The 72,089-nt window shown below is 40.0% G+C and overlaps 7 protein-coding genes across 7 annotated transcripts; 3 read left to right on the forward strand and 4 right to left on the reverse strand.

Annotated features, from left to right (window-relative positions):
* Positions 1–221: 221 nt before the first annotated feature.
* LOC136999523 (uncharacterized) lies at positions 222–899 on the reverse strand. The gene has a single exon (XM_067353863.1). The coding sequence runs from the start codon at positions 897–899 to the stop codon at positions 222–224; it is 678 nt and encodes a 225-aa protein (XP_067209964.1).
* A 1,542-nt stretch (positions 900–2,441) lies between these two features.
* LOC136999524 (uncharacterized) lies at positions 2,442–3,865 on the reverse strand. Its single transcript, XM_067353864.1, has 2 exons — positions 3,026–3,865; positions 2,442–2,975 (listed from the first exon to the last, which is right to left on the reverse strand). Exons 1-2 carry the CDS (start codon positions 3,863–3,865, stop codon positions 2,442–2,444), a joined length of 1,374 nt encoding a protein of 457 aa, XP_067209965.1.
* A 1,550-nt stretch (positions 3,866–5,415) lies between these two features.
* On the forward strand, positions 5,416–6,285 carry LOC136999525 (uncharacterized). Its single transcript, XM_067353865.1, has one exon. It carries the CDS (start codon positions 5,416–5,418, stop codon positions 6,283–6,285), a length of 870 nt encoding a protein of 289 aa, XP_067209966.1.
* Positions 6,286–9,424: 3,139 nt separating this feature from the next.
* LOC136999421 (uncharacterized) lies at positions 9,425–16,448 on the forward strand. The gene has a single exon (XM_067353471.1). The coding sequence runs from the start codon at positions 14,853–14,855 to the stop codon at positions 15,960–15,962; it is 1,110 nt and encodes a 369-aa protein (XP_067209572.1). The 5' UTR covers positions 9,425–14,852; the 3' UTR covers positions 15,963–16,448.
* LOC136999420 (uncharacterized) lies at positions 16,430–19,144 on the reverse strand. Its single transcript, XM_067353470.1, has one exon. It carries the CDS (start codon positions 19,076–19,078, stop codon positions 17,717–17,719), a length of 1,362 nt encoding a protein of 453 aa, XP_067209571.1. The 5' UTR covers positions 19,079–19,144; the 3' UTR covers positions 16,430–17,716.
* On the forward strand, positions 16,589–17,466 carry LOC136999526 (uncharacterized). The gene is made up of 3 exons (XM_067353866.1): positions 16,589–16,784; positions 17,088–17,286; positions 17,367–17,466. Exons 1-3 carry the CDS (start codon positions 16,589–16,591, stop codon positions 17,464–17,466), a joined length of 495 nt encoding a protein of 164 aa, XP_067209967.1.
* A 5,273-nt stretch (positions 19,145–24,417) lies between the features above and the next one.
* On the reverse strand, positions 24,418–27,073 carry LOC105678011 (uncharacterized). The gene is made up of 3 exons (XM_067353867.1): positions 27,050–27,073; positions 26,010–26,479; positions 24,418–25,939 (listed from the first exon to the last, which is right to left on the reverse strand). Exons 1-3 carry the CDS (start codon positions 27,071–27,073, stop codon positions 25,675–25,677), a joined length of 759 nt encoding a protein of 252 aa, XP_067209968.1. The 3' UTR covers positions 24,418–25,674.
* Positions 27,074–72,089: the final 45,016 nt, after the last annotated feature.

Genomic DNA, 72,089 nt, shown 5'->3' on the forward strand with positions numbered 1-72,089 from the left:
GATCCACTCTTGGAGGAGTAAGGTTAGTTCCGACCAAATCAGTGAAATATTTGGGAGTTATCCTGGATAGGAAGCTGCTTTGGGAAGAGCACCTTCGTAACCGGTGCAAATAATAATAATAATAATAATAATATAACATAACGGGGGGGGGGCGTTCCTTTTTCGAAGCACCGCCCACGGCACCCAGACATTGTCCATTGTGCCTCCCCTCATAAACTTACTCATGAGAGACCCGCTTTTCTCCAAAAAAGAATCAGATCCCTCACCGGCAGCTCGCTGATCTGTTCAGGCCCAAGTAGTGCTGAGCCCAGCATCCTGTGTCTCAACCCTGCATGTGCAGGACAGTTGCTGAGTACATGAAGGCTTGTTTCCTCGTCGTCTCCACATGCCCTGCACCTGGATGTATCGCTACGCCCAAGCTTGTACATGTGGTAGTTTAAGGTGCCATGACCCGTCAGTACGTGTACCGCTGTCCTGGCATCTCTCCTACTCAGAGCCCTTATGCTCCAAGCCAGTTCCCTATTAGGAGTATCTCCCATCAGAACTCTAGCCTGTCTGCATTTGGACTCAGATTCCACTCTCCAATGTCTTAGATGTTCTCTGCGGAGCCATTCTTTGATCCTCCCCCTTCCTAGACAAAAGGGGATTCCCAGAGCCGGCCCCGGTCCTACCATCGTTATTTCTGAACCCGCTTTTGCCAGCTGGTCCGCACATTCATTACCCTGGATGCCCGAGTGACCCGGCACCCAGGTAACGGTGACTTCTCTCTTTCTCGCCAGATCGTTCAGAACGCCTCTGCACTCCTGAACCAACCGCGACGTTGTTGTTGGAGCCCTCAGCGCCTTGATGGCTGCCTGGCTGTCCGTACAAATTCTGATGTGCTCTCCCGCTTCTACCATACTCCGCAAGGTCTGAGCACAGCTTAGGATAGCCACAATCTCTGCTTGGAATCCCGTGGCATAACTTTCGAGAGAAATGCTCTCCTTCCCTCTGGAGTGTCAAAGAAGCCGGCCCCGGAGCACGTGTCCGTCTTGGAGCCGTCCGTATACCAGACATCCCCTCCACGCACTCGAGCCCCTAAGTTTCCACCTTTCTTTTCCTACTTTTCCGGCCTCGGTATATGCACTTTAAAGCGCCTATCAGAGGCCCGAATAATAGGTATTCTGTCCTGTCGCATCTCGAATATCGGATCCAACAGAACGTCTTCCGGCAGCCTCATATGCCGGACTCCCTTCTTCCATTTTAGTTCGCATCTTAGACGGTATGTCGCCACTGCTGCCGCAGCCACCACCACCTGATAAAATGGTTTGATGCCGAACATTACGCCCATCGCCGCCACTGGTGTCGTAACCATAGCACCCAGGACCCCTCTCAAAATCAGAGCCCTGACATGCTCCAGCGCAAATTTGGCTGTTTTTTTTTTTGCACCCTAGTCCACCATACTACGGCTGCGTATGTGAGTCTGGGGCGAAGTATGGCTGTGTAGATCCAATGTATCATACTCGGTTTCAAACCCCAAGTCTGTCCAAAGGTCCTTCTGCACATCCAAAAATACTGGCACAAGCTTTTGCACCGGTTACGAAGGTGCTCCTTCCAAAGCAGCTTCTTATCCAGGATAACTCCCAAATATTTCACTGATTTGGTCGGAACTAACCTTACTCCTCCAAGAGTGGATCCCACAATGATGCCCACCTTGTATTTGGGAGTGAAGACAGTGAGACCGGTTTTCAGTGGATTCACCGCTAAACCCGTTCTCTGACACAACTCCTCTACAACTTCCAGTGCTCCCTGCATGAGCTCTAGAAGCGTCTCTAGAAAAGGGCCTCGCACAAGTATTGCCACGTCGTCCGCGTAGCCTTGTACAGTGAAGCCTCTATCGTCCAGTGCCTTTAATAATCCGTCTGCTACCAGGCACCATAAGAGTGGGGAAAGTACTCCGCCCTGCGGGCAGCCTCTTTCCACCCACCCACAGACTTTCGCAGTTCCCAGCAAAGTCATCACACGCCTTCCTAGCATGCCCCGGATCCACTCGACGAGCTTCATCGGGACACCTCTTCTGGCGGCTTCCTCACACACTACCTCCTGCGGTGTGTTGTTAAAGGCACCCTCTATGTCCAAGAAAGCACCCACTGCGTAGCCCTTCCTTTCCAGCTGCTCCTTAATAAACGCTACCGTCTGATGTAGAGCAGTCTCGGTGGAATAGCCCGAACGATATGCGTGCTGATTTTTGTGGAGAGGGTGCCTCCACAGGGTTGTCTCCCTCAGATACGCGTCCACCAGCTTCTCCAATGTCTTAAGGAGAAACGATGTTAGGCTAATTGGCCTGAAATCCTTTGCCTTGGTGTAGCTCGTTCTTCCCGCCTTTGGGATGAAAACTACCCTGGCCAGTTTCCATGCGCTGGGTGTGTAGCCCATCGCGATACAAGCCCTTAAGGTTCGAGTCAGTGGGCCCACGATCTGTTCCAGTCCCTCTTGTAGAAGAGCCGGAAAGATGCCATCCGGTCCTGCTGACTTGTAGGGCTTAAATGTGTTAATTGCCCACTTAACCTTCTCGGGCATGACAATCTTGGCCGCCAGTCCGCTTGTCGGGCTCTTCTGAGTGAGCCCGGCTCCTTATATGCAAATAGCTCTCCCGGCTCCCTATGGAAGCCCGGAAAGCTCACTTCCAGTAGATGCTCCAGACATTGCTCTCCAGTCACCACCGTCCCATCAGGAAGTGCGATGGCTTCCAGAGTCGCTTCCGGGTTCCTAGCGAGAATCCTGCAGATTCTTGCCGTTTCGAGCATTCCCTCTACTTCCTCGCAAAACTTCCTCAAGCTTTCCAGTTTCGCCCTAACCACAGAGTCTTTATATTCCTTCTGTGCTCTCCTAGAGAGCTCCCAGTCGAATTGGTGGCCCGTGTCCTTAGCTCTGTTCCAGGCCCTGTGAGCCGCCACTCTGAGACCCTGCAGCCAGGTGTCCACCAGGAAGTTCCTCTACTATTTATAACCGCCCGTTCGGGGCAATTATTTTTGTAGCAGTTTACCAAAGACCTCTGCAAAAAGTCCACACAGGTCTCCAGTTCGTCCTTTGTCCCGTGCCTCTTAGGAAAGCCTTTAAGACTGCTGGCCAGGTTTTCCTTATAGGAGTCCCACTTGGTTCTCCTCGGGTTCCTGAATTTGACCTCCTTCCCCCAAGCCTTAGCTATCCTGAAGGTGATCTGCCTATGGTCTGAGAGCGAGGGCTCCGTCGAGACCCTCCACTCTACTACCTCCTGTATCAACTGCCTGGAACAGACAGTGATGTCGAGTACTTCTCTTCTCGCTATAGTGCAGAAGGTAGGCTCGTCTCCTGTGTTGAGAATCTCCAGATCCGTAGATGCTAGGAACTCCAACACCTTCCTTCTTCTTTTGTTGGTGTCATAGCTTCCCCACACAGTGTGATGCGCGTTAGCGTCACATCCCATGATCAGGGGAAGCCGTTTCTCCTGGCAGTATTCTGCTAGTTTTATCACCGGTGCAGGCGACACCGCCTCCCCCTCGTCATGAGAGAAGTAGGCCGAGCAAATAACCACTTTCTTCCTGTCACCGGATTCATCAGTGAGATCCACTTTTACAGCCGCAACGTCCCTGGAACACAGGTGAGGTATTAGCTGGGCTTTGATACCCTTGACGGCCACGCAAGCCTTGGGCCGATCCACTGATGGGACCCTAAAGAGCCTACTGCAGGCCGCCAAGCCCTTGATGCAACCCCGGATTACCCAGGGTTCTTGCATCAGTGGTATGCATGTTTGCCTCCCAGCTTGTTGCCTGGCCAAAACAGCCAAGGCTCCTTTGCTGTGATGCAGATTAATCTGGGTGAAGGCCACCCCTCTCGATCCCGCCATTTAACTGCGAGACCGTTTTAGGGAGCTCCTCCTTATCCCCCCTTACCCCTTTTCCCTGGGCTCCACTTACCCGAAAGGCAATCCTGTCGAGCCCAAAGAATGGTTTGAAGTCCAGTGTTCTCAATTTGAGGACACTGGACTCCGGGACACCGAGGACCAGATTCCCACCTTCCCTGGTGGCCCCTACCCTCCGCGAACACTAACCAGCTTCCGGTGACAAAACCCGGGTTCTGCCTCCCCAGCCGCTTCAGGACTGTGGCCGCGCCCTCGGGAGGTCCCGGGACCCAAACCACCGCCCTGTGCTGCTTTTGAAGCGCGTCCATGCCCATCACCCTGAGCTTGGCGCCCTCCCACGGAATGATGCCGCCGATCTGCCCCGCGAGCCAACCTAGCGACGCCTCATCCGCGCATTTTACCACCGCCGCACCACTCCTTAGAGATGTGCTGTGGAGTCTGGGCACCGAACCCTCTTGGATCCCGTCGATCTCCTTCGAGACCGCATCCCTCAACAGAGTCAACTGCTCTACAGTGATTTTTGCCTCGGGGTAGCCCTCCGTTACAATCACCCTTGCCAGAGGGTCAGCAGCGTCCGCATAGGCTTGGTGCCCTGTATCGTGAGCCCTTTGCCTCTTCAGCGGACGGCCGCCCGATGGAGGGGTTTCGTTGAAGCCCTTCCGACGTTTACCATCAGTGTGCCCCTTCACCACCTCCACCGGCGTACAAGGGGGAGCCACGGGGAGAGAGCGAGTCCCTTCCGGAGCCCCTGCTCTCCTCCGCTTCGCCCTCCTTTTTTCGGCCCCGCATCTGTTCTTTTTACAAGAAGGTGAAGCCTCCTGCCGCGTAGCTGGGCCGGCTACTTTTCCGGAGCCGTTAAGAGTTCCGTCCGTTACCGCCGTCCCAGCCCCTTCCCTTGGAAACCCGTCACGCAAGCCCTTCGATCTCCCACTTTGTCCTCTGAATTTATTATGTCAATATCCATTGTGGTCCCACGAGTAGCAAGGGAATTACACGGTCCGCCCACGAAGAGCCCCGCATGCGTGGGTAAAGCTAGATACTCTGGGGTTTCGCCCGGTTCCCCAGAGGCATCGTTCGCGACACTGCTCCCCCAGTGACATGCAGCCATCGCCACGATGGCTTACAACTTGGCTTGGGGAGCTGGTCCGCGGCAACGGTCTTCCCTTACCCTCCATGGGGTCTTACTTCCGTGGGGCCAGGTTATAACCGCCACTACCCAGCAGCACTGAGTCCCTTCAGGGGACCGACACCTACTGGGCGTCCTCCTATTTGCCACCTTGGAGACGCGCCCGGTGGGTAGCTTAACCTCTGGGAACCGGTGCAAAAGCTTGTGCCAATATTTTTGGATGTGCAGAAGGACCTTTGGCCAGACTTGGGGTTTGAAACCGAGTATGATACACTTGATCTACACAGCAATACTTCGCCCCAGACTCACATACGCAGCCGTAGTATGGGGGACTAGGGTGCGAAAGAAAACAGCCAAAGTTGCGCTGGAGCATGTCATGGCTCTGATTTTGAGAAGGGCCCTGGGTGCTATGGTTACGACACCAGTGGCGGCGATAAGCGTAATGTTCGGCATCGAACTGTTTTATCAGGTGGTGGTGGCTGCGGCAGCAGTGGCAACATACCGTCTAAGATGCAAACTGAAATGGAAGAAGGGAGCCCGGCATACGAGGCTGCCGAAAGACGTTCTGTTGGATCCGATATTCGAGAAGCGACAGGACAGAATACCTATTATTCGGGCCTCTGATAGGTGCTTCAAAGTGCATATACCGAGGCCGGAGGATTGGGAAAAAGAAGGTGGAAACTCTGGGGCTCGAGTGCGTGGAAGGGATGTCTGGTATACGGACTGCTCCAAGACGGACACGGGTTCCGGGGCCGGCTTCTTTGGCAGTCCAGAGGGATGGAAGGAGAGCATTTCTCTCGACAGTTATGCCACGGTATTCCAAGCGGAGATTGTGGCTATCCTAAGCTGTGCTCAGACCGTGCGGAGTAGGATAGAAGCGGCAGAGCACATCAGAATTTGTGCGGACAGCCAGGCAGCCATCAAGGCGCTGAGGGCTCCGACAATAACGTCGCGGTTGGTTCAGGAGTGCAGAGACGTTCTGAACAAATTGGCGAGAGAGAGAGAAGTCACCGTTACCTGGGTGCCTGGTCACTCAGGCATCCAGGGTAATGAATGTGCGGACCAGCTGGCAAAAGCGAGTTCAGAAATATCGATGGTAGGACCGGGGCCGGCTCTGGGAATCCCCTTTTGTTTAGGAAGGAGGAGGATCAAAGAATGGTTCCGCAGAGAACATCTAAGACACTGGAAAGTGGAATCTGAGTCCAAATGCAGACAGGCTAGAGCTCTGATGGGAGATACTCCTAATAGTGAACTGGCTTGGAGCATAAGGGTTGAGTAGGAGAGATGCCAGGACAGCGGTACACATACTGACGGGTCATGGCACCTTAAACTACCACATGTACAAGCTTGGGCGTAGCGATACATCCAGGTGCAGGGCATGTGGAGACGACGAAGAAACAAGCCTTCATGTACTCAGCGACTGTCCTGCACATGCAGGGTTGAGACACAGGATGCTGGGCTCAGCACTACTTGGGCCCGAGCAGATCAGGGAGCTGCCGGTGAGGGATCTGATTCTCTTTTGGGGAAAAACAGGTCTCTCATGAGTAAGTTTATGAGGGGAGGCACAATGGACAATGTCTGGGTGCCGCTGGCGGCGCTTCAAAAGAGGAACGCTCCACCGTTACGTTATATTATTATATTATTACCCGTTGATAAAAACCGGCTACAAGTATCTCGACATCGGAATCAACGTCTCAACGCCGAGCCGTGTGGAAATCGCTCTCGGTGACAAGCATGGCAAGAAGTTACGTCTATCATACGGCGTATGGAATGAACTCATGAATCAACGGGGCATCATCGCCAGCTTCTTTAAGAATGATGTGGACGAAGCACCGTCTCAGACCGTTGGACACTGCACGTTAAGTTTTGGAAAAATTAACAACCTAAAAGTAATGCGCCTAGCAACATCAGCATTATGTTTAATCATGTCATGCCAAACCGCGTGTAACATGTTTGGACTCGAATATTGTGTAGACTGCATCAATCATTCGTTGAACAACGTTACCGGTATGGTTGATGTCAAGTTCGTGCACTTTTCAGAAATCGCGAGGAATGGGAAGAACCCCGATCACGTAGCGAATTGCAAAAGCAATTTATTCGATAAGAATAATATAATTGATTGTGAACTGGTGACTCAGATCTTTGCGGAGTTGTAACAATTGTATATTACATATTAATAAATATTATTTCAATTATAATTAAAATTTCTTTTTTATTTTCCAGTCTCATCTTATCCACTATACTGATTTATTTTACAACGCGCGCATCAAGTAACACCGCCGTAATATCGAAAAAATTATAATACATTTATAGTTTTAATAATAGAATGTTTAATTTAAATAAAATACAAAGACATACTTTTAAGTTCTAACGTAATCTTGAAATGTAACATAATATTAATATTTCTTTGAGGAGGAGGAATATAACGCATCCTATAGATGTGTTGTAAATCTATGTGGCTACTCTATGGGGAGTTATCTTTTCAAACTCAGCATAAATGACAAAGGCACGCACTCTTAATTTCTTACACAATCTCGAAATGTAATTCCTTTCTCAAAGAACATTCTAAAAGAATATTCCATCATATGTAATTTGATAGTACGATAAACGTACGAGAGACGTTCGATAGACGTTCAATAGACGTTCAATAAATGTTCGATAGACGTACGAGAGATGTTCAATAGACGTACGAAAGACGTACGAGAGACGTACGAAAGACGTACGATAGACGTACGATAGACGTACGATAGACGTACGATAGACGTACGATAGACGTACGATAGACGTACGATAGACGTACGATAGACGTACGATAGACGTACGATAGACGTACGAAAGACGTTCGATAGACGTTCGATAGACGTTCGATAGACGTTCGATAGACGTTCGATAGACGTACGAGAGACGTTCGATAGACGTTCGATTGACGTTCGATAGACGTTCGATAGACGTTCAATATACGTTCAAAGATGTTCGATAGACGTTCAATATACGTTCAAAGATGTTCAATAGACGTACGAGAGACGTACGACAGACGTGCGAGAGACGTGCGAGAGACGTTCGATAGACGTGCGATAGACGTGCGATAGACGTGCGATAGACGTGCGATAGACGTGCGATAGACGTGCGATAGACGTGCGATAGACGTGCGATAGACGTGCGATAGACGTGCGATAGACGTGCGATAGACGTGCGATAGACGTGCGATAGACGTGCGATAGACGTGCGATAGACGTACGATAAACGTTCGATAGACGTTCGATAGATGTTCGATAGACGTTCAAGAGACATTCGATAGATGTACGATAGATGTACAAGAGACGTTCGATAGACGTACGAGAGACATTCGATAGACGTTCGATAGACGTTCGATAGACGTACAAGAAACGTTCAAAGACGTTCGATAGGTGTTCGATAGACGTTCGATAGATGTACGAGAGACGTTCTTACAAATAATAATTTATTATATCTCATGAGATAAGCGACAGATCATATTACATGTCGCATAAATGTTTTTACGTGATTGTGACAAAACGTACGTTGGACAGACCAAGAGACAACTTAATACCAGAATCAAGGAACATAGGAACGACATAAATAAAAAGAGTGGTTCTCCTTCCGTCATTTCTAAACATAAGATTGAGTCCTTTCACGAGTTTGACTTGGAGAATGTAAAAATATTAGACAGTGAACCTTTTTATGCTTAAAGAATGATTTCAGAAATGGTTTTTATTAAGAGACAACGTGCAGGCTTGAATAATCAGAATGACACTGAAAGGTTACCCGATGCTTATCTCCCTATTATTAATCTGTTTCCTTCGTTATAATTTTATTATTTCTCTCTCTTACACTAACATTTTTACCCCCTCCATTCTACATATGCCTCCCTTCTTCTACTCCTTGCCTTTCCGTGCTCCCCTCCCTTCCTTTCATTCTCTTTACTTTCACCTTAATTTGGTTCACTCTTTTATAATCATTAAGATTTTGACCATCAGTTAAGATGGACCTAAGTGCTTCTCTTCTATCTTACTATTGAGGGGTTGTTCTTTTCACCTACACTATGATTTTACCACAAGTATGTAACATTATTTTAACTCTGTTTTCGACTAGCGGCTTTAATATAATAGGAATTCTTATTTGTTTTTTTTTTATCTGATTACAGTCTTAATGTCGTTTGATTTCGAACGTTACGGCTGTTCTTCTATCGATAAACTGTAACATGTTCTCACTTCTTTATAATTAATGCGTTGCAACTTTTTGTTATTTTTATTATTTATATTGATAAGGGCTTGATGACAAGCCGAAACATTTATGATTATGTAAATTAAATAATAAATTATTGCACGATCATCTTGCTTTTTGGCTCTTTACGCTCTTTTTTAATAATTTTGATTTTGAATATACATTATACATATACATAGAATATATGACGTAATAAAAGTATCTTACAATAAAGAATAAGACAAGCCAGAGGCGGTTTTCTCGTGGACTGGCATTAGAAAATTCTTATTCTTGTCTTTAAGCCAGAGGCGGTTTTCTCGTGGACTGGCAATATAGAATAAGACAAGCCAGAGGCGGTTTTCTCGTGGACTGGCATTAGAGAATTCTTATTCTTGTCTTCAAGCCAGAGGCGGTTTTCTCGTGGACTGGCAATATAGAATAAGACAAGCCAGAGGCGGTTTTCTCGTGGACTGGCATTAGAGAATTCTTATTCTTGTCTTCAAGCCAGAGGCGGTTTTCTCGTGGACTGGCAATATAGAATAAGACAAGCCAGAGGCGGTTTTCTCGTGGACTGGCATTAGAGAATTCTTATTCTTGTCTTCAAGCCAGAGGCGGTTTTCTCGTGGACTGGCATTAGAAAATTCTTATTCTTGTCTTCAAGCCAAAGGCGGTTTTCTCGTGAACTGGCAATATAGAATAAAACAAGCCAGAGGCGATTTTCTCGTGGACTGGCATTAGAGAAAAGACAAGCCGGAGGCGATTTTCCCGTGGATTGGCAATATAGAATAAGACAAGTCAGAGGTGATCTAACGTCAACTGACAGTTTAGAAAAAAGAGAGCTAAAGACGATTTATTCGTGAGCTGGCAAATTGTAAGAAATATTGTCAGAGGCGATCTAATGTCAGCTAACAATTTTTAATAAATATAGTCAGAGGCGATCTAACGTCAGCTGACCGTTTAGAAAAAAGAGAGCCAAAGACGATTTATTCGTGAACTGGCAGATTTTAAGAAATATTGTCATAGGCGATCTAACGTCAGCTGGCAGATTTGAAGAAATACGTATTTATTTTAGTTAGCAATTTACTACACGTGTGGTCTGTTTATATTTTATCAGATAATTTATAAGGTCATTTAACCTTTTTTCTCGCAATTGAAATTCTATCGTATGGCTAAATGATGTACATACGAGACAAAATAGACTTATACAAGGTGTCTAATAGATATAAGTTAGATATAATAAAATATTTTATTTGAAAAATGTATGTATAATATTATATGGGGTGGGTGATTTTAATCCATCCACGCAAATAACTCCGAATGTATATAGGTGATAGCGAAAAATAACTCGTACAAAAGTTGTAGAGTTTAAAGGGAGCCAACCGTTGATGACCTTGAACTTGACCTCGAAGTCAATTTTTAAAGTCATTTTAAGATTAACAAGTGTTTTTTCAATGGAAACCCGTATTTTTGATCCCGGATTTGGAAAAAGCACAAAATTTTGCGTAAAAAATATGTATCCATGTTAGGGCCTAAAAGTGGACCACAGGGGACTTTTAGACGAAAACAAGTGATTTTATTTTAGCACTACTTTTAGCATTACCCAGGAACAACGACGTGGACGTAGTAGTTTTCTGTTCCCTTTGGGGTGCTTGATTAACGTGAGTCTCCTTGCCTCTCACGGACGGGGTGTTTGTTCAATGAAAACCTGCTTTTGGACCAAATCTATAAATATTGTTCAAAAACGTTACCATTAACCTCAATACATAATTGAATCTTTTTTCGAACATTTTACAGTTGTTGCGCGATGAACTACCTGACCTGCTCGATGATGTTGACCTTCGGACAAGGTTAGACATGTGGGTACAGCTGAATGGGGCAGGTGCTCATCGCGCACGAATTGTAACTTCGTTTCTGAACAACAAATTTAATGCAAGATGGATTGGATGGAATGGACCAGTTCATTGGCCCCCACGATCGCCTGATTTGACTTCACCTGATTTTTTTCTTTGGGGTTATTTGAAAAATGTTGTTTATAAACAAGAACCAACAACAAGAGCAGATATGATTAAACAAATTCGGATTGCATGTAGTAACATACCACGGGCTATGTTATTGAAAACTGTTCGCAATTTTCGAAAAAGGATTCAATCATGTATTGAGGTTAATGGTAACGTTTTTGAACAAAATTTATAGATTTGGTCCAAAAGCAGGTTTTCATTGAATAAACACCCCGTCCGTGAGAGGCAAGGGGACTCACGTTAATCAAGCACCCCAAAGGGAACAGAAAACTACTACGTCCACGTCGTTGTTCCTGGGTAATGCTAAAAGTAGTGCTAAAATGAAATCACTTGTTTTCGTCTAAAAGTCCCCTATGGTCCACTTTTAGGCCCTAACATGGGTACATATTTTTTACGCAAAATTTTGTGCTCTTTCCAAATCCGGGATCAAAAATACGGGTTTCCATTGAAAAAACACTTGTTAATCTTAAAATGACTTTGAAAATCGACTTTAAGGTCAATTTCAAGATCATCAACGGTTGGCTCCCTTTGAACCCTACAACTTTTGTACGAGTTATTTTTCGCTATCACCTATATACATTCGGAGTTATTTGCGTGGATGGATTAAAATGGCCCAGCCTGTATATCTAATTGGAAAAATATGTTATTGCTTTTCCTATTTTTATTCTTATGTAATTAATACAAAATAAATAAATAAGTTAATTAATTATTGAATACATACATATACATATTGAATATAGTTATCTTTATTTTGTATTTTATATAATTGAAATGATATATACTTTCATTATTTCAGTCATTATCATATAAAATACAAAATAAAGATAACTATTTATTGAATATATGTGTATATCTATATATTAATTAATTGATTAATTAGTTATTTTGTATTTACTACATAAAGATAAAAATAAGAAAAGTATATGACATTTTTCTTCAGTGATATATATAGTATTATATGTATATTTTTCATTTATTATTTTGTCATATTTAGTTTGTATTTATTTGACACCTTGTATACGCCTACGTTTTCTCGGACATTATATTGCAGCCTTGCGACGAAATTTCAGTCGAGGAAACAAGCGCAAGCATTGTTTGTTTACAAACTTCCGATGACACATGTACACAGACCACACGTCAGTGTAGTGAGTTACCACTACAAACAAATGCGTACACACGGACCTACGCGGCGTAGGCTACGCCGATAATGTCATTTCATTTTTAGTACCATTGAAATAATGGCGCTTTCGCGTCGGAATTCGGCTTTCACTGCAGCATTCCCTTAACGTTGGGACGAAGTGACAATGGATAATCATCATCATCATCACTTTTTTCTTGTTTTTGTAAAATTGCACGTTTCAGATATGCATTGATGGCATCCATTTCGTACGATCCTTCGGGAATTGTAATTTCCTCATTATTATCGTCAAAGTAAAATTTGTTGTTTGTCAACGTCACGTTGGGTATCGTGTTGTAGGTCTCCAATGTGATTAAGCCAAGTTCGTATTCTCCATCGCTCAAGGCTATCGGTGGAAAATAGTCCACCGTGAGGAGGCTGCTCTTGCCGCTAAGTGTGAGTGTCAGCGACATGATTCTAGCGACGACTGACGTCGATCGACGATGGGTCGATTCTTAAATCCATTTGTCGGAGGAACAATAGGCACAATTGTCCGCAGATTATTTGATTGTACGTCTGATAGGCCGTGTGATTGTATGTTATCGTTGTATCAGTGCCGAGATAGCGTACAATTTCCTTCGGTGGTTGCAAATTACCAAAACTGTCAAAGTACATGGCGCGATCGCCTCTCTTGGTGTACGCCACCCAATGCGTGCCCGGTCCGGTATCGTCCAAATTTACGATACCACTCTCGTTTCGATGTATCTTGTGCGGTAAAGCATTACGCATGTAGACGCCTCGGAAATACGATATTCGCAAACGTATCGCCATTTGCATTAACTGTAAATTGGTGGTGGCACCCACGAGCATTTTTATCTTCTTTTCGGCGTTTTTTTTTTCTTCTGCGAAATTTCTTTGCCATGTTTGTACGGAGCGAGATAAAGTCCGCGTCGTTCCATAGCGCGATTGTGACGTTGCGTTTCTTCGAGTTGACGCTGCGCAGCTTTGGCGTCATTCACCGCCTTTGCAACACCTGCCACTCCACTGGCCAGTGAACCGATAACTTCAAGAAGCGGTAACAATGGCAAGATACCGCCACGTTTCGCTACCGGGAGCAGTCGTTTTTTCACTTTTTTCTTCATCTTTCCCATGCCCAATTTCGTCTTTGCTTTCATCGCCGCCCAAACAGCGGTAGCAGCGGTTCTCTCTCCGAGAGTCAAGTCCTTAGCGATGATACGTTTCCGCGCTCTATCGGCGAGACCGTGATCGGCGATGTGTCGGTCCGCTAGTTTGTCGCTACGTGAGTACACAATGTCGTGATCGCGGCACGCCGCGTCCAGCGGATTGATTCCTCGATTCCCTCACTCGAGCCGTTTCCGCAGATGAGTTCCCGGACCGCAAAATTGATACCCGGGTATGTGCAGTTCGAACGGAAGCGCGTTTATCACGCGATTCATGAATTGCATAAAGCGCAATCTTTAACATACGGCGCGGGTCCGTCGATGTGATCGCCTTATTAATTGTAATGCTTGAGACACCGACGATAACCTTGCACTTCCGGATCCTCCGTTAAATGTTCAGGAAATTTCTGCCACAGTTGCTCCACGTACCGACCAAATTCTAGCAAAAGAATCACTTTTGGTATAAATCGCAACTCCTCGACCGTCAAAAGTAAAATATCGTCCGCCAGTACGAAAAACATTTTTCCAACTGAAGAATTTTTGAGCCGCGCGCACTTATAAATAGCTGGTACCCGTCGAACGTCAACCAGTAAAAATGAAGTTTGTCCAACAACCGTACACGATTCGTGTAAAAAACATGGACGATAAGATGCGGGTGGGAGGGGCTTGTGCATCCAGACACGGTCAAATGCTACCAAACACAATACGCGGTATTATTTGCGGCCCCTCGAATTGCGGTAAAACAAACGTAATGTTGAGTCTGTTGGAAAGTCCGCACGGTGTGTGCTTTGAAAACGTGTACGTGTACTCAAAATCATTACATTAGCCGAAATATCAGTATCTCGAAAGATTGTTTGGACTGATTGATGATATCGGTTACTTTACATTCTCGGATAATTGTACTGTGATACCTCCGAGCGAGGCGCTATCAAATTCTATATTTATCTTTGATGACATAGCCTGCGATAAGCAGGATGCGATACGGGAATACTTTGTAATGGGTCGTCATTCCAAAATCGATTGTTTCTATCTGTGTCAAACGTACACAAAGATACCTAAACATCTTGTACGCGACAACGCAAACCTGTTGATCTTATTCAAGCAGGATGGTACCAACCTTAAACATATCTACAACAAACATGTAAATACGGACATGACGTATGAAGATTTCAGTACATTGTGTCGCGCATGTTAGCAACACAAGTACAGCTTCCTTGTGATAGACAAGGATAGTGCGCTTGACGATGGACGATACAGACGTGGTTTTAACGAGTTTGCGGTACCACAGTGGTTAGTTCTCGAAGCGTCGATGATGACGCTCGACACGAAAGATATCGAAGAGCGGGAAAGGTTAGCGAAAGAGATTGCTCGTACGAGCGAATCGATCCGCAAGAAGCATCGGGCGTTGAAGACTGGAAGGATGGTGGAGGAGGCGGATTTGGAGAAGCATTTTAAACCAATCGTCAAACCGTTGAAACAAATCACTGAGAACATTGGCGGTGACGATGATTCGGTTATCACGAATGCAACGGTTACACCTAGTTTCGATATTGAGGTTATGGATGAATCGAACTACAACAACAAACGGAAGCAGTTGAGCAGCGAGAAAAAGAGCAAGCGGATACGATCGAGTATTTCATCACCAATACGGACCTCGACTCCGCTCCAACCGCAAAAATTGATATTTAAATCACCAACAAATTTATCGACTGAAAGCGTGTTCGAAACAACGAACCCATCTTTCGTAACATCTGTGAGACGGACGATGCAAACGTCCGATGGCCGAGAAGCGTTGTATGGCCAACTAGGCCCGCTGGGGCAAGAGTACATCGGAGCGCTCTTGAGCGGTGATAAGAAGACAGATCAAGTTTACGGAATGTACTTTAACAATGAGGGTACACTGCTTGGGGACAAGCGCTTTGACATCGATAAAAATGATAACATAATTGTGGACAGTGTGATATACGCGGGTACGCCCGGTCTGTTTGAATTGATATTCAAAAGAATTCCCGACGATGCAATATGTACGAAGGATGACAAACAAAAATACAAGAGCATACTTTTGGCGACCAATGCTCACAGACGCGGTCATAACATGCTTTTACCGGTTTTGGGGAATAAAGGATACAAGTATAAAAATATCATTGCACCTCTAATGTGTCTCAACAAGAGAGGTGGAGGTGTGATGACTCGTCACAATATCGCGTTACCCAAGTGTAGCACGATACGAAACGTTACACCGCAGACCATGACCGTGACCAACAAAGCGGTCGATTATGTGCACTGGGATGATCCGAATGAATTGGTCGATCGTCTTCGATTATTAGACGCCTCCCGTCAGGCGGGAAACAACGCTCACGACAACGAGTTTCTATCAATAATCGAGGAACTGCGTGAAGCAGGTCTGATTATAAATTGAGCACCACCTTTCAACTAATGTCAGTATCGCTTGTGCAATGCTGCAGGAATGTCTATCAACAAGTTTGGAATACAGCTTGTAAAAAACGACGCAAAGAGAGGAGAAGCTCAGTGGAACGGTGGAGTTTTTAGAAATTACATACGAGAAAATTGTCTCTGCGTGGATGGCGAAGTTTTCAACGCCAAGTCACGTAAAATTAGACGTCTCGCCAGCCCCGAAGTCGATAGCGATGCTGTGAACAAGCAACACTTGGATTATCGCTTCAAGACTATTAGTAATGATATGGACAATTATATAAATAGAAATCGTTTACTTTGCGAAAATTCCAAACGGGAAGTGCTTTTAAAACTTCAAAATTTGGAGATCACTGTACAAAACTGGAGGAAGGATAGTAACGTTTACATTCACACAAAATTTGAAACGTTGCAAAAGCAAATTACAGATCTGCGGGCTTACATCAATAAGGATATATCCAAAACCAATAGAAAAATTGCTGCGGATAATGCGGAATTGATGAATCAGATGAAGCAAATGATTAATCAAGAGATTAAAGATCTTCATAGTATTTAAAAAAATAATATTATGCATCTTCATGAAATAATAAAGAACAAACTGAAAGAATCGAAATGAAAAACGATATTAGTTTGGAGAAAAGGTTGCTCGTGAATGAACTCCACGCACCAGCGAGAAGAAACTTTAAACGCAGATTTGTTGTTGTAAAAGAATACGATGACTTGTGGCAAGCTGACGTAGTCGAGATGAGATCGTACTCGCGATTTAACAGCGGCTACAAGTACATTCTATCCGTCATCAATGTGTTAGGTAAACATGCATAGGCCATTCCGCTAAAGACCAAAGGTGGAATCGAAGCGGCGGAGGCGTTTTCCACGATATTTCGAGATTACAAAAGAACTCCGAAAAATTTGCAAACCAACCGAGGAAAAGAATTTTACAACGGAGATTTTCGGAAACTTATCGAGAAACATGACATCAATCATTACTCGACATACTCAATTATAAAGGCCTCGGTCGTGGAACGATTCAACCGCACGCTAAAGAACGAGATGTGGAAAGTTTTTACGCTCAGTGAATCATATAGATGGATTAATGATTTACCGCGATTAGTCTTGGAATACAATAATCGTAAACATCGAACTATTGGCATGCGACCGATCGATGTCACTCCCGCGATCGCAAAGAGACTCTTGTCCACGGTGTACAGTAGAATAAAGATTGCCGCGCCAGCGAAATTTAAGGTGGCCGATCCGGTGCGCGTCAGCAAATTCAAGACTATATTCGAGAAAAGCCAAATTAGTCTACGGAGGTATTTAAGATTGTCGCGGTGCAACGAACCAATCCCGTGACATATTTGATTAAAGATTCACGCGGAAATCCGATCTCCAGAGGATTGTACAAACACGAATTGCTCAGGACCGCTCAACCCGATGTTTATCTCGTGGAGAAGGTGTTGCGTCGAAAGGATGATGAGGTGTTTGTAAAATAGTTAGGATTTGATTCCTCGCACAACTCTTGGATAAATAAAAACAATGTATTGTAATAAAATATATTTATTGTACAATAAACAATTATATACATGTACTACAATGGTGTTATTTATTAAATAATATATAAATTATACATAAATATTAACACTAGTGTATAAACAATATAAATAATATAATGTATAAACTATATACAACATAATAATAAACTATACATAAATACTAATACTACAATTGTATTTTATAATGTCCTCACGGTAGAGTGTCGGTGGAACCGGATACGATGTAGCGCTTATCATCGTACGGACTGAGCGCGAGCTTCGACTCTGACACGGTGTACACTTTGTGCATCTTTGATCGGATACATGATTGACGCCGCGTCAGCTCGATATCATCATTGAGACATCGAGTGTAATCGTCAAACGTTATAGTTCTGGCGACTACACTCTTTTTTATACCTTTGACCTTTTTGGTGTCTTTTTGGCCGGTGACTCTCAACGCGTACATTTTCGCCCTCAGTCCGACAAATTCCGTCATGATCGCGCCGTTGTTCTCATCCTTCATCAGACCCGGTATCTTCTTGTTTACGCGCGGTATACCGTAAACGTTGTCCTCGGAGTAATCGCTCGTATCAAATTTTGAAAGATCGCGTTTCATATCGTGATATACGTTCTCGCATTGTAGAAAGTATATCAGACTGTCTGTGTCAGTGTACATAATTTTATAATTGTCGCAGTATAGAGGTGTCATGTACTCGTAGTGAAACTCGTACAAGCAGGTTTTGGATATGTCGAGGATACACATTCCAACGTAGATCGGCTTGTCGAATTTCACTTCGAGTTTCCGCAATTCTATGGCGATTAGATTCTCCGAGAACACGCTTCGGCTATGAAAATTTGGTTTGGCGATCATAGCCTCCGCTCCGTATCGTCCCTCCCATTGTGTAACGAGCCGTACATCCGTATGATTTCGTACATTCTCCATAGTTTTGCCAAAAACCGCGTTGTTCATTAATTTGTATAAATTTTTTTCGAATTCATTGCTCGCGAGTGTCCGAAATTGCGTATTTAATTCAATATATCCTCGAAGCCATGGAGATTGCATGAATTGCAATATTCCATGAATCTTTGTAACCTGCAACCCGAGTCGAATACATTGTTGCAGGTTACGGTAGTGGATGACGTATCGCTGCTTATCGCACAGCGTAGCGAGTAACTTGACCTCCCGCTTGCCGGGCGGCTTATCACGCGTCGGGCAGAACGATAAGTCAGTGTGCGCGTCGTGAAGATTCATTGGATACGCAAGGTCGACTTCCAGCACATAACCGGTAGCCGAATTGGATGTTACGGACATTACATCAAAGCTCGCGACATTTTCAACCCACTGAAAATCGGCATAGGGCAACGGTTGACACATTGCCCAGCCGTACAAGTTGTTTACATCAAAGTACATGAGGTACGATGATGGTTTCAATGGATCGTACGATGACATGTATTTATTATTTGCGCGAGCGTATCTGTTGGGGCATTGGCTAAGACCGCCGCGTATACCGCGTTCAACGACCATATCGATGTCTGTGAGTAATTCAAACTCGATGCCCGTGTGCTTCAACATAGCGTCCCACGTATATCCTGGTAATGTGTAATACTGAGCAGGATCTAAACCGTAACTTTTGATACATGTGTTTCGGAAATTTCGAAAAATATCCGCCAACAAAAGAACGTCCGTTTTTAAAATATAAATCGCTGTATTGACCTAAAGTTTCAATTGAAAAAGTTTGTCAAACATTTGTCGCGTGTGCATAATTGCTCTGGGATACCGTTTCACCAGTCAACGAGTTGTAAAATAATTCGCGCGGTGGTAGGCAAGTCTCTCGGAGCTTGTCGACGTTGTCGACATACTCGTCGACATACTAGGGAAATACACCTTTGCGCGTAAGAAGATTAAAATTTTCCGCGGATAAATGGTCAAATTCAGAACGTGAAATTTTTAATTCATCTGTAGTCAGATAAGATGCCAATTTTTCGAGACTGGTGCCGAGAAATCTAAATAAATCTATAAACCGCAATTTTACACAAATTTTAGAATTTTGATCTTTCGTATCTTTAACATTTTTTGTAAAAGAAATGTATCGCTCTTTTGTCAACGGCAGTAAATCAATGTTGCCTTCAAAGGCGTTAGCGACATCTTTAATAATGAAATGCGCGTAGTAACCGGATAAATTGTGAAATATTACGGGGATAACGTGGGAGTCTTTGTAATTTAGATTGCACGACGAGTGCGCGGGACCTCGGTAACGCCCGGTCAGATGGCAATGATCGCGCACCCGCGTATCTTCCGGTGCAAACGGTTTTTCACACACGTGGCAATTAACAGCGCTATGGAATTTTTTCGATTCCTTCCGGGTAAGAACTGCCATGGGGACGACGGTGGTGAGGATTGCTTTCACACGGCGCGCCAAATCATGGAGTTCATTGATGAACCACGCTATGCAATCCTCACCACGATAAGACCAAAGAATAAGGAGAAGAAGAATGGAAGGCTTCATATAAAACGTATGTTAAAAAACGACCCTCATTTTAGGTAAATAGTTAACATTTGAAGTGTCAGAGGGCGCATGTGATAGGTACCCAACCTAACATAACTAAAGATGCGCGCGCGGAATAAAGCGATTTTTAATTATCTTTGATTGAAAATTATATTTAATGATTTTCAAATGTTTTTATACAGAAATAATGACGCTATCAAAACAAAACAGAAACAAATTTAAATAAAGTATATATTTGAAAACATAATTTAATATACTTATAGCTATATCTAGTTATAATAAAAATAATGCAAAATAAAAAAATTTAAAAGCTGAGAAATATCATGCATTATTCATGCATGATGTTTCTCAGCTTTTGAATTTTTTTATTTACAACTTTGCTGGGTTTATTTTTATTCAACGAACGAACAGCCCAGAAATTCCTAATTTTTAAAAATAGTTTAAAAAATAATTTGCTTGATTCTTTTGAACATAATTTTATTTGTACGTTATATTTATTTTGTACAATAGAAAGCAAATCTTTTGTCAAACTCTTACTTTTCAAAAACTTGTTAAATAAACTATTATATGTATAGCTTCAAGTGATTGAATAACATCAAACACTTCTTCTGTTACGAATTTTAATCCTTGACTGTTTGTCAATGTATGAAACTGTTTGAGAAAAGTAAATAATTGGTGGTCGCCTGTAAGTAATTTGTCGTCGTCAAAAATAATTTTTTGACATTCTGTGCATTTGTGAATTTTTAAAAACTTGTTACAAAAATACCCTGCGACATAATAAATTCCATTTCTATCGATATCTGTCATTGAATGTACAACATCTATTATATTAGGTAAATCTTTTAGTTCTTCCATGTGGTCTTGTACATCAGTCTGTTCTTCGTTAACTGGCTCAGTAAATTTTTTTTATGAAGCATTTCGGTCAATTTCGTTAATGTGAATGTATTGTCATCTTCACAATTACTACTCTCTGATAGCTTTGAAATTGTAGTGATGTATGTATGTCGCAATCCATTTTGAAACTGATATGGATTCGGATTTTTTACATTTCCGTGTTGTTATCGAACAATGGCAAAAAAATTTTCAAGTGGATCTTGATTTAAATGCCTTGTTAATAGTTTTTCCACACCATAGTTATCACGCAAGTCTTTTGCCAAATCTAAAATACTGATAATACTTATAATCCAGCCTTTTAAACATTCTCGTTTATTAGACCCAATATATTTACTATTTTGTAAATTATGTTTCATATCTATCAAAATTTTTTTATGAGGTGAATCTTTATTCATAGCGTATCTTAATTTAATTTTGTCTTCTTTAAGACGATTGCTGTTGAGAGTATCGAATAAATTATCTATATCTTTAACAAATTTTGATGTATGTTCTGATTCAGGCCCAACAATTCCAAAATGTTTTGGGACAAGAAGTGCCACACTCATAGTGTCACTAAAAACTTGAGCAGCATATTTAACTCGCATAGCATTAAAGTTGTTAACATTTATGTGCTGCGCGGTTATCTTTGGTAACATTCGTATAGTGATTGGATTTTGAGCTAAGAAAACAGACGAAATATGCTTCCAACTTACAATTTGCCCTTTGTATAATAAATTATATTTCAGCAGGTTATTTCGAAATGATTTTAAAAGATGAGGTACATCATAAACAAAATATATTTTAGTGTCCCGAAAAGTTAAATAAGTTTTTTTTTCATTAATCAAAAATTTTTTAGCTAAACTTCTATTACTAGGCCCCTGATCGCAAACTAACAATTTTACTATTGCACCTGCGTCATATAAACTTGTTATACATTGCATTATAATTTTATATATGTTTGCGTAGGTATTGGAATTACCAAAAAACCAAATTACATGTTTCCAATTTAATGTTATACCTCGCACCATGCATACAAGTGCAGATTTTGCAGATGTATTTTCTCGTTTCTCTCCATTATCAATAACTCCAACAATTTTATCTTTGCTAGCATCATAAAACAATTCTTCCTTCAAACTAATTTCATCAAACATAATAGAACATATCTTTTCATAGTTATTTTTAACTGTCACAAAATAATTTGTTAAGGACTGTAGAACCATACGGTTAATTCCCGTATCAACTTGTATCGCAGCTTGCCAAGTTCTTAAGGTTCGCGGTGTTGGTAAATTCAAAATTTTTCGCAATGCATTATAGCCTCTCGGAGAGCTATAATACCAAGTTAAACAAATCTGTTTCATGCAATCATCATATCGTCTACTATATTTGGTTTTTAAAGCATATCTTAATTGAAAAGAAAATAAGGCATGTGTCTCTTTTGACAGAAATAGTTTTGACTCTGCAATTAACGCATTGATTTTTCGATTAACTAATGTTCGACCAACCAATGTTCGATTACCAAGACTACAAACACACGACTTTTTTTTACGAAGACGAAATAATTTACATTTCAACAAACTTTGTTTTTTGATAATGTTTTATGCGCTTTTTAGATCTTGGTGTCAAATTGCTCTTAGATTTTCTTTTCTTTGGTGTCATTGTTGGTGTTGTACGGCCATCCAAAACACTAGTTTCTAAAAAAAGACAAGTTGGAAAAAAGAACGGATTAGGTACAAATAAATGACACAATAAATTGTGAATATATTCATGTTGCTGCCTTATATAATAATCACGTTAGTGTAATATTATTACATTATTGTATTCTTTTATAAAATATTTATTGTATATGCATAATTTTTAAGAATATTTCTAATACTAGACATTAAATTATTACTAAATCCGATATCCACGCGAGCGAAGTCGCGGGTAAAAACTAGTACATATATAATTTAAACGAAATTGGAAATGCCAAGATTTATAATTGGCCGATCTTTCGTAGAACAATTCATATTATATATACATATATATATATATATATATATATATATATATATATGTATATGGAGCATTCTTTCTCAACTTTACACCCATGCTGCCCATTTTCTATTTCATCTAAAAATTTTTGAAAAAATCTTAAAATTTACAGAAAAATGTAAGCTTTCCAATGGCGCGTGGCAAAATTATCAAATTCAATTAGATCATACTTAAAATTTAAAAAAACCGAAAAAAAATAATAAAAACGGTAATTATTCAAGTGCAGCGATTATTCATTCGACGTTTTTTTCTTCCAATTAACACTTTCGAGTACTCTGTTTATCTGTGCACTGTCACATGAGTCTAAACTAAAATGGCGGATCCAATATGGCCGCCAAAAATTTAAGAAATTAACTGATTTTTATAAAACTTGGTATCAAGAGATTTTTCGGGTTACTGTATACGAGTCTAAAGTTATCTTTCAAAAATACAAAATGGCGGATCCAATATGGCCACCAAAACATTTTGAAAATTTTTAGAAATTAACGAATTTTTATAATACTTGGTATCAGGGACTTTTTCGGGTTGCTAATAACGAATCTGAAGTCGCATTTCGAAAATTCAAAATGGCGGATCTAATATGGCAACTAAGAATTTGAAAAATTTTTAAAAGTAGGGGGATAGATCAAGATTTTAAAAAGTAGGGGGTAAGAGCTCAGGCGACATCAGAATCAGAAGTATCTCTAGTATCAAGTTTTATAAAAATCTGTCAATTTCCTAAATTTTCAATATTTTTGATCTTTATATTAGATCTGACATTTTCAGTTTTTGAAATCCGACTTAAGATTTGTATTTAGCTGGCCGTAAAACTCTTTGTTCAAATTTTATAAAACTCCCTTTTAAAAATTTTTCAAATTCTTAGTTGCCATATTAGATCCGTCATTTTGAATTTTTGAAATGCGACTTCAGATTCGTTATTAGCAACCCGAAAAAGTCCTTGATACCAAGTATTATAAAAATTCGTTAATTTCTAAAAATTTTCAAAATGTTTTGGTAATCATATTGAATCCGCCATTTTGTATTTTCGAAAGATAACATTAGACTCGTATACAGTAACCCGAAAAACCCTTTGATACCAAGTTTTATAAAAATCCGTTAATTTCTTAAATTTTTTAAATTTTTGGCGGCCATATTGGATCCGCCATTTTAGTTTAGACTCATGTGACAGTGCACAGATAAACAGAGTACTCGAAAGTGTTAAATAGAAAAAAAAACGTCGAATGAATAATCGCTACACTTGAATAATTACCGTTTTTATTAATTTTTTTTCGGTTTTCTGAAACTTTAAGTATGATCCAATTGAATTTGATAATTTTGCCACGCACCATTGGAAAGCTTACATTTTTCTGTAAATTTTAAGATTTTTTCAAAAATTTTAGATCAAATAGAAAATGGGCAGCATGGGTGTAAAGTTGAGAAAGAATGCCCCATATATATTTATTTATTTTATTTACGAAGAGATATTCATAATATATCAATAGTTTAGATGCATAATATATAATTATCTTACATATATCAGCAACAGAATAAGGAAGCAAGTCAATCACTATACCTCTACCGTATAGGATTTTACTAGAATTAATCAAGTGCTCTACATCTTATGTTCTAAGCACGTTTACGATTCGTTAATCCTAGTCTAATTCTGTACAGTGGAGATATAGTAAATATTGGCAAGAAAATCTATTCCATACAGCACAGAATATTGCAACAATATCACTATATCGTAATAATATTGCTGAAATATTATGTGTTGTATAGAATTAGATATATACCTTACCATTGGAAACTTTACAACTTGTTGTTGATTCAGTGACAAAATCTTGGCAGACACTACTTGACCGTACTTTCTCAATATCACTAGTTTTTCTCTCAATGCTAGGGTGCAGGTTTGTGTTATTTTCTAAAAGTAAATGACCAATTAAAATAATTCTTGAAAATTAATGAATTCTTTGAATATTTCTTTAACTAAATCTGTTAACATTTCAGTCGCTTTGAACATTATAAAACGGAGATTATAAATGAAAATTCTATACCTGCAATATTTGTGACTGAATTATCATTTTGAAGGACATCACATTGGGAAGATGATATACCTATAAAGTTCCAATAATAGACTTATATTTTTTAGTTCAATTAGTTCTTTTTATATGTTATATCACACTTACATTTTGGTCCATTTAATGATGGTACAGACTTTGGCCACAATAATCTTCGTGGATAGATCGATTTAAAATTTTTTTCTAAAAAATGATTGCTACACACTGTGTAGGTTTTTCTTTTATACATATCATTTTCTAGTATATCCAATCAATCTGCAAACTCCACCCATTTCTTAGATCTTTAAAACATTAAAAATACATGTATTATATGGTCTACACTGGTCTGGTCAAGCAGTAGATATTAGCTGTTACACATTTTAAAAATTAAGTTAATTAACCTATAATTTAAAAATAACTTACATAGAAGGATCTTTTGGCAAAGTCATAAATGACAAACTTGAATTGTCGAACTTGTTAACATCACAATTTTTGACAATACAATACGAACCGCGACTTATTTTTCTAGATTTCTAGTATTGATATAAACACGTTCTTTGGCACATGGGCAACTCTCCTGTCTTACTTCATATTTTATATCTAAGATGGCCGATCAAACAGTTAACATTTGAAATGTTAGATGGCGCGCATTTTAACTGGTCGCAAGCCTTCCATTCTTTTTCTCCTTATTCTTTGAATAAGACTTAAAACTAGATAATGAATTATCGTATGTACAACTTACATAATATCCTAAAAGTCTTGTAATGTTGGTAGGCGTAAGTTGTATAATCTTGTCCCTCCTTCTTCGCGAGCGTGCATTCCAGATTGGCGTACACTACAAACGGGAGCCGTTCCTTCCGGTTGTAGTTGCGGAACGTCAGCCACTTGTTGTCTTCGTTAGGAAGAATGACGGCGCAGTTGTTCATCTTCCCGCAGTTGACGCTGTGGACTGACAATTTCTCGCTCGTCCGAAAGTAGTGTAGACACCTGTAATAATTTGTATAATTAATACTGCGAATACAGTTTCAAATTATTCTATAAATGTGTTTTTACTTACCAATCACAAATGTACTTTTTGCCATTTTGCTTGCTCAGTTGCGAGCTCACCAACCGCGATAAATCCTTGATATATACAAAGTGTGCCTCATTGTTTCTAGGCACGTAGAGCAGGTTGACATGCTTCTCTTTTTTATCGTCGGTGAGACGCAGAGGAATGATCGAACGGCCTTCGGTTGTGAATACGTTTACGGAGATGGTGTTTAATTTTTCAAATTTTGAAATATGTAGAAGCGTCATGGGGAACTCGATACTACACAGATTCAGTACCGTTGAATAGTGTGGATATTTGATTGTTCTTTCTGAGTGTTTTGCCGCTGGATGTAAAGCGGCGACGACTGCCCACGCAAAACACGCATTATCTCCAGATTGCACGTTGACCACCGCCCGTTTGAGCATAATTTCTCGCGGTAACTTGATGTGGCATCCTGCGTGCAGAGGATTGAACTTGTTGACGTTGATGGTGAGATCCTAGATACGTGACAACGCCCATCCGTTGTCGCGTTCTTGAAATTCCTCCAGAGACGTCAGGATGCCGTCAACCACATGCTTCGTGTACTACTCGTTTAGATCAGATGTGGGAAATAGCTCACGGTTTTTTGTGGCGATGGTCTTTATGGTAGTCTTGTCGCCTGCGATGAATTCTCCGTTGAACATGGTGTTGCTTTTGACACTTCCATGTTCCACCATGACGCAGTGGATCCGCTCGATGACCGTACTTCTTATTTGTTCCAAAAATTGACGGGGTTCGATATATTCCAGATTGATTATTGCGCCTGTTAGTATACGGTTTCTGAAGACCGTCTCGATTTCTTTCTAACTAAATCCTTTTTTTATTCCGTATCTAGCACCGATGAGCACGAATCGCTTGTTTAGGGTGTTCCTTACACCCTCCAGGCGTGTTATTTGCGCCACCAAGGAATTGATTAGTCCGGTGCGTTGTTTCTTGCGACATTTTTCCCTCAATGAATTGAGGTACTCGTCGCACTCGTAGTTCTATGGGAGGAACTCTCCCAACGTTTTAATATTTGCTGCACGAACGGTGAGATCACGCTCCATCTCCATTTTGAACAACTGTGATAATTTGTATTTTTCGCGAGCTTTTTATACCCGCTTGTTGCACACGACACTAATTAAAAAATGCTGACAATGCTGATTATAACATTGAAATCTGACAACAATGGCGCCCAAAATGCTGACGTGGCAGCCTGTTGCTATGGGCTTTTGCACACGGTGCTATTAAAAGTGCTGATTAATATAAAGAAATCTGGCAACAATGACACCCAAAATGCTGACGTGGCAGCCTGTTGCTATGGGCTTTTGCACACGGCGCTATTAAAAGTGCTGATTAAATATAAAGAAATCTGGCAACCATGATGTCAAAATGGCTGACGTGGCTGTTGCTATAGACTTTTGCACACGGCGCTATTAAAAGTGCTGATTATATATAAAGAAATCTGGCAACAATGGTGCCCAAAATGCTGATGCAGCTGTTGCTAAAAATAGTGATATCATTCTTGTAACAACGCAAAATGGTGCCGAAAGTGCTGACAGCGCAAAATGGCGCCTGCAAATTCTAAAAAGTGATGACATAATCTGTAAAATATGTGGTCCCCTCCAATCTCTTGTAACCTGATACACACATTGCAAAAAGTGCTGATGCTGCGCTTTTACAACTGTAAACGTGTGTAATCTGATATCCTCTCCCTCCAAAGTGCTGACGCAGCGTAATCCAATACCCCCTCTTCCCCTCTTCCCCCGCATCCCTCTCATTGCTCCTGAGTTAGAACTCTTCTAGCTATACTACTTTTATTTTATTTTATTTTGATACGACAAATTTTATGTTATTGAGCCCCAACGCCTTGCTTAGGATCTGTTCAGGATTACTAGTAAGAAAGTGAGAATTCGTTCGAAGCTTCGAAAATCGTTGGCCTTTATTTCGCCGCTGTTTGTTTATTCCAAGCGAAGCGGCCTTCAAGTGGTTAGTTTGCGTCCGTATAAGAAATCGCCGAAAAACAAGTAATCGTATTTTTCTAACGCCTAATGCGATTGGCAGCATGTTACCAAGCTCGCGGTGTCGATCGCTGATAGGCAGCTTTTCGGCGGCTAGCGTCGACTACGTGCCGGTTGCTGCATGCCCAGCCAGAGTCCGAGACGAGAGAGCGGCGAGCACGGACGTGCAACGCCAGTGTAACGCGACAAAAGACTTTGTAACGCGAGCGCGAATGAGTTCGATGTCTAGACTGATCGCCGGGAGTGATTTTCAATAAAGAATTGTGAAACCCACGAGGCGTATCATTCATTTTCTAGCGCGAACTGCGTAGCTGCGAACAAGCAATAAAGAACCGGAACAAATAAATATTTTCTTTCTGCTACGGGAAAACGAAGGCTCTCGTACAGGATCTGATTACATTATTAAATAAATTTTTATTTTATTCAATAAGAAAGCCGTTAAATTTTATTTAATTTTTTAATTTTTATCTACATTTAGTTTCATAAAGCTGCAGTCTTCTTTTACAATACATTCTTCTAAATTGATTATAAAGTAAAATAGATTGAATCCAACATTAAAATACATTTTTTATATTTAATTTTTTAGAAGATTACTTTAATCATTGATTTCTTAAAAATTTCAGTTATGATCAGATTTTATGGCTGAGGGATACAAGAAATTTAAATCAATCAATATTGAAGATTGATTTCGTGGATGAAATTTGGCGTTCGAAGTGGGATCCGTTTCAACATCAATATTTATAAAAAAGGAAAACCTGAAGCATTTAAAAATATCTACTGGAGACACCTGGTAAGCATTTGTTCCTACCAAGATTATGCCTTCAAACTATCTGTGATTAATTTTAATATGGATTAATGAGATTGACAATTACACGTCTTAAAATGAAACATTTTTTAATATATTATATATATAAAAAATTCATAAAATTAAATAAGAAAACGTAATTTATTATTTTTATAATATAAAGTAATTTGAATAAAATGTAGAATAAAACAACACATTTGTCTCTAAACCATCTATTATCTTTAAAATGTTAAAATATTTACAAATCTATATTTTATACTTATCGTTTAATTTAAATACACACACACATACACACACACAAACAAACACACGCGCGCGCGCGCGCGCGCGTGCATTTTTGTACGTTTCTTTATAAATTTATGTATTTCTTAATAAGATTAAAATTCCATAATTATCTTTAATTTTTTCAGTGTTACAGTGGCGATAAACTGCGAACAAAAAACTGCGAGCTGTGAACTAATGTGAACACTTTTGGCAATAAACTATTAACCGCGGTTAGACTTTGGGACACAATTAGGATTCCGTTATTGGTAAGTAACTTTTTCATAATTACAATATTTTCGATTATAGATTAGTATGATTAGTTGTTAGTACTAATATGTGTCAGTTATTAAATTATACAAAGTATTTTACTTTTTAATAACTTTGTAATAACTTTCTTAACAATTTTTTAATTTTTAATTTGCTCTTATAATCTTTGTTATTGAACATCAAATTTTTAACATAAAAAGATTAAAATTGGAATAGATTGCAATTTGCATAAGTTTCAATATATAATTTTGTTAATATTATAATATTATATTTTATATTTGTTTATTATTTAAAAAATTTTTTTATTATAGTAATACATCATGCCTAAGGATACCTTCAGTTTTTATCCAAAAGGCGAAAGAATCAATTATTAAATCGCGAATTAAATAAAGTTATTAATTATAATACTTTGCATTTAATTAAATTGGATGAGGCGTCTAGTGCAATGACAAATACAAAAATAACTATGGTTAATAGTGTTGAAACGTCTAAAATTAATGTGGCGGCATACCGCCACACTGCTGCACTGAAGCGGCGTAGTACGCCGCGGCGCCGCTATGCGCCGCAGGCTTTCAGCCGAGTTCTGAGCCTACAGATACACCACCAGGTTGCACAGGCGATGTAAGGCTCTCTCGCGATCGAGAATCGATCAACGCAGTATAAAAGAGCGTCGACGCAAGGTTTTCTTAACTCACTCGCTTCAAGGCGAGCTCTCTACTAGGGCCCTTGAGCTGAGTAATAACTCTGCAGTAGCAGAGCGTAACCAGAGGCTAATTACCTCGCCGTTTTTCTCACAGTGCCTAGAAAGGCACGCAAAAGAAAAACAGAGTCCCAGCTTCAGCCGCACACTTCATCTAAGCGGCCCGCTGACTCACCAGCACCGCCGTCACCCCCACAAACTCTTGCTTGGAAATTAATTCCTCTAGAGTTTTGTGTCCGGCTGACTTGGCCTCCAAGGGATACTCTTGTTACTGGGGACATTCGCATTCGGAGACCTCTCTCTCCTCGGTTCACAGAATACTCTGTTGCGCCGAAAGCCGAGACGATCACATCATCAGACACACCGGAGACTCGATCCGTCGCAATCCAAACCTCGCCGCCTAGGGCGTGCTCGGAGAGCAGTTGCAATACGGAAGACCACTTTCCGAACGGAGTTCTTCCAACACCAGGGAAAAGGTTGCAATGAGCTTCATCAATCGAACCGTCCTTCTTAGGACCCGTTCAGTATACTAATTGTAAGACGCAGCCGGTAATATCTTACCGAGCCCGTCAATTTTTATTCTAACTTCTCGGCCTTACACATTTGCCGAGAAAGCGCCTTTGGCGCAATAAACGCTCAAACATAATATAGCAGAATAACTTGTACATACTTCTCTGACGAAAAAAATAAATTATATATTTTCTAATAAATTGGTTTTCACAATTTTTCACCAGTTCGAACACATCCTAAAGGCATTACGCCCATAATTAACATTTCCCAAGATGGAGACAAAAATAATGAGTTATCAGCACAATTATTGTCAGATACTGAAAATGTACAGCATAACTCTGAATCGCAGGAAAGTTTTTCAATGACAGATAACGAATGCAATAATGATACTACTTTGTAACATGGGTTTAACCCATGTTACTACTCGCGCGATCGGCCGCTACGATCGTTCGCGCATCGAGCCGCCGGCCGCAACACGTCATCGGAATGCGGCCGCCGAGTGGGGCGAGCGGGTATATAAAGCCGTCGCTCCGGCCAGTAGAGACCTTCCCCGGTCTACAGTGAGCACGCTGCAGACCTTCCGAGCTTTCAGGGCGCACTCTGACTCGGCTCTTCCTTTCCTCCAGGAGCAGGGAGCACTCTGTCTCCGCCGGGCGCACTCGGCATCCGTTCACCGTCCCTCTCAAGGCAGGGAGCACTCTGTCTTCGTCGGGAGCACTCGACGTCCCGTATACACCGCCCGTTCCTCCGTAGGATTAAGTATTATTTAGTTCGCGCTTCCTAGTTTATATTTTCTAATTTGTATTCTTTTGGTTATATTAAATAGTTTATCCTTTTCTAGCTTATAGTCTCTAGCTTATATTCTTTTGCGGTAGATTCTGGTTTCACTCTTACGTTACCCGCGTTACTTCTGTACGCTTTCCTCGCGCTCTCGCTTGCACGCCGCACTCGCTTGCTGTAATGGCTACCGCTTGCTCTTAATAATTATTACTTTGTAAATGTATCACCAACTCTTTAGTTAAGAATATATTTATTTTTACCTCCAAATTGGTCTATTTGATTGGAGTCTCCCCGTCTGACCGCTTATCCCGAATCCTGGCACCGGTGAGCTACTCCGCGCTTAGCAATAAGACCGCGAGATAAATTTGCACCGTTACATGGCGCCCGAACAGAGACCGTAATCCCGAGACTCCAATCTACGTAGCCCAATGCCCGCGTGGATATATCAATTAACAAAAGAGCAAGCGATACAGACCTTAACGCGGCTTAACATAGACGCGAACGGAAAATTAGACGATCTGCGCAAACGACTCGCGCAGTACGCAAGGACCCATTCCGAAACAACATTCGCGATGCCGAACGTACCGGGGCCGTCAACGGAGAACGCCGGAACGGCCGAGGCGAGGGCCGAAGAGAAATCAGTCCTCAGCCTTATTGAACGGACAAAATTATTAAATCAAATCCGGAAGTGGGGCCAACACTTCGAGGGGAAGGACCCCCTAGGCTTTATAGAGAGAGTAGAGAAGCTAGGCCAGGAATATGGGTACGACGAGGCCCATCTACTCCTCGGACTACCCGAGCTATTGCGAGGCAATGCCCTCCTATGGTTCCGTAACAACCGGAACTCGTGGTCAAACTGGACAGGATTCCGCCAGGCCTTCAAAGCCCACTATTTAACGCCGGGATACCAGCGGCAGCTAAGGCGCGAAATCCAAGGTAGGCAGCAAAAACCGGGCGAAACCTTCGCCACCTATGTAACCGAGCTGCAAACTATGATGCGACGTGCTGGAGGCTATTCACCGGAGGACCAGCTGGAAATCCTCCACAAAAACATGAATCCCGACTACCAGCTGTACGTGCCGCTCGAAAGCGTGACGAGCTTAGAGGAGCTCGAGGCAAAAGTACACAACATAGACAAGATCCAGGCCCGAAGGGGCAAACAACGGCCCCAACCAGAACCAACGAGGACTCGAGTCGCCGCAGCTACGTACGACCGGACTCAGTGCTGCTGGCGATGCAAACAGCGGGGACACACGCGCCAAAACTGCCGACGACCAGCAATAAAGTTCTGTTCCCAATGCGGAAAAGAAGGCGTGCTCACGCAAGAGTGTCACCTGCCACCGGGAAACGACACCCGGGCCGGAGTAGCAGCGGTCGCCGACCGGCCCAAGTCCGAATAACTTACCGCCCCCGACCGTACGTACAAATCTCTATCAGGGGCCACAACATCCAGGCCCTGATAGACTCTGGGTCCGAGGTATCATTGGTGAGCACCGAAATGGCGTCGCTACTAAAGGGGTGCAACACCGTCCCATGCCGCCGCCGAATCCATCTAGCCGACGGCACCCGAGTGGCAATAGGCCAACTAATAGAAGCTCAAGTGTCCACCTCCGAGCGCGTCGTAAAACACCAATTCGCCGTACTACCAGGACTAAGCACCGCCGTCCTTATAGGGACAGACCTATGGGCCAAACTAAGGCTCACACTACCGCCACCACCGATACGGCGGGTCAACTGGGACCCCGCCACCGGGACAGTTTCCCCGACCGCTTCCACAACGGCCCCAAGCGAAGCCAGCCGCCTCGAGAAATTTCTGGCCAGGGAATTGCCAAAGTTCGACCAGATCTCAGGGCCGACAAATCACGCGACGCACCACATTAGGTTACGTTGCAAAACGCCGATTGAACAGAGATACCGCCCCAGGAACCCGGCTATGCAGGCTATTATCGACAACGAAGTCGAGAAAATGGAAAAAGAAGGCATTATCGAACCGTCCACCAGTGCCTGGAGCTCGCCCGTAGTGATCGTTCGGAAGAAGGACGGCACATATCGATTCTGCGTCGATTTCCGGAGACTAAACCAAGTCACCGAAAAAGACGCATACCCGCTACCGCACATTATGGCAACTCTAGACAAATTGAGAGGAGCCCGGTACCTATCTACACTAGACCTGAAGAACGGATACTGGCAGGTACCGCTCACGCCAGAGAGCCGTCCGTTGACCGCCTTCACCGTCCTCGGCCAAGGGCTCCGCCAGTTCCGGGTCCTGCCGTTCGGCTTGCATTCCGCACCGGCTACGTTCCAACGGTTGCTTGACACCGTCCTCGGGCCTGAACTTGAGCCAAACGTGCTGGTCTACCTCGACGACATCGTGGTGGCCAGCCAGACCCTCGACGACCATCTGCGACACCTGAAAGAAGTCTTTCAGCGGCTGCGAAATGCTAATCTACGCCTAAATCCGGCAAAATGCCATTTCTGCCGTAGTAGCCTGAAATACCTCGGCCACATTATCGACCGAGATGGCATCCGTACCGACCCAGACAAGGTCAACGCCATCACGAGCTGGCCGACACCTACGACGATTCGTATGGTCTGACAGTTCCTCGGGGTAGCCTCATGGTACCGACGATTCATCGCGGACTTCCCCGCTATCGCCGCGCCACTCATCCGCCTCACCCGCAAAAACGTACGGTGGAGGTGGACCAACGAAGAGGAAGAAGCGTTCCGTAGCCTCAAGCAGGCCCTAACTACCACGCCGGTACTCGCCTGTCCAAACTTCAGCTGCCCGTTCGTGTAAATTGGTATTACTTTCCAAAAATGGCATAATTGTTTCCAATAAAAAATATGCAGTTATTGTAAACGCAATAGTATGTGATGCTCCAGCAAAATCATTTATTACGTGTACAAAAAGTTATACAGGATACTTTGCATGTTCTAAATGCATTCAAGAAGGTGATTTTGTGCGAAATAGAGTGATTTTTCCCGAAACAAATAACGCTTTACGTACAGATTAGTTATTTAGAAATTGGACTCAACCCGAACATCATAATGGTGATTCTATTTTAGAGAGACTTTGACATGGTATTGCAAATTGGGTTGGGTTATATGCATCTTGTTTGTTTAGGTATTATGAAACAAATGTTGCAATTATGGGTCAGAGGAAAAAAAGATGTCAGATTAGTAACAGGTGATGTTGATTCCGTTTTACATGATTTATTCGCGATAAAATATTGCATTTTATCAGAATTTTCAAGAAAACCTAGATCTTTAAATGATGTAGACAGATGGAAGACAACGGAATTCCGTCAATTTTTTTTATACACGGGTATAATTGTTATGAAATCTGTGTTATCTCCGTATTGTTACAATCACTTTGTTACTCTTAACATTGCTATAAGGATATTGGCTGATCCTCAATTATGTATTTCATTCAATGATTATGCGAATTCATTGTTAATATAGTTTGTTTCTAATTATGGTAATATCTACGGTGATGAATATCTGTCTTATAATGTTCACAACTTGCTTCACATAGCCAAAGATGTACAAACCTTTGGTTGCTTAGATAATTTTAGTTGTTTCAAATACGAAAATTATATGCAGAAGAAAAACGAAAATTACACCAATCCGAAAAACCTTTAGAAGAGTTGTCCAATCGTATATTCGAAGAATCACAGCTTTCAATCCAACCGTTCCGCGTTATGAAATATCAAATCATTATTTATAAAAACAACAGAATTTCTTATCTACAATTTCAAAATTTCAAAATTGGAATAAATGAAATTGATAATTGTATTTTATTAGATAACAATTCAGTGGCTTTTATTTTAGAAATATTTGAAGAGAATAATATTTTATTTGTTCTTACACAATGTTTTTTAAATCCAACTTCTTTTTTCACAACACCATGTTCTTCAAAAAGACTTGGCATATTTCAAATTGCAAAGATATGACTTCAAATACTATTAAAATTCCAGTAACACGAATAACCAGAAAATGTTTAAAAGTTATAAATCTTTCTGAAGGCTCTTACATCACAATTCCTTTTACTTACTGCAACAGAAAATATTGTTTAATTGCAATACCATATCAAATAAAAGTTTTTTGGTTTTTGTTAGGAAAAAATAGGTTATCGTATCACTGGAACTAGAAAATACACTGGGTTCTGAATAGAATAATATATAAATTATTGAGAACAAGCTACAGAGCCCAAGCTGGATTTTCGTGCTTAGTTTATTGATTGTGACGTGACGCTTTTCGAGCGCCGTCACAAGGGCGATAGCCCGGCCGAGGGAGCAGAGTCCTGGTGTTGCTCCTCGCGTGGAGAGAGCAACCCGCGAGACTCCACAATCTTTGCGCGTTGTTTGTATTGTCATTCCCGTTTTATGTCGTTAATATCGTTTTTTAAGTTATAAGGCGAGACCCCGTGCGGGCGGCGTTGCGTATTTTGTGCCTCAGGGCGAAGATGCAGCATCGCCAGGAAGACCGGACGCCGGGGGATCATCGACGGGTGTCACGCGTTAGTGACCCCACAGCAAAAGGTCAGGTACCGCGATTCCGTCGCCTCCGCCATCCAAGCCCTATCTAACTCCGCTCTGGTTTTAGCCAAAATCAAAGAAGCGCAGAGACACGCAGCAGCGAACCTCGCCCGGCTGCAGACGGCTTCGAGGGCCCCGAAGATGCTGCACTCGGAAGGACCGGAGTATGGCCCGGCCAGCCTAACCAGTCTCTTCCGGGAACATCGACTCATCGACACGCTAGCGGCCGAAGGATTTGAGAAAACCACAATGAGCGGGGGGGGGGGGCGCCCTGGATGAACTGTGGGCGGTTCTCAGGGGCCCCCCTTTTCAGAAAATCGGCAGAATGCGCAGGAAGGCGACGCGGATTTGGAGAAAACCTACGTGCAGAGCCGAGAAGAGCCACTGTTCGGTGTGCCGCAAGTGCGTGAGGACGACACCCAGGACTCAGCCCGACGACACCGAAGACGCCGAAGACGTCCACTCATTGTAAGCCGCCTCTCGGGTAGCCGTAGAGTTCCGTCCGGTTATGGCTGGTAGCGTGAGTTTTTTCTGTATTTTGTGTCTCTCACACCATTAACCGTAGTTTTGATACCGTGAGCGCTCAATTACGCTCAATTACCGCATGTCCAGCCGGCTCCGGATATCGCGTAAAAAGTCTCTCCGACTTGCGGGAATTAAGTGCCGACAGTCTCTTCTCGTTGCCGTTTCGTTTGTCGTTCGTTTTATACCGTACCGTTCTACCATTACCGTTCTTTTGAAGATACCGATTGCTACCGTCGTTCCGTTACCGTTTCTTTTGAAAGTACCGATTATTACCGTCTTTTGGTCGCGTTATTACCGTACCGTGGGTGAATGTCCGCGGGCGGATTTTGATTCGGGAACGTTCTCCGCGAGACTGTTGTTACCGCAAAGTTAGCGTCTCGGCGAGAAGCGTGAGAGCCCGCGAAAAATAGCCGACCCGCGACATATCATTTCTGGCCGTTAGGCTACCGTCGTTTAAAGTATATTTATTTGGCCTTCACCGGCCGTATCGGATGATCAAAATATAAGTCCTTCGTTGGCTGTATATAGTCGGATCAGCGGCGAATTATCGTGATCGCGTTCCCGAGATTTTATGTAGGCATCGAACTCTATTCTTGTTACCGCATTTATAGGGCGAAGGGCCCTACCATCGTATCAACCTATTTCCGCTGTATCGGCTCCGGTCGAATAGTTTAAGCATCTTTACCCTTGTAACCAAATCACTGAAATACATCATTGTTAAATTTTAATTATTGAGTTGTCCTTGCGTTAGTCTCTCACTCCAGATATCCAACGTTGAATAAAAGAACTGCGCCCCTCTGCCATATACTGAGCGGGGAGCGGCCGAGCAATTTTGAGAACTGTTAAAGTTACCGATACCGCGGTGCGATTACTCGCACCTGGCGCCCATTTCCGGTTACCGTTATCGCGTGAGTTACCTTGCTCCCGAATTTTGTGGAGTACCGCAAGTTACCGAATCGTGCAGTTATTGCCGATTTCGCGAGTTACCTTGCTTTCGACGAGCGTGGAGTACCGCGAGTTACCGAATCGTGCAGTTACTGCCGATTTCGCGAGTTACCTTGCTCCCGACGAGCGTGGAGTACCGCGAGTTACCGAATCGAGCATCTATTTCCGATACCGTAAGTTACCGAATCGAGCATTTATTGCCGATCCCGCGAGTTACTGATTTCCATTGGGCGTGCTCCCTCGGATCTGGCGTGATTCCGAGGCTAGTTCACGTCGCATGATATATTATAACAACATTGTTTAGGTCAATTATAACAATTAAAAGTATCTAAACGTTTCGACCATTTGGTTGTGGTCATCTTCAGTAGTTACATTAATTATAAAATTCGGAACATATTAATAAAATCTTCTTACATTCGTTACTTTTAAAACTAAATATAAAATTCGGAACATATTACAATAAATCTTCTTACATTCGTTACTTTTAAAATTGTTTAGATGGACACCATCTCTTGAATGTCATGCCCCTTCTAATAACAGCAATCTTTAAATCATCAAGAAGGAAACGATGTCGTGTTTTACATTATTAACATACGCGATGTACTTTTAAGATTTGAGACATTGTGGTTGATTGCAATTATTCTCAATGCATAGCAGTACCATTATGTTGTGTTTTCGTGTATTTAACTTTCTTATTTTAAAAAACCAAAAACTAAAACCAAGTTCAAAACCAAACTGTTTGCTATGTCCACTCAAACGATACGGACCACCAGGTATCATTTAAAGCAAACTGACTCAGTACACCGAACTTGGTTTTAGTTTTTGGTTTTTTAAAATAAGAAAGTTAAATACACGAAAACAACATAATGGTACTGCTATGCATTGAGAATAATTGCAATCAACCACAATGTCTCAAATCTTAAAAGTACATCGCGTATGTTAATAATGTAAAACACGACATCGTTTCCTTTTTGATGATTTAAAGATTGCTGTTATTAGAAGGGGCATGACATTCAAGAGATGGTGTCCATCTAAACAATTTTAAAAGTAACGAATGTAAGAAGATTTATTGTAATATGTTCCAAATTTTATATTTAGTTTTAAAAGTAACGAATGTAAGAAGATTTTATTAATATGTTCCGAATTTTATAATTAATGTAACTACTGAAGATGACCACAACCAAATGGTCGAAACGTCTAGATACTTTTAATTGTTATAATTGATCTAAACAATGTTGTTATAATATATCAATAAACTAAGCACGAAAATCCAGCTTGGGCTTTGTAGCTTGTTCTCAATAATTTATTTGAATAATTTGAGCCAATACTATAATTATTAAGTTAGAATAATATATATCAAGAGACACGGTAGTGTCTCGCGCCAAGTTCACGCGCAGCGCAAGACCGAACGTGTATCTTTACGCGAGCCCAAAGAGCCTAGAGAGCCGAGATTATCGGAATTCAATAATGCCTGGGCCGATCAAGTTGATAATAGCCTCAATTGATAGCGCATACCCAAAATATATAATAAAAGTATGCTTGTTTTTGCTCTACGTGCTCTATAAATAAACATATCAAAGTCCAAAGTCAAAATGGCACTACATTGCACTGGTGCACACTCAAGGCTGCTTAATGTTCACCAGTTTTTTATTCGTGTTCACCAAAGTAGTGTAGTGCAGTGTAGTGCGAATGATCAAATTCGTTATAAATGTATTAAGTGAAATAAGTGTATATGTTGTAACGGTGCGTATTTTTTTACGTCTCACGGGCGGTGCGTAATGATGCGGATTTTTCGATGCGGAATTACGACGGTGCGTAGTTAGCGAAGCGGATTCTTACGACGCGGAATAACTCGTCGGTTTGCCAGAGTTCGTTCGTGTGGTTTATCGGGAGACTCCAAATTAACAAAAATGACTTAAAGAAAATAAATATTTATTTTATGAGAGCACTTGGATCAATAATATAAAAGAAAAATAGTAACAACGAGTACATGAGTATTTTTGGTTTCGGTCTAACGGTTATAAATATCGGTAGTAAATAATATAATTTCTTATCGGTTCGATGAGTTAATGTTTCGACGGTACATGTGTATAACTCTAATTGTGAACGGAAAATAAACGGCGTAAATCTAAACAAACTAAATTATTTAATCGGTCGGTTTTGTACGGTACGGAGCAAAGTAATAAAAAATAAGTGATACCGCGTATATCCGAGCCTTGCTGAGTCGACGACGGTTGCCGGTACGCTGTGTCCTAAGACAGTGAGAGACTTCTCTCGTGCAAGGGGTATCGGAAGTCGAACGCCGGGAACACCCGACCGAGGCAGAGAACACCCTGCCCCTAGAACGACGGAGAGTCGGAAGTCGAACGCCGAGACACCCGGCCGAGGCAGAGAACGCCCTGCCCCTAGAACGACGGAGAGTCGGAAGTCGAACGCCGAGACACCCGGCCGAGACAGAGAACGCCCTACCCCTAGAACGACGAGGTACAGGAAGTCGAACGCCGAGACACCCGGCCGAGGCAGAGAACGCCCTGCCCCTAGAACGACGGAGAGTCGGAAGTCGAACGCCGAGACACCCGGCCGAGACAGAGAACGCCCTGCCCCTAGAACGACGAGGTACAGGAAGTCGAACGCCGAGACACCTGGCCGAGGCAGAGAACGCCCTGCCCCTAGAACGACTATCGGGATGGGAGCGAGTACGACCGGAGCTTTAGAGTGCGCCCTGAGGCTTGTCCGAGTCGTACTCGGGGAATGGGTCTCGAACGGTTCCGCGAGCCGGCTTTTATACCGGTCGCGCTACCCCCACTTGGGGTGCTACCCTACCCGGCAGCTACCCCTTCTTGAGTTCTTACCCTCGAGTTGGGGGATCGGAATGCGGCCCTAAATGGGGGTGCTCACGTGGAGCCCGCGTGCCGCTTAGTAACAGCGCGTGCTGTTACAATGTATATAGATTATAAGTGTTATGTTTTAATTTTACCATACATTCTGTCAAAAAGCTTTAGTGTATGATTTGTCTAAAATAACTAAAATTAAATATTTCAAAGTTTAATATTTCAATTCTACGTATCCTAAATTAGTTCCAATAATATTTGTAATTTCCAGTCAATTTTATTTATAAAAAAATATAGCATAAGTCACTTTTTGTAATTATCCTAAATTAGTTCTAATATTTATAATTTTCAGTCAATTTTATATCCATAGAAAATAGGAAACAAAAATTATAAACATAAACTCGACAAGAAATCTTGTAATACACAAAATTAAAATTGACCAGAAATTATAAATATTGTTGGAAATAATTTAGGATACATAGAACAGAAATATTAAGCTTTGATATTTAATTTTATTTATTTTAGACAAATCATACACTAAAGTTTCTAAACAATGGTCCTATAAGGCATAGTGATGATTGGTATGATTGTATAAATTAATTTTACAATATATTCTGTCAAAAAAGCACATCATTCGAGACTTTAGTGTATAATTTGTCCAAAATAAATAAAATTAAATATCTCAACGTTTAATATTTCTGTTCTATGTATTTTAAATTAGTTCCAGCAATATTTATAATTTCTAGTCAATTTTATATTTTATATATAAAAATTATTTTATATATAAAAAAATGTATAGCATAAGATACTTTTTGTAGTTATCCTAAATTAGTTTTAATATTTATGATTTCCAGTCAATTTTATGTCCATAGAATATGTCCATAGAAAATAAAAAACAAAAATTATAAACATAAACTCGACAAGAAATCTTGTAAAACACAAAATAAAATTGACTGGAAATTATAAATATTGTTGGAACTAATTTAAAATACATAGAACAGAAATAAAATTGACTGGAAATTATAAATATTGTTGGAACTAATTTAGGATACATAAAACAGAAATATTAAACTTTGACATTTAATTTTATTTATTTTAGACAAATCATACTAAAGTCTTGAAACGTGTGCTTTTTGACTGATTAAAATTGACTGGAAATTATAAATATTGTTGGAATTAATTTAGAATACATAGAACAAAAATATTAAACTTTGGTATTTAATTTTATTTATTTTAGACAAATCATACTAAAGTTCTGAAACGTGTGCTTTTTTGACAGATCCTAAATTAGTTTCAACATTTATAATTTCCAGTCAATTTTATCACAATCAAAACAAAACAGTATTGTTTTACCTTTCAAAAAATTGTCGTATATATTAAATCAAAAAAAGCTGTCGTATATATATTACAAAAAAAAGAAATAATATCTATCAAAAAATTACCTTTTTAAAAAAAAGGTTAAAAAAGGCGCCAAGTACACGTTCTTGTCACAACTAAAACAAAACCGTATTGTTTTATCTTTCAAAAAAATTGTCGTATATATTAAATCTTTCAAAAAAACCTGTTATATATATTAAAACTTTTCAAGAAAAACTTGTATATATTAAAATTTTCAAAAAAGCTATTATATATACTTTCTACAAAAAAATATGATATCAGAAAATGGCACCAAGTGGGACTAAAGAACTATGAAAAAAGTTGTACACTATTTCTATAAAACTCTTCTATAAAATTCTATAAAATTTAAAAAATTTTTTAAATATTTAAAAAATAAAAATATTTAATTAAAAATAAGAAAATATAAAAAATTTAATCAAAATAAAAAGATATTTATTAAAAAACGCAAAAAAACTTGTTGTTCAAGGTGTCTTTAGCGCCTTTATGGGTCAATCGAGGAACTAGAGTTGGAGTTCCAACAATTTTTATCGGTCTTTATTTTTCATTATGCTTATATAAGTCTTGGTCTTTATTCTTTGTTATGCTTAAATAACATTAAAATTTGAATTTATATATAAAGGTTGTTGTGTTACAGAGACAATTTATCTTAAAACCCGGCGGAAATAATCTGAAATAAACTGTTTTCGATTAAGGTTTATTGGTTTTTCTTGGTTTTCTTATTTTTTTATGCTTATAATCTTTAATTTTTTTTTAATAACTGATCTGTACGTATTGATCCAGTATTTGTAAACATTTCTTATTTGGTTAAAGTTCGTCGGTTTTTATTGGTCTTAATTTTTTTCATGCTTATTATTGGTCTTAAATTTTTTTCTTATTATTGGTCTTGATTTTTTTTTATTCAACATATTGGTCTTATAAATATTGCTTCATTGGTTAAAGTTCCATCGGTTTTTGTTGGTTTTAATATTTTTTTTTCTATATTGATCTTACATTTATAAAAACTTTAATTTATAAATTTATAAGCATGATTTCTAATAACAAATAAATTGCCTGATACAATCCGCAGTGGCTAAAACTTGATGAGGGCTTTGGCTTCAAATCACGTTGGTGGGTGCTGGGACTGTCAATTTTTAAATGGCAGAGTCCGCACTGAGATTTTTAGAGTCTAACAAGGGGAGATCCAAGCTTTAATATCACAAATTTTGCCGAACTTGAAATATATTGTAGTATACCCCTCACACTACTACACGGCATAATAACTGTTGCCAATGCGCAATAGTTTACAAGAAATTATTGTTTAAAGTTTACCGTGTGCCTAATATACCGAGCCGGTAAAGATTATTACCATAGGTCAAACATAGTTGAGCGAGTAAGGTAACGACTAGAATGCTAAAGGTTTCAAGTTCAAACTCTGTTGTGTACAACTATTTTTTTCACAATTTGTTTTAATGTGCAATCAAATCAAATAAATCATAATTTTTTAACCAAAAATTATTTGACAAAAAATAATTTCTAATTAAATTTATTTTTTTTTATTAAAAAAAACTTTTTTTCTCTAATGATAAATAATCTTTACTGCTTACAAATCTAGTTATACTTTGCTGTTTAATTCTATATGTCTGCTTAAATCTAATAAGCCAACTGTTGCTAGCATTAAAAGTAAGTTTTTCGGATAAAAGAGGAAAGGCTGCGCTCATCCCCCACTGTATATTTTTTATTGTTATCTATAAATTGATATATAAAAATATTTTGATAATTAAAATATTTTGTTCTTTCATTTTCTTAGTTACATATATTCATTTATTTATTTATATCACTTGCTGCAGTGATTCTCTAGCTTCTATAAATCTTTCGTAAGTTTCTGTTTCGATTAGCTTCCATTTATCAAAATTTGTTCCTCCTTTTTTTATATCTTTCTTCCATTGTTCTTCCTCGGCCCCTGCTCGGGCTCCACCCTGGGAGGTGGCAGCCCTCCGGATTGGGGGACCTCAGCCCCGGGCTGGGGAATTCCCAGCCTTCCTCCATAGGGAACGGCGTATAGAGCTCCTCCGAGTCGGCGGTTGATGTCCCGGCGGTCGATGTCCTGGCGGTCGATGTCCTGGCGGTCCTCCTTGGGCCCCGTTGCCTCTGGTGTGAGGCCTGCAGGTCGTAGCTCGGCCCGCAGTTCTCACACGTTCTGACCGTTGCGGTCGGCATCCCTCAGTCGTAGTAAAACTGCCGGCCTTTTGGTTCTCGGCAGTTGGCATACCGATGGGGGCCCCCGCAGTTCCAACAGCTAGTTGGAAACCGGGGGTCCTCCCTGGCTCTCGGTACGGGCTGTCGCTGATCTCTTGGTTCTACCTCGACCGTCGCTGTTGGTGCGGTCACTGTCACCTGCTCCTCGCTTGTTAAGCCGGTCTGTACCTCCGGCGCTACCGCTTATGGTGTGGCGGCGTCCGGCGCGGCAAGCCCTCCCAAAGCTGCCGCCAGGTCATCCCAAAACTCCGGGAACCGGCTCGTTATCCAGGAAGCCAGGCTTCGGTACTTGGTTACAAATCTTGCCTTTGCGTCTTTCATCCCGGCTACTCTCGGTACTTTAATAATGTTTAACTTTCTCGACGTTGAGCTAGATAGGGGCAGGGGGGTAGTAAGTTTTTAATTCTTGTACATGTATTTTTCCTAAGAATGATCCGTCAAAACGGGCCAACTCGTATACTACCGAGGATAACTTTCTCCCAATCCGGATGGGACCATGGAATTTTGGTGCCAATTTCGCTGCAAAATTCTGTGCGACGGACGACAACGTGTGTTGTCGCTTTAACACGAGCTCCCCCGGGCTAAAGACACGGTGTCTCCGCTGTAGGTTATACCCGGTCGCCTGCTTCTGATAGGCCTTCTCGAAATTATCGGTTACCCAAACCTTGATTGTATTTAACTTTTTCATGCGATCTGACTAATTGTCTCGATTTCCTGATTCTACTTCCGTGATCTTTCTCCCCTCCCCCTTTAACGATTTTGTCGATTTTAATTCACGACCTAAATTTAGGAAAGCCGGTGAGGTGCCTAACGACGAGTGGGCCGCTGTGTTATAAGCGAATAGAAAATCTACGAGATGCTTGTCCCAATCTCTATGATCTTTATCGATATATGCAACAATCGTGGTTTTGAGGATTCTATTTACTCATTCCACTGGGTTAGCCTGTGGGTGATACGGTGGTACGGTAGTGTGAGTGATTTTATTCTCCTCCGCGAAGTCCATCATCACGCGGTTCACGAACTCGGTACCGTTGTCGGTGAGTAAGAATTTGGGTGTACCTCAGCGCGATATGACTAAATCTTTGAGCGCTTCCTTTATCTTTGGACTTTTGGCCGCTCTAAGGGCCCTACACTCGATCCATCTCGTAAATAAATCCTGTACCACTAATAAGTATTGGAAGCTATTTTTGCTACGAGGCAACGAACCCATTATGTCCGCGGCGACCACCGTCCACGGGCCTTCCACGACTCGACGACCCATTAATCCTGCTGGACTCGCTTGTTCCACTTTCGTCCTCTGGCAGGTATCGCACGACTTCAGATATTTTACGACATCTCAGAACATGTTAGGCCAAAAGTACGTGACAGCTAATCTCTGATAAATTTTATCTATTCCTAAATGACCGGCCTGCGGCTCGTCGTGTGATTCGCGCAGAGCCTCTTTTCGTAGTTCGTACGGTAACACCAATTTCCACCTATCTAGATTCTCCACTATATCGGATATAATTGGTTTTGACCTTAGAAAATACATCTAGCCTTCGATTATCTTTCAGTGCGCATATCTTTTCGGGTCCGCTATTATTTGTGCGTAGCGTTTCTTATACCACAAATCCTTTGTAATCCTTTGACATCGACGGCATCAATGGTAACCACTAAAGTGATATCCATATCTTTTTCGAACATACGCGATAATGCGTCCGGAACATGATGCAACGCTCCTTTTCTATGTATTACTTCATAATCGTACTCTAGTAATTTGAGGGCCCATCAGGCCAATCTGCCGGTCGGATTCTTTAAGTTATGTAGCCACCTTAGGCTACTATGATCGGTAACTACAGTAAATTGATATCCCTCGAGATACGGTCGAAATTTCTTTATTGCCCACACTACGGCAAGACACTGTTGCTCAGTAACCGAGTACTGTTTTTCCGGATTCGTCAATGCACGAGACGCGAACGCAATCACTCTCTCCTCCCCCTCTAAAATTTGCGTTAACATGGCACCTAACCCTACTGAACTCGCGTCCGTCTGCAAGACAAACGGTTGCTCGAAATTCAGACAAGCCAATGTTGGGGCAGCGGTGAGGTATCCCTTAATACGTTCGAATGCTCTTTCTTGCTCCTCTCCCCATTCCCATCGCTTGTTTTTCTTTAAGCCTTGTTAATGGTTTGCTTAAAGTTGCGAATTGGAGAATAAAGCGACGGTACCACGACGCCATACCTAACAGTCGACGCAGTTGTTTAATATTTTGTGGAGCCGGGTACTCTAAGATAGATTGCGTTTTCTCCGGATCGACGACGAGTCTTTTTTGCACTACGAATCCTAAATACCGTACTTACGTTCTATAAAATTCGCATTTGTCTGGATTAATCGTGAGCCCTGCGGTGGTGATTTTCGCTAGGACTCGTTGCAGCCACTGTAAGTGCTCTTCAAAAGTGGGTGTCGCTATAACAATGTCGTCTAGATATGCGAATGCGAACGGCTCCATCTCCGGTCCTATCAATTTATCTAATAACCTTTGGAAGGTAGCTGGGCCTCCTGTCAACCCGTACGGCATGCGGGTAAAATGATATAACCCTTTTTCCGGTACGCTAAAGGCGGTAATCTCTCGGCTTTCTTTCGCTAACGGTATCTGGAAATAAGCTTGACTTTTATCGATAGTCGATATATAACTGGCATAGCGTAATTTATCCAAGATGTTATTCATATTCGGTAGCGGATACGCATCCTTTTTCGAGATGCTATTTACTTTACGGAAATCTAAACAAAACCGATACTTTCCGGTAGGTTTCTTCACCATCACTATTGGATTGGACCATTCACTAAAGGAAGGTTCGATTACTCCCGCGGTCAACATTTTGTCTACCTTTTCTCTTATCGCCTCCTGTATGCGCGGTGAGACTACGTAGCAACGCTGTTTTATGGGTCAATTTTGCCCTACGTCTATACGGTGTTTCGTGAGAAACGTGACTCCTGGGTTCTCGGTAGCCTTCGGTACCGTATTCGAAAGGAAACTTTCTAGTTTGGTCCGCTTTTCGTTCGAGAGCTCCGGTAGTCCACTGCAGACGCGTTCGGTATTGTCGGTAGTGTTACGCCGTGCCCGTGACTCAAAGATCTCGTCGCGGGCCAACGCAGGATTCGGGATCCGTCGTGTAGGGCCAAGGGGGTTGATCCAAGGGAGATAATTATTGAACGATGTTCAATTAGAAATAAAATATCTTTATTCACTTAACACTCGCGTACACTTTATTTAACGGCTTCCTCACAGTCGTTACGATCGCGTAAGATACAAACTCGGAGTTCGCGATACCGACGTGCAGCTCGTGCTTAGATCAAACTTAAAACCCGTGGTGACGATCGAGTCACCTTCTTTTATACGGATCAGTATCTAGGTTAGCAACGTCTGCTTTCCGTGAATGCTGATCTACTTCGCTTGTTTGTGAGGCAATCCGCCGATCGTTTCCTCATGCGGTTAACGCCTCAGCGTTTAATTATAATCGATTGTTACTTGTCTAAAGAATAGCATTGGTCAATATCTTTGTTAATTTTAAATACCTTATTCGTCTTTCTAAGAACGTGCTTCGAGTTGAAAGTTTTATTTGCTAATTCTTTAAACAATAGTGTTGCTAAATTAAAATATCTCGTTGTAGTCTTTCGACACACAACATCCTTCCCCCCGTTAGAAAAGAAAACGAAGGTTTTTAAACGGAGTTTTCGCATCTCTTATAAGTTTATATTTTTAATTTTTATTTCTTTTCTTAATTAACATTATAATTACGCCTATTGTTACGCTTATTATAATAATTATGACGGCTACTGAACTTGTGACCATAGGATATATAAACGTTGGTTTATTAAATTGTATCGTCTCACTGTCTTTTAGTTCGTTATAAATATCTTTTGTCTTTTCTCCTAATTCCATAAGTTCACTAGGATTTTGAATAATTTTCTTTAATTTTATCGGCCGTATTATTATTTCATTGTCTTTCTTTGTGGCCGTCTCTTTTATTAATGTTAAATTAAATTGCGGTAAAAAGGCTTGAATGCTTGTATCCCGCATTTTCGAAAAGGCTTTAATGGTCATGTCCGTCGTAATTATTTTACAATTTTTTGTTAATATTATTCTACCCGTGCGGCTTATTACTACTTGTACATTTTCACGATTCTCGCATTGTATCGTTATTTCCTGTTCTTTATTCGCGGAGTATAGCCACGCGTTTTCTGTGTTTAGAGCAATCCAAATCGTTTGATTCGATCTTGTGAATCTTATGTCGCACGTGTTTTTCTTAGCCAGCTTCGCATATAATTGCACTTCGCACAGTGCTCTCTGATTTATGTTATATGCTGGACTATTTGACTTACAAATATACTGTTTTCAGGTAGAGGAATTACCTTTATTAATTTGTATCTAGGATAGGATACCAATGGAAATTTTATTATACAATACACAGTATTATTTGTTACAAACGCAGTTACAGTAACAACTTGCTCCATTAGATGCCAACCGCTATTTTCTAAAACGAAGGGAAAGTGCGTTCCCTGAGGTAATTTTGGCGTAATCGCTCGCAGTTCGTTAAGAATTTGTTCTGTTGGGGTTACTCTAGGATTCAACATTCCGTGTTCTGCGTACGTTATAAAATCATAGGCGTCTTGTACGTCGCGTTGTTATTTCTTCGCTCTTAATAACTAACAATGTGTCATTCCAAATTCGTGCATCTAAGTTATATAATCTTTTATTATTCCCACCGGCAGGCCCGTTTCGGGTTGCGTCGCTGAAGTCAACGTTCCGCTTAACGCGAGGTACCTACGAGCGAAATTCTCTTTATTTTATTATCTTCTGCAGGCGCAGCATTTTTTATTCTACCTGTCGCGAAGCTACCGAAAGAAGGTTATTCATTATGTGTTTGACCATGCCTTCGTGCTCGTACGTAGTCTCGTTAGACGTAGCTTCGGGAACACGGCGTGTTTTGGCCGTGCGTTTCCCACCTATAACTCGCGTGTTCAGGCTGCGTGGTGCACAATTCGAGGGGGATTTGCCCCCTAGTTTTACGAGTAATCCCAAGCCTCCCAGCTCTGTGGAGAAGCCGGTCGCGACGGTAGTTCCTATTGTTCGACGGGAATCTCCTCCGTTGGTGCTACTTGAGGAGGATGACTTTGTGCAGATGTGGGCGGATTGGGGTAGTTTATAAGTGAGTGTTTTTATTATTATATGTTATTATTATTATCCTGCATTGTTATAATAGTATTGTTTATTCTTCTATGAATAATTTTAATCTGTTAGCATGTACGACCAAGCTTTTTCTGGCTGCTTTTATTGTATAATTTACGTCCGAATTCTTTTTAATTATTAAGTACGGACCTCTCCATAACGCATCTAATTTTTTCGACCTGCCTCGTCGCAAAGCCTCGTCGTATAGCAGCACTTTGTCTCCTGCCCTAAAACTATTTTCTTTAGTCTTCTTATCGTATGTTTGTTTCGCTTTTATTTTTCCTTCCTGTGCATGAGCTTTTGCTACTTGGTGTGCCGCGCGCATTTTTTCTTTTAATTCTGCTATGTAATCATCGTACGTGTACGTGTTCTTTGCTGGCTGCATCAGAGCCGTAGGGAGTGTTGCGCGGTGCCCGTATACCAGCTCGAATGGAGTGTATCCCGTGGCTGTATGTGGCGTAGTATTATACGCGAACATGGCGAATGGTAACCAGGTATCCCAGTCGGTTTGATCTTCGTTTATATAATTGCGTAAATATTCTGCTAATGTTCTGTGTGATCTTTCCAGTGCACCATTGCTCTCTGGGTGATACGCGCTGGTTCTAATTTTTTCAATCTTCAACAACTTGCATGTATCCTTAAATACTTCGCTGAGAAAATTTGTTCCTTGGTCAGTCAGGATTTTTTCAGGGATTCCATATTCTAAAACGATTTTTGTCACGAATTCTCGCGCTATCGTGCTTGCCTCTTGATTATTTATAGGCATTGCCTTACTGAATTTCGTTAGATGATCTTGGAAGGTTAATATGTACTTGTTTCCGCTTTCCGTTTCTGTCATTGGCCCTACTATATCCAATGCGCATTTTTCAAACGGTTTATCCGGTGTATCTGTGAGAATCATGGGTGCTTTATTCCTTATCTTTAATTTATTTTTTTGACAATATTCGCATTTTGCGATGTATTTCTCGACGTCTTTCGTCAATCCTTTCCAGTTATGCGTTAATCGTATGCGCTTGATAGTGCGCTGGATTCCTTGATGCCCGCCGATCGGTGCATCGTGATATTCATATAATATTTGTTGTTTCTCTCCCTCTGTATATATCTTTCTTTCTTCCTTCTTATCTTCCTCTTCTTCTTCTTCCTCTTCTTCGCTTTCTCTCTCTCCGTCGACCGTGTGTATGCCGTGCGCGACGTTGCGACTTAACGCGTCAGCATTTGTATTGCTCTTCCCGGCCTTATGTACGATTTCATAGTCGTATTCTTCCAATTTTAATCTCCATCGAATTAATCGTGAGCCTGGGTCGGTTACATTAAATAACCATACTAGTGGTTTATGGTCGGTTATGATCTTGAACTTTGTACCATATATATACGGACGAAAATGTTTGACCGCCCATACTATCGCCAGTAATTCTTTTCGGTCGTATTATAATTTTGTTCCGCCTTTGAGAGAAGTCGGCTAGCGTACGCTATTGGACGATCTTGTCCTATTTTTCCTTGAGATAATATTGCGCCTATCGCAAAATCAGATGCGTCTGTCGTGACTACAAATTCATTATTAAAATCAGGGTAATTTAATACCGGTGCAGTAATTAACTTGCTTTTTAGATTTTCGAACGCGTTTTCTTGCTCTTGCGTCCATTCAAATTTTACTCCTTTTTTTGTCAATTTAGTGAGAGGTTTCACTATTTTAGAAAAATTTTCTATGAATTTTCGATAATATCCGGCTAATCCAATGAATGACTGTATGTCTTTTACTTTTTTCGGTGTTGGAAAATTTTTTACCGCTTGGATCTTTCCAGGGTCAGGTTTAATGCCTCCCTCTGTTATTATGTGGCCTAAGTAAACTACTTCTTTTCGAAGAAATTCACATTTGTCCGGCTGTAATTTTAAATTATTTTCGCGAATTCTGTCGAATACTTCTGTTAAGCGGCGATTATGGTCTTCTAGACTAGTGCCGTAAATGACAATATCGTCTAAATATACTAGACATCGTAAACCTTGAATTCCGGCCAATATTGTATTCATTAATCTTTGAAACGTCGCTGGAGCATTTTTAAGTCCGAACGGCATTCTGTTGAACTCGTAGTGTCCATACGGCGTCGAAAATGCTGTTTTTTCTCTGTCTTTTTCCGCCATTGGAATTTGATGGTAACCAGATGCCAAATCTAACGTTGTAAAATATTTTGAATTTCCCAACTGATCTAATATGTCAGTAATGTTTGGTAACGGGAAAGAATCTCCGATCGTTAAGTCGTTCAGTTTTCTAAAATCTACGACAACTCGTAATTTGGCTTTTCCTGATGCATCTGGTTTTTTAGGCACTACTAAAAGTGGCGCGTTCCACTGACTCGAACTTGGCCTTATTATTTTGTTATTTAGCATTTCTGTCACTTGTCGGCTCACCTCCTCCTTATGTTTCTCCGGCAGCCGATAAGGTCTCGTATTCGCGGGCGCTGCTCCGGCTCGCGTGGCGATCTCATGTTTCATCGCCTGTGTGCTAGACAGTGGTTCTCCGTCGAGATGAAAAATATCGCAATAATTTTCGCTTATTTCCAGTATTGCTTTTTTCTCTTCTTCATTCAAATGGTCTATTCTTAAAAGATTTTTGACCTTGTTTTCACGTGACCTTGGAGTTGTTTCTTCCTTAACAGTTCCAATCGTGTGTACTTCCTCTTTTAGTTCCTCGAATTTTTCAATGTTCACGAAGGGCGCTTGAAAGTCTATTTCCTTGTCCGTGGTATTAATGACACTAACCGGGCAACAGTAGTCCTCTGCTTCCACTATGCAACTACCGATGATCACCCCTGGTTGTGTTTCCATTGCATGCACTATTCCCAGCGCATTTTTGCTTGTTGATGCTTTAATTATTGTCTCGCTTCTGGGAGCTAGTTTTATGTTGTTATGCTGAAATAGTTTGAATGTCGTTCCCTCGACCGTCAATTTCTTTACGGGATAGTCCCATTTCGTGACGTATTTGTTTAAAAAGTCCGCTCCTAGAATACCTTCGTATCCTATTGGAAAGTCGTTTTTTACTACATGCATTTTATGCATTATTGTTTTATCTTTTAATGTTATATGCGCTTTTATCACGCCTAACGTGTCAGCTTTCTGTCCCGTAGCACCGACTAATGTTACCGTTTCGTCATATACGGGTGTTTCTTCTAATAGATTTTTTATTTTAATCAGAGTTAGTGTAGCTCCAGTATCCACAAGCATTGTTGCGTGTTCGTTTTTCGCTTCCACTATTGGTAACGCGATTAAATCTAGATTTGCGTGTATTTTAGCTGTCTTATCTGTATGTGCTAACAACGCTTTTATGGGCCGTGTCTTTTTCTTGTTTGCTGCGTCATCTTCTTCGTCGCTGTCGGCCTTCTTTGCCTTATTCTCTTTAACTGTTTTATGTTGCGCGTTCTCTTTCGCATTCCCTTTTTCGGGTCGACCGTTTAATTGCCAGCACTCCTCCTGAAAGTGTCCGGGCTTTTTGCAATATTTGCAATATTTTTCTAATGCGTTTACTCTGTGTCCGTCAGCCTTCGGTAAACTGTATCGGTTCGCAAAACGACTTGTACGGCACTCACGCCCGATATGCCCCCATTTTCCGCACTTTGCACATTGCGGTGTCTTTTCCCGCGCTTTATTCGTGGTTTTATAATAGGCATTATATTTATTTAACGCTGGGCTTGGTCCTTGTATTTTTTCCTCAGCCGTTGCCACAGCAATAGCCTCTTGTAGCGTTCCGTAGTTCCTTGCGCGTACAATAGTTCTAATATTATCTTGTAATCCTATCTGGAAATTTTGTAACGCCAAGTTTTGTACGGTGTTTTTAATAGTGTTTTTCTCCATAATCGTGTGAGTTTTTCCCTCTATCATTGATTCATAGAGTTTCATAGCGAGTTGGTCCACTCTCGAACCAAAGTTTTGAGCACTTTCACCTTGTTTTTGCTTCAGGGTATTAAACTCTAATTGTAGGTGCGTAACACTCTTATGTGTAGTATAACCCCTTTCTATTTCCTGTTTCAATTGGGCGAACGATTGGATATTTCTCGTTTGGAAATCAAGTAAGATTTTCCCTTTCAGTTTTGTGCACAGTATAGCCTTGAGTAATTGTAGCTCCTCTGTTGGATCTATGCTTTCCATCGCGTAGGTACTAGCACTTAAAAACTCCTGTATTCTATTTGATGCTGTTCCGTCGATTTCCGGTATTAGGCTTCGGGCTTCTTTCAACTGCATATAGTTGTTAGAATGGGTTGGCCTATTCCTTACGTCAGCGGGGCCTTGGCCGTACGATACGTTTATTTCTGGTGCGTTCATCGTTCCCCGTGACGCGTTATTTAATTCACGGTTACTAGTTGGTCCCTGTTGCTGCCCTTGTATACCGTATATTTGTGCGTTAAATCGTTCGTGCAAGTTAAGTATCTGTTCATGTAAATGTTCTTGCAGCACTTGCGTTTGCGTTCGCATCTCGCTTATCGCGTCTGCTAGTACTCCGATCTGTGTCTCTATTAAATTTTCTTGTATGTCGTTTGTGGCATTGGTCACATCCCCGTCTATGTTGATCTGTCGCCGCGGAGGCTCTCCGTCCTCAATTCGTGCGGTAACGTCGTTTGACGGTTGTGCCATTGTTATTTCGTAGTTTAACTCTCGCGGATCAAAGATACTACTATCGTATGTAGTCGATGCAGTCTCAGTGCGCTCCGATATTCTACTCAATGGCCTCGTGGTTGTAGGCCTATCTTGGCGCGAATCCTCGCTTACTCCGGATATTAAGCTGTTATCTAATTCGCGGAAAGAATATTCTCGCGTTGTTTCAACGTTTTCGTCGACGTTCGCGACGCTTTCGTCTCTATCGTTTACTACGAATTCTCGCGGTGTTTCGCGCGGTTCCCTCTCGGGGTTATTCAAAACGTTTATTGCGCGTCGTCCTTGGTCGCTTAACAACCAGGATTGATTCGGTTGTAAACCGGGGTCGTTTTGACTCGGATTACTGCCTAGCCAATATGAAAAACCGTGTCCTTCGCGTCTTTCGGACATTCGCTCTTATTTTACTAATGTGTCTTTATTTCGACTTACATTAATACGCTCGCTCGCATGGTGTTGCGTTGCTCGCTGCCCAGTGCTTCGTGGTGAGGTAGGTCACGTCCCGTTCTCGCTGTGCAGTGGCCCTTGCTCGGATTTCGCTGACTCTGCTTGGTCGTTGTGCTCCGTCGGACTTTCTCAGCTGCTTATTGCTCGAACTGCCTTGACTGGACCGCTTCCTCGTGGAGGTTTTATTTTCTCTTCTCACTTTCACTTTTCGCACTTCTAGTTTCTGCGTTGTTTTCGGCCACGCTGTTCCCTCGGGTTGATCGTCTTGGTCCTGCTGCCGTGCCCAGGCCACCAGGGTGTCCACCAACAGCCGGACTACGGTGAAGAAGACGGATCCCACCGCTGCCACCAAATTTGTTACGCCGTGCCCGTGACTCAAAGATCTCGTCGCGGGCCAACGCAGGATTCGGGATCCGTCGTGTAGGGCCAAGGGGGTTGATCCAAGGGAGATAATTATTGAACGATGTTCAATTAGAAATAAAATATCTTTATTCACTTAACACTCGCGTACACTTTATTTAACGGCTTCCTCACAGTCGTTACGATCGCGTAAGATACAAACTCGGAGTTCGCGATACCGACGTGCAGCTCGTGCTTAGATCAAACTTAAAACCCGTGGTGACGATCGAGTCACCTTCTTTTATACGGATCAGTATCTAGGTTAGCAACGTCTGCTTTCCGTGAATGCTGATCTACTTCGCTTGTTTGTGAGGCAATCCGCCGATCGTTTCCTCATGCGGTTAACGCCTCAGCGTTTAATTATAATCGATTGTTACTTGTCTAAAGAATAGCATTGGTCAATATCTTTGTTAATTTTAAATACCTTATTCGTCTTTCTAAGAACGTGCTTCGAGTTGAAAGTTTTATTTGCTAATTCTTTAAACAATAGTGTTGCTAAATTAAAATATCTCGTTGTAGTCTTTCGACACACAACAGTAGTATCAAAACGAGACCTAATTTCCGGCCTATCTGAGAAGTACCACTCTGAGGTAGCAAAATCCATATCTATTTTAAATTTGTGGAGGAAGTCTACTCCGACGATACAAGAGACAGCTAAATCTTTAAGAAGTCCGACTGAGAGGGTACGTTTGACGTCCCCGAGTCTAAGCGGTACGTCGGCTTTTTCTCTTATCGTCGCTATCTGTCCGTCGCTTGCTGTCCTTATACGGCTTGTTTCGTCCCGCATTATCGGTAGATTCAAGGCGCGGATTATCTCAAGGCCTTCTTTTCCTATTAAGGTACGGCTGGATCCGGAATCCACTAAAGCAGTCAAAAGTTGTCCTTGAATATAAATTGTGAAGTACTATACAGAAAGCTTTATCGCGGTATTCAAGGTAACGTACGAGTGTGCGGTATTCGAGAAAAAATTCTTATTGCGGGTCTCGGTAGCGGAGTTCAGAGTTGCCAGTGCCCGCCCTACGGACTTTCGGCATCATTTCCCAAACAGATGGGACACGTTCGGACCATATATTTCGGTTTTCCGCAACGGTAACAATGCATTCGACGCGATTCCGTGCAGTCTTGTGACCGATGTCTCTTCTTTTCGCAATTCCAACACTTTATTTCGGATTCCCTCGCCGAATCGTTAGCGGTAAGAGTCGATTTTGCTAAGATCCCTGCTTTAGCTATGGCGGTCGTCGGCGACTTCGTCCTTTCTTTCGCCGGGACTTTTCCTACGGCCTTTGCGCCTTTTCTCCTGGCCCTTTCTCCTGGCCCTTTCTCCCGGTAGGGCGATTCCTGCGGCACTAACCAAGGTCGCCGATTTGGAGCCGCCTCTAGGCGGGCGGTAAGCCAACTCGGGAAACATAGATCGATCCGGAACCGGAGGAGTTCGAAAATTCTTTGCTACGCTATAACTACGTTTTATCCGCGCGGCCCAGTTTTCTAAAGACAAAAAATCGAAAACGGTTTCGCGGTGTACTGCCACTTGTAACCGCGGCAACATGTTTCTATGGGCGTAGTTAAGTTGCTCCGGTAATAGCCACGGTGGATTTAAATGGTTAAACAGAGCCTGCAGACACGTAAGATAGTCGGCCACCGATTCGTTCTCACCCTGTGTTTTCCTCATTATTTTATCCCGCAAGCTGAACTGAAAGTCAGGATCACCGAATCGGGAATGCCATGCCTCCTCGAATGCCTTCCAAGTCCGCCGCCTACCCCGGTTCGTTCTAAACCAATGTAGGGCAATACCCGTCAGGAAAAAGGGTAGACATTTAAAGATGTCATCGTCTCTCACTGGGACCAACGCGCGCCCTTCCTCTATTCTTATTAAAAACGCTTCCGCGTCGTTACCACGGGTTCCGGCGAAACTGCGGTTCCATCCCATTATATTGTAAACGTCGGTAGCGGAATTATGAGGGCGGCGCAAAGTCCCTTGGTTGGCTAGGGCCGGTGTCTCTAAGCGCGACATAAGCGGGAGGGAGGGTAGGTTGTCTTTTACCTCGGTAGCCTCTTCTACCTCGTCTCCAGACGATCCCGTAAGATCCGGCGTTCGCACGGGCTCGCGTCCGATTCGTATCGCCTCTTCATAGCGAAGCAAACGTTCGCGAAGGGTGGGCACTATGCCCTTGTCCGACAGACCCCTTTCTTTAAGCTGTTTAAGTAAGTCGAGGGGAAGCGCGTTGATCCAACTAAAGGATGTATTGGCTTCCGACATCGTGACGGTAATTTCTCACGCGCAAGAAAAGAAAAATGTCCACCGAAAATCCGGCCTGGACTGCTATAGTCACCAACGAACACGACGGTACTCACGGTATGAGGAAGACAGACGTAGGCGGAAAGCAAAAAAAAAATTCCCACCAAAGCGAAAAAATTCTCACAAAACAAAAAAAAAAATTTTTTTTTACGAAAGCAAACGAAAATTTTCACTAACGCGAACTAACATCATACGGGAAGAGATATCACACAGAAAGTAAGTCTATTTCCCTTTATCAAGGTAACCGTTATTTAGGTTCTTCACGAAAGCTAAACGGTACGGGAACGAAACGATAAACACGCTTCAATATACTTGAAACCGTGTGAGCTTTTCGGGCGCGGTATAGCTCGCCGGAATCCGGGTTCGTTTGGTTGGGGGTACGTCAAGAAGAACTCGCGTTTGTGAGATGATAGTAAAATAAGGTGTTTATTGATCAAATAATGAGCTTGATGACTGTGTGTACATGCAATGTATGATTTGTATAAATGTAGTGTGAAGTGTGAAATTGCGATGTAAAATTTGTATAAATATATTTGGTACGATTTATATAAATGCGTGAGTGAAAAAAGGCGACGTATGAGTTGTATAACTCCTGGAATATATAACGACGATGTATGATCCGTCTACGCGTGACGTGAAGCGTCTTGGTGCGATCGGCGGAACGATTAGCGCAAGCGCGTACGATCGAGTCGTAGCGATTGGCACGACGCACAGTGGTGCACTATAGATGGAAATGTGGAAAAAACCTCTTAACTTCAGAATTCTTGATATATTTAATTAATTTATTGTTTTTAATTATAATTTTATATAGAAAGTAATAATAGGAATTATAGGAAGACATATTTAACATAGAAATGAAATAAGAAAAGTTATTAATCTATACTTATACCCATAATTGTTACAAAAAAGAATTATTTTATAATTTATTGCTTAATAATAATTATTAACATAACAGTATATAATTAATAACATAATATATTAATATTATAATAAATTTAAAAAATATATATATTTATATACTATTTTAATAATGTTTTTGCTTCTTCGCTAAGTGGAAGTGATTTAATTTTGGGTTTCGGACTCAGATGGGTGATATATGGATCTGATGATATTAAAATATTATGAAAAACATCTTTATTTGTCACCAAACGAGAGAACTTTTTAGTGTGATAGAGCCTATAGTATTTATAATCTTTATTTCTACTCTCTTGTGCCTCTTCTGAAAGTGAACCTATTGGCAAAGCTGCGGATTCTATAATTTCCTTGCCATGAATAAGAATTTTATGAACAGTGGACGGCATGTTATACCAGGAATATAACGAAATAGCTAAATTAGCTGTTTTTCGAGCATATATACCAAATTTGTCTGCATCAATCGCGAAATTGCAATTAATTGTTTCTAATATCACAGCCAGTCGTTTTATAAGTATTTCATTAATTTGAGTAATTTCAGCTGTTACAGTAGGATTTCCAAAAAATCTTCTCGAAGTGTTGCCATTATTTGTTGTTTCTGTTCCTTGCTTAACAATGTCAACTTGTATACCAACTCTTTCCTTAAATTGACTTTGAATACGTTTTTTTGTTTCATCTTTGATAGATCGAGTGGCTTCTGATATCCTCCACGACTTAAAATTTAAATTGTAACTTAAATGTAGAATATATTCCATAAATCTTATTTGTGCGTGCAAAGTGGACATTCCCAATTTAAAAGCTTTTTCATTCAATGGCCGGTTTAGAAGTCTTGATATGTTGTTCATCTCTGATGGTTTGGCTCCACAAATGACGCAGTTACTTGAAGATGCGGTATTGGTCACAGCTTGAGCAACTTTTCTATCTATCATTGTAAAATAAAGGATGTGTCGCACCTTAAAAATCCGTCCACGTATATTTATTTCTGTTTCACGGAGATCTTTTATTTCATTTTCAACACAAATTCTTTCCTCTTGTATTAAGTCTAGTGTCTCCTTTATAAACTCAAATTTTAAAGCTCTACAATATCTTGTTGAAGATGGAGAATTTTTCCAGACATGTTTGATTTTCAGCAAGTGTCATATTTAAGGGTACAATTGAAGTCATGAATAAATTTGAATCCGAAATGTCTACTGCAGGATTTAAAAATTTCTGCATATACTTGCTTTAACCAGAAGCTCCGTCATAACCCCACTTTGTATGCAATATAAGATGTTCTTCTTCTAATGTTTCGATATCGTCTTGAGTTTTGGTTTCCATAATCCTTCAGGAGGTGTGATCAAGCAAGTCTTGTAGACTGACTTTTGCCGATTTTTCCGTAACATCGATATTGTCTGGATAACATTTTTTTTGCTTCTATTACTTTTCTATAACTTGGAAATATATTATGACCAATATCTTGAATTGTCTTTCGAAAAATCTCGTATTGATACTTGGACAGTTTGGCTTGTGTTATCAGTGCCAAAGCAGAATCAGCATCAAAAGCTGTATCAGTAAATAATGTAAATGACGAAGCAGCAGCATCAATTTGTTTCTGGGAATAATTGTTTCGGAGTTCGTGAATTTTGTATCTTTTTGCACGGTTACAGCACTCTTCAAAGTTCTTTTTTGGTCTGCCTCCATTACTATTTGAGGGCCTGAGAAACTAATAATGTAAGTCAAAATTTTTAATTTTTTAAAAATAGGTGTAATTAAAAAAATTTATATTTTTAGAGTCAGAAAACATGATTAACTTAAAATTATTATTAATTATTAATTTATATTAAAATTTTGACTTACATCACTATGTTTTTCAAGCCCTCATTTAAAGATGGATCCCGATTTTCCAAATCGCTACAGAAATTCACTACAAATACACCCTCTATCCAATGGCTGTATTTTTCAAAAAACTTTGTTTTAATACGATGCACTGACTTGAATTTTTGATTGAAATGTGGTAAAAATCTCTTATTACATTCCAAAACTATTTTTAAAATTTGATCATCTTGTAAGTAGTTTTGACGTAAAAACTGTTCTAATGATTTATTACGGTCAAAAAAAACGTTACACAAAACATTATAAGGAATTTTAAAATCCGTCATGAGTGCAAAAAATATTTTTTGTACGATAGGAGATAAAACTATACTAAATTACTCCCAATAATCTCTTAAGTCGGAACTAGAAATAAAGAGTTAGAAATAAGCACACCTTAGACCGATTTCCGAGATTTACATTTCTCTAATTTTTCGTCCTAGCAACGTGTCTCTTTTATTTATAATATTTACTCGTTGCGAAAAGATGATGACTGTCTCAAGTAGTAGCGTATATAGTATTGAATTCTAGGAATATATTATAGCTACAGTTTAATAATAATTACAGCTAAAGTTGCAATAAGTAGCATATAATTTTTATAGGATAGTTTAGTGATAGTACCTACTATCAAAAAATACAATTAAGAGCTTGGAGGAAAATGAAGCATTTTTTATAGACATAATAAAATAAACAAAAAATTGAAATTTTAGACATTATTGTTATGATCACTGTAATAGGATTTTTATTAAAAAATTTAGAAATGCATAAATTACATAATTATAAATATTCTCATAAATAAAAAATAAAACATTGAAATTTTGGTGATAATTTCGGTAATATAGAGTATAATCTATCTATGACTTGAGGTTTTTTCTCTTAAATTAAATAAATAAAATGTATTCTTGTTTATATGATAAGATGTTACTAGTCATTAAGTATCCCAAAAATAGCAATCGATACATAAAAACATTATTTTCAATATTTTGGGTTTTTTCCACCTCCGCACCACTGTGCGACGGAGCGCCTGTCGGCGGGTGCGTTCGTAGAAGTGTCGCGAGTCTGTTCGATAGTTGATCGATACGGGTCGCTCGGCAGCGCGGATTGGTCGACGCGGTTTTGTCTGCCGGATGGATTTTTAACTTTAAATCCCGGTGCACGGAAACGCGATATTTGGATCGGGAAGCCGAGTACGCTCGGCGGGTACACGAGAACGCTCGTGTCTGAGAGGTGAGGAGCCGAGTACGCTCGGCGGGTATACGAGAACGCTCGTACGAGGTGGATTCAGAGCGGTGGTCCGGCTGGGAATGCCCGTGCACGAAGATCAGTGCCTGGAGGAGCCGAGTACGCTCGGCGGGTGCACGAGAACGCTCGTGCTGCAGAGGAAAGAATACCGAGAACGCTCGGCGGTATACGAGAACGCTCGTGTGTCTGGAAAAAGGCATAGAAGCCGAGTATGCTCGGCGGACTACGAGAACGCTCGTAGAGGGATGTTCGCTGTCTAGCAGCGAACAGGATCTGGTAAAATAGACGCGCAGCCGGGCCTCTTTTATACCCGGCTGGCGGCCGACTGACTTCGGATCGGCAAGCATCGGCGGTTTCGGCGGCGGGTCCCCACTAAACGGAATTTTGGAACGGTCGGATGTAAGTGTCCGTTCGGCGATTGACCGCCGTTATTTATTACAAAGTCTTATCGGCGCTCAATGCGCCCTTGGTGGGCTACGGACGATGGACGGTCCGTAGCCGTAACGATGCAGCTTGCGGGCTGCACCGTTACATACTCAATCACAATTTACTAACATGTATCCTATTGTATTTCGGCCTGCCTGAATGTTTACGCTAATGTTTACACACGGCTACTAGATTTCGCTAAAATTCTCGCACGGAATATCCGCTACTAAGCTCGCCTCAATTAGCGCAATCATTACCGGTAAAACCCTCGCTTTTATCTATTCACCGCGGCAAACACGCAAACGCTAACGATAGGTGGAACCTGCCCGAAATCACCTAAAAAGCTGCACGAAAAGTTCCCTCGTATCGGCTCAACAAAGATCGCTATATGCTACTCGTAACTTTCTCTAAATGGCCATAACACGAACGAACGGAGATTCGGCGGTGTTCTATTATAAACTTTAGCCCGCCGCGCGCGATATTTACTTCTGCGCGCCGATACTCACGCGCGACACAATAGCGCAGCAGAAAAACAGCTGTGTGGAATTCCGACGCGAGCGGCTCCACCGCGACGCGATACACATACGGTGGCACCAAAATTCACGATTCCCTCGGGATTGTATTAGTTCACCAATTACAATTTATTAAACATTTTTTCTCGCAAGCAATAAACAAAAAAAATATATCTTGAAAGAAACGAGTTAACACAATATAACACATCGATATATCACAAAATCTCCATACACAATTATTATACATCAATTATAAATTTCAAGATCAATACGCCTTCAATTCTCTCTCTCTCTCTCTCTCTCTCTCTCTCTCTCTCTCTCTCTCTCTCTCTCTCTCTCTCTCTCTCTCTCTCTCTCTCTCTCTCTCTCTCTCTCTCTCTCTCTCTCTCTCTCTCTCTCTCTCTCTCTCTCTCTCTCTCTCTCTCTCTCTCTCTCTCTCTCTCTCTCTCTCTCTCTCTCTCTCTCTCTCTCTCCCCACATCTCTAAATTTTTCGGTAACATTATTGACTCTTTAATCTCGGGCCCCACGTTGGGCGCCAAATTTTTGCGACGACTTTTCCTTCTCGTTAGAAGCACACAATCCAGAAGGCGTGCAAAACTTTGTTGCTTTCTTTATTCCTTATTAATCACGCGACAATACTTAGAAATGGGCGCCAGGCGCGGATTGACGTGCCGCACAAATGAATAAGTCAAAACAAATATATCCTTAATCACGAGCAACGGCGATAAGCGCGACTAGCCCGCTCACACCAAATAGCAGAGGGGTGAGGTTCTTTAGAGATGCTAAAGACCTGGAGAGAGGAATCCGAAATCAGGCTATTAAAAAATACACATCAGATTATATAACAATTATCATGTATATATTTGTAACAAGAGTATTAGTAGAAGATTAACAACGGATCTCGGGTGCATTGAAAGAATTCGCTCTGCGAAGATATGACTTGTACTGGTAAGAGAATTTATTATTTCATGGATGTTCGGTTCGCGAGAGCCGCGTATGTTATTCTCACTCGGTATACAAGGTGTAATTCAGTCTCGCGGTAATCAGTGCCTACGGTCGTTATGACTCATTATACATTTACACTGCCATCTCTCAATGTTGTTTGCAAAAGTACATCCTAGTGTCTCGATAAAACCGTTAAACGTATACCTTTAACATTCTCTCGGCGGAAGGTCGAGGCAGAATCTCACAGAATATGACGACAAGACATGCGACAGAATCATAGCGGTAGACAATAAATACGCGGTATGTAGAAAACCATTATAAACGCGGAGGTACAATACAGTTCGACATTACAATACGCGAAATAGCAACTGTCGGCTCGGTAGCCCCAAGGGGAAGAGCGTGGTAGAATCTAACTCTAAATAGCGGCAGTCAGCGGGGTCCGGCTTAGTTCTAACCTCACAAGCGGTGTCCTCACGAGTCTCGGTACAGAAGGTACTTATCCAACCAATTACGCGAAATCTCATTTACGTGAGGCTCGAACCGCGCGCTGGTACCGCTCTTACCGCGAAGTTGAAGTGGTGGCCTTACAAAATGTCGATACGCCCGCTGTGGTCCTCGAGGTTCCGCTCAGGTCATCGACTCGCCGAACAGTGACGACCAGTGCTGCAAGATCGAGCATCCTGCAACAGTGCTGCCAGAAACGAGCGGCAGCCTCACACAAATACAACCGAGAACCGATGACGTCACCCTATTCGTGTGAGCTCGACCCGGTCGACCAATGGAAGAGAACGCACGTCTCCCTTCCACCGAGCCGACGCAACAGACGATAAATGCTAAGAAGTAAGTGTTTCTAAGGCAAGTGGCTAGAATATGAAAAATCTCGTGTTCGAGATTTGCTTCTTGCAACTTTCTTTTCTTTTTTCCGCATTTGTTTCTAACAGTGTAAATTATCAAATAATCTTTATTTTTGCTTAAAAAATAATAGTTTATATTTATTAATAATATTCGCATATGTTAAAACTAACAATTTTTTAAATAATTCAGATTTGCTATTGTTAATAGAAAAATGAAGTTATTTTGCAATATTGCAACAAAGTGTAAATTTAACATATGCTATGTCTTGCCCCTCGCCTTATTCGTTTAGCCATGTTTGCTTTGGCATTTATATCTATCGACTCGAAAGATTTTACATACCTGTAAAACTTTTAATTATTTCCCAACTTACAATTAGTCACTCGCGTCCTGATATTTTTTCTCTCGTTCAATAATTTTCTATTCGTACATTCGGAGAATCCGAATAGTGAGATCAATAATGTACTTAATTTTCGTACACTCTAGTATCTCAATCTGAGATCAGTGTACATTTTAACATCTCAAATGTAGACAAATTATTTCTATATGAAAAATATTAAAATTTTTACACCAACAATCTATGATGTATGCTCCATATGCCATATTATATTTTATTCCATTTTTAATCATTTATTTTAAACTACTGCATATTAGCAAGAGTTACTGTACTATGGAGATTAGTGGAGGAGATGGTAACATATATTATAAATGCAGTCAGATTTATTGTACTCTTGTTAGTATTGTTAAATAATTGTAAAAATAATGTATTATTAGTTTATTAGTAATTATAATAGTATTATTAATAGTGGTCTTTTGCACCACCTTCGAGGTTCTACTAACGGCGCGTTGAGTTTTTTTAGTGGACCTTCGCCAGGAGCCCTATTATACCACATTTCATTATTCTTTCTATATTTCTTTTATACATATGTGATGTCATTTGCAGACAAAATACTCTTTTTACACTTGTCATTTACAAGTGTGGTGTCATTTGCAGACAAGATACTCTTTTTACTCTTGTCATTTACAAGTGTGGTGTCATTTGCAGACAAGATACTCTTTTTACATTTGTCATTTACAAGTGATGTTATTTGCAGACAAATAACTTATTACACCTCTGTAATAAAATTAGCAGTTACTTTTTTGTGTTATATAAAAAATACTATTTATTTGTAACATTATTATTGCGTATCATTAGATGTTGAGGAACCAGCTATATCATCAACGTCTGCAGCATGTATGATTAAGACAACTTTTATGTTTTTTAGGACATGTAGAATATAATTTGTTCGATGACATGAGAGACAAATGTTTTTCATTAATCTCCATCTCTAAAATAGATTTTTTTCTTGCGTTCAAAGCTGATTTTAAAACGCAAATGGCATTTATAGAGACGGATGAAAGGCTATTTCGTTTTTTCGTTTTTATGTCTGATAAAATTAAAAATATTCTTTCTGGATCGGCATTAGAATTTAGAAGTGATCTAATAGAATTTATAAGGGATTTAAGATTTGGATATTTCACAAGATCTCTGGAGCTTTTACTTTGTAAAATCTGTTTCCACATATCATCAAAACTTAATTTTTTAAGATTTGTTTTTTCTGTTTCTGTAAAATTGAGATGTACAATAAACCATTCTTTTTTTAAACCATTTTCGTCAAAACCACCGAGAGTTTGGACGATAAAAGAAATGTCATTGAATGATGTTTCTCTGTCAAAATCATATAAAACAACGTCTGAATCAAAAACTTTCAATTTTGACAAAAATTTGTCATTAATTGGTAATTTTTTACTAATTTCCTCGGCAGCTGTCACATAAAATTGCAAACAATTTTTTCGAACATTCGCAACTATGTCTAAGTATCCGTTCTTTGTCAGTTCGTCGAGGTATTCTTCACATTCTAATCCTAAATTTATTTCATTTAAAGATTTTTGATTATTTTTGTCAGAAAATTGAATATTATTGCATACGTATTTTAAAAACTCAGGTTTTAGAAAGTGTTTATAAACTGTGGTTAGAAACTCCACTGATTTTCTGAGTGCAATAAATGAATTCTCGTTTCTAGTGCTTGAAAAAAGGCATTAAATGAATTAAAAGAATCTAAAATATGTTCTAAAAATAAGAAATATGCTTTTACATCTAAGTATTGCATTATTTTTAATAAATCTTCTCCAGATTTTGATTTTTTATCAACGACTTTTTCAGTTAAAAAATGTTTGATAGTATCCCAAAGAAGTCTTTCAATACACGTATGATAAGAAAGCCACCGTGTATCAGCCAATCTTAAAATTTTGCGGTTTGTTCTTTGAAAACATTCTGTAAATTCTAGAAAAATAGCCGAACGCTTAGGACTACCGTTAATATAACTTGCGATTTTTTTTAGAAATTCTTCGCAATAATCCGGTATTTTAGCACATGCAGAATGCGCAGCCAATGCAACAGAATGACACGAACATGAAAATGTTAATAAATTTTGACAAACCTCAGCTAGCTTTGTTTTAAATGATGACTTTTTTCCTATCATAACGGATGCATTATCGCACGACAGAGCAATATTATTTAAGAATGGAATGTTTAGTCTCCACATTTTTAACTTAAATGCGTTAAATAATTTTTCCGCGCTACTATTTTTTGCATCAAATTAATTAATTTTACCAATTGTGAGCGTACGTCTAAATTTTCTCAATCAACACACCGCACAAGAAACGTCATCCATTTTTCATTACAAATATCGGACGTTTCGTCAATAAAAATGGAAAATTTTGTATTTTGAATACAATTGACCACACGGTCCGTCTCAATCGGACCCAACACGTTTGAAATAATACTTTCACATTTCGTTCGACCCATAGTCATATTTTTTAATACGTTATAATCTTTTCCTATTTGTTGAAACAATCTAAGAATATCTGTTGCTGTTTGATAGGAAATATTTTTATCAACGATCAACGCGTATCAAATTTCTTTCGTTCTTCAAACGTCAAAAGTGACTCATCCGTCATGTTGTTACTTTTATCCGTTTCTAAATTATTTTTTTCAGATATCCTGTGTACTTTGGATTCTGCGTGTCACGCTATGGACACATAGCTCCGTGAGCACTGAGCACCATCAGGCAGCGTACTCGCCGTTCTGCTTTCGGCGGCGTCGCATGTTTTCTTATAAAATGCATATTTCCGCAAATTTACAATGAATCGATCTGAAAATTTCCAGAAATCTTCCTTCAATAGTGAGGAACAAATGTCTCACTGGAAGTTGTTTCAAATTTCAAGTTCCCTCGTTACTTTTTGTCGGCGAAACTAAAGAAACGTGGTTACCGATTGGCCTCAATTTGCAATTAATTATTATTAAACAACAGGCGATTTTCAGCTTCTTTATTGTTTTGTAGGCATCGCTAGACTATACTGCATGCGCAAATTTTAAACAATTTCAACAAAATTTGGCCAAATTACGACGATTTATATCTTAAAATCTTATTAAATTTGAAAATAAAAATTTTTCAGTTTTTTATTTTTATTATTAAAAATAAGCATCGAACAAAAAAACTGCAAATAGAAAAAAGTTCCGTTTCGTCATTCTCTACAAGCCTATATTAAAAAAAAAATTAATTTTGCGACTTTCAAAATTTTTATGCTCTGAGACGTTTAGACGATACTTTTACACGATTTCGAGCGCAGAGCGAGTTCTTTGATCTGCGTCCTCAATTGTGTTTATAAGTCGCGTACAAACAGTGATCAGACTAGTTCCTTCGGTTCCTTATAAGTAATACACTTGACGGAAAAGTCGATTTGGAAAATATTGCGAAATATGGATCGTAAGTAGAAAATTAAATTTGTAACGGTGCATCTTTTTTACGCCTCACGGGCGGTGCGTAAGTAGCAAAGCGGATTCTTACGATGCGGAGTTTCGACGGTGCGCAGGTAGAAATGTAAATGTAAAATAATTCTTTCTGTGTAACGGCTTTCAACTGTTTCACAAAACACGTTTCACATTTACTTGTATATAGCACTGATTTATTCGTTGTTTAAAAACAATCAATAATTATATTTATTTAATTTTTTCCTTCGTAATATGTAGAAAAATGTGCTTTTTTAATATGCAATGAATGAAAAAAATGTATTTACATTTATTTTCTGTGTATTTGATAATAATAATATATTAATAATATATTAATAATTACATTTTTTTGTAGAAATTAAAAAAAAAAAAAAAAAATTATCGAGACTCGAACCAGCAATGTTGCCGTTACGAGTCTAGTACTTAATCGCTGAGCTACGCGCTCTTCGATTTTATGCTTTACGCCATGTGTTAATATAGCGCTTGGGATTCTTTAATCTCGATTTTCTCGCGAACGCTTGAGAAGTGCGTCTTATTCGTTTACCCTGAAACACTTGACATGATACTCTATTGATACACGGAGTTTCGACAAAATCGATTGGTATCACGTCGTAGTCTCCCCTTGTCAATCTATTGTTTCTATGTTGCAAGTTTCTCAAGTAGCATAACTTTTTAAAAAAATTTACATTAAATCTTGCTTAAAGATTAAAATTTTTAATTTTATGTATTTTGAATATTAAAATTACTGATTCTTTTTATTTTATGTATATTGAGAATGGTCGAATAGTCAACTGTTTATATTCTTAAAGACAGTTTTGTAAATATAAGAAAGGTTAACACATATTATTTTTTAGTTGTAGCTCATAATTCTTCTACCGTTTTTCATGTTATTTATTTTGTTAACAAAATGTTTAATCTTTAGTTTCTTTCTCCTTTCTTATACATATATGACAGTTTTTATTTTTTTAAACTCAAATGTATTACTAATTTAATAAATATATATTAATTTTTGCAGAGGACATGACACAAAGAGTGGAAAGTATGACGCTGGAAGGAAAAGATGCTGCTCTATGCAGTTGATGCAACAAATGTTGCATCAACAACAAAAATTAGTAAAAATGCAGCAACAGCTGCATTTTTTAATAAGTCATGGTGCAACAACGCAGCAGCAGCAGCAGCAAAATACAAATAACACAGAAAACATCCAACAAAAGCAGCAGCAGCCGGAGGAACAAACAAGTGGTAAATTATTTTTTTTTTTATTTTTTGTAACTAAATGATTAATTTATATGCATGATTGTTCTATTTAATATAGTACTTATCTGCAAATGTGCTTATTTTTTAGAAAAAAGAAGAGGAGGCGAAAAGTCTCGCGCTCGCTGGTATCACCAGCGAGGTGGAAGAAATGAATGGGGAGGCAGAGGTGGATGGAGCAACAGAGGTAGATGGGGTGGCAAAGGTGGATAGGGTGGCAGAGGTGGGTGGGGACAGAAAGGTGGCCAGGGCGGAAGAGGCCCTATTATAATAAAAAAATATTATATAAATAAATAAGATATTAAATACATATAAAAATAATTTTATATATTAATTTAATATTAATATTAATTTTATTTTTTTAACAATGAAACTTTTATTTTTTAATATCTTTTTTCTATTTTTTATTTATATTTTTATTATTTTTTAATATTTTATATTTTTATTTCTTATTTATACTTTTATTTTATATTTTTTATTATTGATTTATTATTATTATTAATAATAATTTTTTAAATTTAATTTGTGATAACATTGTAATAATATATTGACTAGTCATATTGTGATAGTTTTATATTAAGATTAATTCTACATATATATTAAATAAAATTTAAAATAAAATCAATTATCTTGTGCTAACTCTCTATCCCGTCACATATTTATAGATAAATAAAATGTTACTAACATGTCTGCAAATGACATCATATATGTATGAAAGAAATATAGAAAGAATAATGAAATGTGGTATAATAGGGCTCTTGGCGAAGGTCCACTAAAAAAACTCAACGCGCCGTTAGTGGAACCTCGAAGGTGGTGCAAAAGACCACTATTAATAATACTATTATAATTACTAATAAACTAATAATACATTATTTTTACAATTATTTAACAATACTAACAAGAGTACAATAAATCTGACTGCATTTATAATATATGTTACCATCTCCTCCACTAATCTCCATAGTACAGTAACTCTTGCTAATATGCAGTAGTTTAAAATAAATGATTAAAAATGGAATAAAATATAATATGGCATATGGAGCATACATCATAGATTGTTGGTGTAAAAATTTTAATATTTTTCATATAGAAATAATTTGTCTACATTTGAGATGTTAAAATGTACACCGATCTCAGATTGAGATACTAGAATGTACGAAAATTAAGTACATTATTGATGTCACTATTCGGATTCTCCGAATGTACAAATAGAAAATTATTGAACGAGAGAAAAAATATCAGGACGCGAATGACTAATTGTAAGTTGGAAAATAATTAAAAGTTTTACAGGTATGTAAAATCTTTCGAGTCGATAGATATAAATGCCAAAGCAAGCATGGCTAAACGAATAAGGCGAGGGGCAAGACATAGCATATGTTAAATTTACACTTTGTTGCAATATTGCAAAATAACTTCATTTTTCTATTGACAATAGCAAATCTGAATTATTTAAAAAATTGTTAGTTTTAACATATGCGAATATTATTAATAAATATAAACTATTATTTTTTAAGCAAAAATAAAGATTATTTGATAATTTACACTGTTAGAAACAAATGCGGAAAAAAGAAAAGAAAGTTGCGAGAAGCAAATCTCGAACACGAGATTTTTCATATTCCAGCCACTTGCCTTAGAAACACTTACTTCTTAGCATTTATCGTCTGTTGCGTCGGCTCGGTGGAAGGGAGACGTGCATTCTCTTCCATTGGTCGACCGGGTCGAACTCACATGAATAGGGTGACGTCATCGGTTCTCGGTTGTATTTGTGTGAGGCTGCCGCTCGTTTCTAGCAGCACTGTCCTGCAACAGAGCAACATGAGGGAAACGGCCCCCACCATGCGGGCACTACACAAGCAAGAACCGCACGTCACACGTCCGTGTGCGCAGCACGCGTCTGCGTAGCATGCTACATTTTGTGTCACTTCCCCAGCCCGTAAAAAATGCTACGTACGAAAAATGCTAAGAAGCCAAGCGTTTTTAATCGAGTAAGGCGAATCGCTTGAATAATAAAGATTCCGTCTTTTAGACTTGCATCTTGCAACTTTTTTTTTCTTTTTTCCCGCATTTCTTTCTAACACACAATTGAGTAAATAATTAAATAATTTTTTTCTAAACAGTATTATTTTATATTTTTTTAAAATATTCGCATAAGTGAAATTAATAACTGTCGAAAAATATATTAATTTGCTATGACTTGTCAACAGAAAAATAAAATATAATTTTACAATTTTTCAACAAAATGCAAGTTTAACATATGCCAAGATTATTAATAAATATAACATAATACTTTTTTGTCGAAAACGTTATTTAATAATTTGATTGATTACTGTTAGAAACTCATGTGCAAAAAAAGTTGCAAAAAGCAATTTCCAAACACAATATCTTCAACATTTTAGTTACTCGCTTTACCCGTTTAGCCACGCTTGCTACTTGACATTTACCGCTTTAAACTGAAAAGAAAGATATATTAATAATTTATTACTAATTAATAGTGGCCTTCCACGCCACCCATGAGGTGCCACTAATAGCGCGCTAGATTTTTTTAAAGTGGATCTTCGCCTGTAGCCCTATTATACCACATATTATTGCAAAATACCACAAAAAATATATTACTATATAAATATTATGTATATTACAATATAAAAACTATATGTATATTATAAACATATACATATATATATTAGTATCATATTTACGTATAAATAATAGATGTGTACGGTACGCACGCGCGCACGCGCACGCACATATCTATTACTTATACTTGTGGTCTGACATATATGTATAATGCCAGACATGATGTTTAACCAGTTGAGTGGTAATGTATCATATATGTACATTTCTAAATAACTCCACTAATTTTTAACAGATTTGCATAAAACTTGATATCTTAAGGTTTTTTAGGCTGCTGAATTCGAATCTGTTGTCAAAATTGCAAAATTCAAAATGGCGGATCCAATATGGCGACTGTTAATTGTTACAAGATTAAAATATTGGAGTTAGATAAAATATGTATAAGACCTTATTTGTAGAGCTTTTTATGAGCTTCATTTTTTGTTTGACAACTTTTTCCGTACAATGAATACTTTCTGAAATAATTAACAAAAACAGTTTTACTTTTGAACTTTTGAGGGGGACTGGGGACGGAGGAGGCATTTGCGCCAAAAATCCATTTGGGAATATTATTTACTAGATAAAATAAGTATTTAGGCTGAATATAAGCCAAATCGGAGGTAATAGTTTTTCGGAAGTCCACCCCCCTTTTTCGATTCATCTCCACTTTTAACTAGAAAGTCGTAGTAAACATTTTTAAAAATCATTGTTCTTGTCTTGAAACGCCCTTTCAAATGATCCCCACTCGACCCATAGTGCCATTTAACATTTTCCACCCCTATTCTGCTCCCCCCCCTTCGCCCCCAGGGCGGGGGGGAACCACACCCATTTCGAAAAGTTGCTT

This window comes from Linepithema humile, chromosome 4 (genome assembly GCF_040581485.1).
Source record: "Linepithema humile isolate Giens D197 chromosome 4, Lhum_UNIL_v1.0, whole genome shotgun sequence".
In the NCBI taxonomy this organism is placed as follows: Eukaryota; Metazoa; Arthropoda; class Insecta; order Hymenoptera; family Formicidae; genus Linepithema; species Linepithema humile.

Bases quoted from the DNA above. Each gene is read 5' to 3' on its own strand.
- LOC136999420 (XM_067353470.1), bottom strand. From the start codon at position 19,078: ATGTTGAAGCACACGGGCATCGAGTTTGAATTACTCACAGACATCGAT.
- LOC105678011 (XM_067353867.1), bottom strand. From the start codon at position 27,073: ATGGAGATGGAGCGTGATCTCACC. The intron at 26,480-27,049 runs GTTCGTGCAGCA...TCACGTATCTAG, and splicing joins AGATGGAGCGTGATCTCACC to GATCTCACCATCAACGTCAA. The intron at 25,940-26,009 runs GTAAGTAAAAAC...AAATTATTACAG, and splicing joins AAAAAGTACATTTGTGATTG to GTGTCTACACTACTTTCGGA.
- LOC136999525 (XM_067353865.1), top strand. From the start codon at position 5,416: ATGGTTACGACACCAGTGGCGGCGATAAGCGTAATGTTCGGCATCGAA.
- LOC136999526 (XM_067353866.1), top strand. From the start codon at position 16,589: ATGAAAAACGATATTAGTTTGGAGAAAAGGTTGCTCGTGAATGAACTC. The intron at 16,785-17,087 runs GTAAACATGCAT...TACCGCGATTAG, and splicing joins ATCCGTCATCAATGTGTTAG to TCTTGGAATACAATAATCGT. The intron at 17,287-17,366 runs GTATTTAAGATT...TCCGATCTCCAG, and splicing joins AGCCAAATTAGTCTACGGAG to AGGATTGTACAAACACGAAT.
- LOC136999524 (XM_067353864.1), bottom strand. From the start codon at position 3,865: ATGGCGGGATCGAGAGGGGTGGCCTTCACCCAGATTAATCTGCATCAC. The intron at 2,976-3,025 runs GTAAACTGCTAC...TATAAATAGTAG, and splicing joins ACTTTTTGCAGAGGTCTTTG to AGGAACTTCCTGGTGGACAC.
- LOC136999523 (XM_067353863.1), bottom strand. From the start codon at position 899: ATGGTAGAAGCGGGAGAGCACATCAGAATTTGTACGGACAGCCAGGCA.
- LOC136999421 (XM_067353471.1), top strand. From the start codon at position 14,853: ATGATGACGCTCGACACGAAAGATATCGAAGAGCGGGAAAGGTTAGCG.